Below are 72,089 nucleotides of genomic sequence, written 5' to 3' on the forward strand. Positions count from 1 at the left end.
ACAAACAATGAACTGTCAAAGAGCAAACTGTAAATAGTACGTGTGACGAAAGCCAACCAACATACTGGTAGCAGGAACGGCATTGGACACGTCTGTATACAAAGTGGGAGCGCTAATGTACACTCGTGCTCATAAACTAAGGATAATTGCAGAATGTGGTGCCACACAACGTGGTATTACACAACACTGGCGCTAATAGCATAGGCACATAGGGAACACACACGACACAGATCTGTAAGTCCGTGGTATGAGTGATAAGTTGAGAAAACCGCCCCGAAACACATGTGCTACAAAACGCCACTGTTTCCTGCGCATGTACCCCGACATCAATATGGGATATGATCACCATGCACACGTACACGGGCCGCACAACGGGTTGGCATACTCTGGATCAGGTGGTCGAGCAGCTGCTGGGGTATAGCCTCCCATTCTTGCACCAGTGCCTCTCGGAGCTCCTGAAGTGTCCTAGGGGTTTGAAGACGTGGAGCGATACGTTGACCGAGAACATCCCAGGCGTGCTCGATGGGGTTTAGGTCTGGAGAACAGGCAGGCAGCTCCATTCGCCTAATATCTTCTGTTTCGAGGTAGTCTTCCACGATGGCAGCCCGGTGGGGCCGTGCGTTGTCATCCATCAGGAGGAAGGTAGGACCCACTGCACTCCTGAAAGGGCGGACATACTGGTGCAAAATGACGTCCGGATACACCGGTCCTGTTACAGTTCCTCTGTCAAAGACATTGCAGGGGTGTACATCCACCAATCATAATCCCTCCCCACACCATCAAACCATGACCTGCATACAGGTCCCTTTTAAGGGCATTAAGCGGTTGGTATCTGGTTCCTGGATCACGCCAGATGAAAACCCGGTGAGAATCACTGTTCAGACTATACCTGGACTCATCCGTGAACATAACCTGGGACCACTGTTCCAATGGCCATGTACTGTGTTCTTGACACCAGGCTTTACGGGCTCTCCAGTGACCAGGAGTCAGTGGAATCCACCTTCCAGGTATCTGGGCGAATAAACCATGTCTGTTCAGTCGCCTGTAGACTGTGTGTCTGGAGACAACTGTTCCAGTGGCTGCAGGTTCCGAGCAAGGATACCTGCAGTACTCCGTGGCCGTCTGCGGGCACTGATGGTGAGATATCGGTCTTCTTGTGGTGTTGTACAATGTGGACGTCCCGTACTGTAGCTCATGGACACGTTTCCTGCCTGCTGGAATCGTTGCCGTAATTTTGAGATCACACTTTGTGGCACACGGAGGGCCTGTGATATGACCTGCTGTGTTTGACCAGGCTCCAGTCCCCCTAGTATTCTACCTCTCATAACCTCATCGATATGTGTTCTCTGAGCCATTTTCAACACACAGTCACCATTAGCATGCCTGAAACGTCAGCACACTTACTCGCTGCACCGTACTCTGTCATGCACCAACACACCTCTGCGTATGTGGACTGCTGCCAGCGCCACCGTGCGACGACCACAGCTCAAATGCACCGCATGGTCATACCCCGAGTTGATTTAAACCCGCAAACCGTCCACCAGAGCGTTGTTTCACCATGTATCAGCATTATCCTTAATTTATGAGCATGAGTGTACATACAAACTGTAATAAAGTCTGCACAGTTGAAGTATCTCTGTACTACCATTATACAGTCAATCTGAACCCTTCCGTGTCTCCAGGTCTCTTCCATGTATACAATATTCTTTCATGATTCTTAAACCAAGTGTTAGCGGTGATTAAATTATGCTCTGTGTAAAATTCTACCAGTGGCTTCCTCTTTCATTCCTTTCCCCAGTCTGTATTCACCTTTTATTTTTCCTTCTCTTCCTTTTCTACTATCGAATTTCAATCCGCCACGACTATTACATTTTCGTCTCCCTTAATTATCTAAATAATTTCTTTTATCGCATGATACATTTCTTCAACTTCCTCATCGTTTGCGGAGCTAGTTGGCATACAAACTTGTACTACTGTGGTAGGCGTGGGCTTCGTGTCTATCTTGGCTACAATAATGCGTTCACTATGCTGTTCGTAGTAGCTTATTCACGTTTCTATTTTCTTATTCATTGTTAAACCTGCTCCTGCACTATCCCTATTTGATTTTGTATTTGTACCATTATATTCACCTCACCAGCCGGCCGCGATGGCCGAGCGGTTCTAGAGGCTTCAGTCCGGAACCTCGTGGCTACTTCAGTCGCAGGTTCGAATCCTGCCTCGGGCATGGATGTGTGTGATGTCCTTAGGTTAGTTTAAGTAGTTCTAAGTCTAGGAGACTGATGAACTCAGATGTTAAGTCCCATAGTGCTTACAGCCATTTGAACCATCATCTCATCAGAAGTCTGTTCCTCCTGACACCAAACTTCACAAACTCCCACAATACCTAGCTTTAACTTATCCGTTTCCCTTTTTATTTTAACCTACCTTCCCAATTAAGGCACCTGTTATTCCACACTCCCATCCGGAGAACACCAGTTTTGTTTCTCCTGATCACGACAACCACCTGAATAGTCCCCACCTGGATATCCGAATGCGGGACATACCTGTGGAATATTTTTCCCAAGAGAATGCCATCATCATTTAACAATACGGTAGAGCTGATGACCTCGCGAAAAATTACGGCTGTAGATTCACGTTGCTTTCAGCCGTTCGCAGTACCAGAACAGCAAGGCCGTTACGGTTAGTGTTACAAGGCCAGATCAATCAATCATCCAGATTATTGCCCCTGCAACTACTGAAAAGGTTGCTGCCCCTCTTCAGGAATCACACGTTTCTCCGGCCTCTCAACAGATACCCCTCCGTTGTGGTTGCTCCTATAGTACGACTAGCTGTATAGCTGAGGCACGCAAGCCTCCCCACCAACGGCAAGGTCCATGATTCATGGGGGTAATAAAAAACATCTTTTGCCATTTGAACATACATTGCATTCATCACCCGTCAAAAGCATAACAGAAAAACATTTCTGCTTGCAGACATAAACTGCACGTCGTAGTCACGTGTTATTAAATAAATAAAAAATGTTTCAGTGAATTTTATTTCCTTACATACATAAACTGAAGTCCCCTGCTCGCTTCTTTTATATGTCCGGGGACGTGTTAAGGAACTCCCGTAGAGATTTTGATACGGTCTTGGAATACCCGGGACTAATAATTTGCCATTGCCGACATCGATGACAGGCAAAAATCGTCGACATTGTCGATTCCCAGGAAGGATAAACTGTCTATGTACATAATTATGTTTATACGGAACCGTCGGTGGCCGAGCCCTACTCGCGCTTAGCCAATTCTCTTTAAATCGCACATTAGAGTCTCTGCGCATGGCTGCTTGCCTCACATACTGCTGCAATGGAGCTGCTTTTGTCACAGTAACGCAAGAAATTAGGCATGGCTTTAAGAAAGGAACAGCCCTGGCATTCGCCTTTGAATGATTTAAGGAAATAATGAAAAACCTGAATCTGAACCACCGTTCTCTCTAATACAAATCTAGTGTCTTATGCATGCGCCATCTAGCTTGATGAGTACAACATAGGCCATAATTAATAACGTAGTTTTGTAGAAGGAATAGGAACGGTGCACTGAACACAAAGACCTTTTCCCTATTGAGCTATTTTGTGTCCGTAAAAGTCAAGACGTCGAATAGCGCATTCCGCTCTCAAACTCTGCTTGAAAAGGCGAACTGAATGACTACATCAGTGCAGATACGTCGGAGACACAATTAAGGCCACAGACACATCTGCAAGGGATCTGCTTTGTCCCCAGTTGTATGAAAGACCTTTGTTTCACTGGGATAAAATCACACCCGATGTCGTTTGTAAAACTGTTTCCACATTATCTAATTCCAAAAGTATGGACTGCTACCGGATGTCTAGTTATGGTTTGTTGTTGTAAGAACTGTTCACTTGATATGTAATCCGCTGAGCTTTATTTTTAATAATTGCTTAGATATGGGTTTTTTTGGGATTCACTCAATATCTCAAACGTTATTCCCATACACAGAAAAAAAAAATGGTTCAAATGGCTCTGAGCACTATGGGACTTAACATCTGATGTCATCAGTCCCCTAGAACTTAGAACTACTTAAACCTAACTAACCTAAGGACATCACACATATCCATGCCCGAGGCAGGATTCGAACCTGCGACCGTAGCCGTCGCGCGGTTCCAGACTGTAGCGCCTAGAACCGCTCGGCCACTCCGGCCGGCCATACACAAAAAGGGTGATAAACAACTCCCCCAGAACTATCAACCACTATCTATTATGCCAGTGTTCCCAAAACTATTTGAATCACTCACGTACATGCAGTTAAGCTATCTTGAAAAGCATGACCTCCTTAGCAACGATAAGAATGAATTTCGTCCGGGAAAAAGCAGCACTCAGCTGTTATCGAAATTGTTATCAGACGTTAACAGCTTTTGAGAACAAGAAAACTGTGTCACTTCCATAATGGCCGGCCGCTGGTGGCCGAGCGGTTCTGGCGCTACAGTCTGGAACCGCGCGACCGCTACGGTCGCAAGTTCGAATCCTGCCTCGGGCATGGATGTGTGTGTTGTCCTTAGGTTAGTTAGGTTTAAGTAGTTCTAAGTTCTAGGGGACTTATGATCTCAGCAGTTGAGTCCCAAAGTGCTCAGAGCCATTTGATTTTTGAACTTGCATAATGTGGTCTGAGTAAAGCATTCGACCACATTCGATTTAATATATACAAACAAAATTATTGTAATATAGAAAAATCCACATTATCAGTTATGTCTTCCTACCTGAACAACAGAAGACAGTTTGTCTGCGTTAGAAATAGACACTCCCCCTTAGTAGAAATTGGTGCAGGTGTTCCACAGGGCTCTGTCCTTAGCACCTTCTTTTTCATTGTGGCTATGAATGACTTACCTCTTTGTATATCACTGTCGGTTATCTGCTATGCTGATGATACAACTTCACTTATTTAGCTCCACGACATCACAGCTCTTGGTAAGACTAAGAAACTCTTGACTCTGCATTAAATTGATTTTTAGCCATCCAACAAAACCCAAAAGCTTATGTTAGGAGCGTCTATGAATGTAGATACTAAATATGTCAAACTCTTAGTATTACATATTGATGCCAAACTCAGTTGGAAAGAAAATATCAACCAAGTCTGTAAAAACATTTCACCAGTGTTCTATCTCATGTGGAATCTGAGAGATACGATCAGTAATAATTATCTCTGTATGACACTGAGTAGTGTGAAGCAGTTGCCCTCCGTTTCTGGCGGTGGCGCCGCTGTGGCAATCGCAGCTTTGGTGTCTCCCTCTGGTGGGAAAGGGGAAAGGTTGTCTATTCATGTGCATTTAAGGGGCGCTTTGAGCTCGCCAGTGAGTCAGTCTGGGTCAGCCTCTCGTCCCCAGCTTGCTAGTCTGTCTCTCGTCCGCATTTGTTAGGCAGTTAGTGTCTGTCTGTCGTTCGGATCAACCTCTAAAGCCGACAAAATGAGAGTCTTTCCATTACGCCAGTAAGAGAACTCAGCCAGTGGTAGCCCGGTCGGGGCTTAGTTCCTGCATCTGAGTCTGCACGTTAGGCCGCCAGTCTGCTCGAGTTGCTCAGGCAACGGTCATTGGCGGCTGGATCGATCGGTTGATCGGTCGCGCTCTGAGACACAAGATGACTTGTCCGCCTTGAGCGTCGGTGCATGTGAGGTCGCCACGTGAGTCCAGTGGGCCGCGGCGTATAGCGAGGGGTAGTGGCTTCGCGGTCGACACGAGGGCAACAGGAGTCAACCCACGACATCAGTCCGGCCGGTGCGAGCTGCGACGCCGTGAGACGGGAGATCGGCGCGCCTTCCTGCGTCCGTTGAAGCGGCTGGCAGCGGACGGTTCTGGGGAGCGATTTGGGGGTGCTGCGCCAGGTCTTCTCAAAAAATCGCAGTTTATTAGAAGTTAAGTGATTGGTGATGTTGTTTCATTTACTTGTTAAATTCTACTTGTTTTCTTGGTGAGGTCACCAGCTGCTTTGTTTTGGGGTCGTCCCACCATTCTTCTCCGTTTGCCTACCCGCGGGAAGGTGGTTATTTATGAATTGGGTGGTCCGTTTTTCCCTCGTGGAGTAGGGGCGGGTTAGAGCAACCTGCAGTTCGGGTTGTTCGGTAATCTCCCTATCAATCTGCCGCACGTTAGTAGCTGTCTCTGTCATGTTTGTCGGATTCGGTGTGTTAACAGAGTTATTGCTGGGAGTGTAACGGCCTAAAACCTGAAATATGTTTTGATCTTGCCTATCATCTTGAGAGGCGGTGTCTGCGTACTGTAGAGCATCTTAGTTTGTTTGGTCAACCTTGTAGAATTTTATATAAGATTCCATTTTATAGACTTTTCTTTAAATGATCATTTTAGTATATAAAGTTGCCACCCTATCACCGCAAGACTTTTCTTAGAAGTTAAAAACCAAGTTGCACCATCGGTGGAAAGTTAATATTTAATTTTAATGTTTGTACCATTTCCATCCCTCCTACGGGGCGCATAGTTTGTGTTAAAACTTTTAGTTTAAGGTCATTTGATGTGTTGCAGATTTGTACCAGTGTAGTGTTGTTGTTAGCGGTCGTGACTACGGCCGTGTCAAAAGGGGGCGGCAAGGTTCTCAGCCTGAAAGCTCATTCAGTCAAAAATTTGTTTCTTTCTGCCTCTGAATAAACTGTAACTTGGTATTTAGAGGATGCTGCCTGATTATAATTTTAAATCTGTTTCTTAAAAAAAAACGCTTTTAAGAATAAAATTCCCATTTGTTAAAAGCAATACTCCCTGGCAACTACTTCCAGGCTCACATAGTGTGAGTAAATGTGTTAATGTTCTTGATGAATCGCTAGTAAATAAAATAAATTTTGGGAATATTCCTTGAAAATAAATCCACGGTTCAGACAAATTTCGCACTCTTTCAGTCACATGTATCATATGGCCCACTTATGTGGGGACATTCTCCACATATCTGAAACATTTTAAAAGTAAAAAAAAACATTGTGTAACATGCAAGATTGGTCCTAAAGAGGACTGCCCCCCTCTTTTTACGTGGCTTAAGATTTGCATATCTATGAGTCTGCACTCTTTGTCAAAACAAAATTAAAGACTGTGTTATCAGGGAAACAATTTGCGAACATGACACTAGAAATAAAGCAAACATTGACATCCCAAGACACAGACTAGCAATAGCAGGAAACTTCCATAAAGTTATTAATGTAATTTCTTGCGTGTTTGAGTGCTTACGAGGCACAACCATTTATTTTAAGAACAGTGTAGTGTACAGTACCGCTGTTGCTATCGGCTCTTGTATCAACCCTCGTATCGCACAGGCTTTTGTTTCTTTAGGGTAGAACAGCTCAGTGTCGGCTAGACCGCCAGCGAGAGAGCACCGCGAGTTCCTGCTGCTAATAAGGCGACTACGCCGTTAGTTTATTACATATTTTTACGAGTTTCAAGCAGGAGCGACTTCAGTAATGGATAGGCACTGTGATTGCTGTGTTGACAGATGAGAGCTGAGTTGTTGACCCTTCGCTCGCACCTCCAGGCAGTGTTGGCTTCCGTCACACAGCTTGAGGCTGCTGCCAAGCAGCATTACAGCGGGCGTTCGGATGCGGGTACGCGAGGGATGTCGAGCACGTCCCACGTGTCCCCCGACTGGTCCACTGCTGTGGCTGCCACGGGTACTGCCTGCACTGAGGTTGACCCCTCACCTGTGGTCGAGTGGAAGATCATCCCAAAGTCTGGCAGGCAGCGAAAAACTTTCTGACGGGCCAACTGTAGGGCCTTCCCAGTTCATTTGACAAACAGGTCTCGGGCATTATCTGTGGCTGACGAAGTCTCTGAGCCGGATGCAGTCATCCACGCTGTTCCAGAGGAAGCTTCTCGGCCTGGAAGGTCTGGGAATTCACAGGGGGTGATTTGCGTGTAGTTGGGAGCTCCAACGTTTGGCGCGTAATGAGGCCCCTTAGGAACATTGCTGCCAAGGAGGGGAAGGAAGCCAGAGTGCACTCCGTGTACATACCAGGGGGAGTCATTCCGGATGTGGAAAGAGTGCTTCCGAATGGCATGAAGAGTAGAGGATTCAGTCAGCTGCAGGTGGTGGCCCATGTCGGTACCAATGACATGTGTCGCTTTGGATCGGAGGAGATTCTCTCTGGTTTAGGGCGGTTAGAGGAAATAGTAAAGAATGCCAGTCTTGCTTCCGAGATTAACGCGGAGCTCGCCAATCTGCAGCATCGTCGACAGAACCGTTTGTGGTTCTTTGGTGCAGAGCAGAGTGGAGTGTCTGAATCAGAGGCTCAGGCGGTTCTGTGACCGTGTAGGCTGCAGATTCCCTGACTTGCGCCATCGGGTGGTGGGTTTCCGGGTTCCACTTTACAGTTCAGGAGTCCACTACACGCAGGAGGCGGCTACACGAGTAGCGAGGCTGTGTGGAAGTGACTGGGTTTAGGTTAGAAGGTCTCAGGAAACCACAGAAAGGGCGTCCGTTTTAAAGGGGGCAGGTCAAACACAGTAACGTAGTTGTAGGAACGATCGGTATTGTAATTGAAAATTGTCGTAGCTGTATTGGGAATGAAACAGAACTCCAAGCCCTAATAGAAAGTATAGTTATACGTACGGAAGCTGACTAAAGCCGGAAATAAGTTCAGCTTAAATTTTTTAATCTACCTACCAGTACTCAGAAAGGATAGATTAAATAATGTTGGCGTTGGAGTATTTATTGCTGTCAGAAGTAGTTTACCTTGTAGTGAAATTGAAGTAGATAGTTCCTGCGAAATAGTATGGTTAGAGGTTATACTTGACAATCGGACTAAGCTATTAATTGGATCGTTTTAACTCCCCCCCCCCCCCCCCGACTCAGAAAATACAGTTGCTGACCAGTTCAACGAAAACTTGAGTCTCATTGTAAATAGGTACCACAATCACACAATCATAGCCGGTGGTGACTTCAATTTACCCTCGATATGCTGGGAAAATTATACGTTTAAGGCAGACGGCACGCATAAAATGTCATCGAAATTGTACTGAATGCTTTCTCAGAAAATTATTTTGAGCAATTAGTTCATGAGCCGACTCGAAGCGTAAATAGTTACGAAAGCATACTTGACCTCTTAGCAACAAATAATCTTGGACAAATAGGGAGCATTATGACGAATACAGGGATTAACGACCACTAGGCAGTTGCTGCTAGGCTGAATACTTCAACTCCTACAACCATCAGATAGAAGTGCAAAGTACATCTATTCAAAAAAGCTGATAAAATTGCTCTTAACGCCTTTTTTTGAGAAAGTTTCCACTCCTTCCGATCTGATCACGTAAGCTGAGAAAAGATGTCCAGTGATTTCAGAGAGATAGTATCGACGGCAATTGAGAAATATATATCATATAAAGTAATAAGTGGTGGTACTGATCCCCCATGGTACACAAAACGGGTCAGATCGCTGTTGCAGAAGCAACGACAAAAGCATGCCAAATTTAAAAGATCGCAAAATTCCCAAGACTGGCAGAGTATTGCAGAAGTTTGGAATATAGCGCTTACTTCAATGCGAGATGCTTTTAAATATTTCCGCAACGAAACTCTGTCTCGGAATCTGCCAGAAATCCCAAAGAGATTCTGGTAATACATAAAGTACACCAGTGGCAAGACGCAATCAATACCTCCACTACGCGATAACAACGGTGAAGTCACTGATGACATTGCCACTAAAGCAAAGATATTAAATACGGTTTTCCGAAACTCCTTCGCCAAAGAAGACGAAGTAAATATTCCTGAATTTCAATCAAGAACAACTGCCAAGATCAGGAACATAGGAGTAGATATCCTCGGTGTAGCAAAGCAGCTTAAATCACTTAATAAAGGCAAGGCCTCCGGTCCAGATTGTATTCCAGTCAGGTTCCTTTCAGAGTATGCTGACACAATAGCTCCATATTTAGCGATTATATTCAACCGCTCGCTCACAGGAAGTTCCATACCTAAAAACTGGAGAATTGCTCAAGTCACACCAATACCAAAAAAGGGAAGTAGGAGTAATCCGCTGGATTACAGGCCCATATCATTAACGTCGATTTGCTGTAGGGTGGTACATATACTGTCTTCGAACATTATGAATTACCTCGAAGAAAACGATTTATTGACACATAGCACGGATTCAGGAAACATCGTTCTTGTGAAACACAACTAGCTCTTTATACTCATGAAGTAATGAGTGCTGTCGACAGCGGATGTCAAAATGATTCCATATTTTTAGATTTCCAGAAGGCTTTCGACACCGTTGCTCACAAGCGCCTTCTAACCAAACTGTGTGCCTATGGAATATCGCGTCAGTTGTGCTATTGGATTCGTGATTTCCTGTCAGAAAGGTCGAAGCTCGTAGTAATAGACGGAAAGTCATCGAGTAAAACAGAAGTAATATCCGGCGTTCATAAAGGAAGTGTTACATGCTCTCTATTGTTCCTGATCTATATTAACGATATAGAAGACAATCTGAGTAGCCCTGTTAGATTGTTTGCAAATGCTATCATTTAGCCTCTTGTAAAGTCATCAGATTATCAAAACGAATTGCAAAATGATTTCGATAAGAAAATCTGTATGGTGTGCAAAGTGCCAGTTGACCCTGAATAAAGAGAAGTCTGAAGTTATTCACGTGAATACTAAAAACAATCCTCTGAGTTTCGATTACACGATAAGTCACACAAATATTAAGAACGTAAATTCAAGTAAATACTTAGGGATTACAATTACAAATAACCTCAACTGGAACGATCACATAGATAATGTTGTAGGTAGAGCAAACCAAATATTGCGATTCATTGGAAGAACACTTAGAAGGTGCAATAGGTCTACTAAAGAGACGGCTTACACCACGCTTGTTCGCCATATTCTGGTGTATTGCTGTGCGGTGTGCGATCCACATCGGTGGGACTGACGGATGGCATCTAAAAAGTTCAAAGAAGGGCGGTTCGTTTCGTACTATCGCGAAATGAGATAGTGCCAGAGAGATGATACGGGAATTGGAGTGGCAATCATTAAATCAAAGGCGTTTTTCGTTGCGACGGGATCTTGTGAAATTTCAATCATCAGCTTTCTCCTCCGATTGCGAAAACATTCTGTGTGCAACCATCTCCATAGGAAGGAATAATCATCACGATAAAATAGAGAAATCAGGGCTCGCGCAGAAAAATTTAGGTGCTCGTTTTTCCCGCTCGCCGTTCGACAGTTGAGCGGTAGAGAGACAGCTTGAAGGTGGTTCATTGAACCCTCTGCCTGGCAATTTATTGTGAATAGCAGAGTAATCACTTAGATGTAGATGTAGAAGTGAATGCCCTCATATTTTTAACGGGTTTCGTCTCGCTGCTCGATCGTTACCATTCAAAAAATTCAAATTTAAACTGTATGACTGGTTGACAAAAAATCAGTGTTACAATATAAAAGAGTTCTCTGTTATGGACAATGCTAATATTAATAACTAAGATTGTAGCTACATATAAGATACTTGATTTGTACGTGTAATATGAATATTAATTTTTATGCTTAGTCATAGCTGCAACTTAGTATTACTGGGAAATCCTATTCTACTGTGTGTGGTCTGCAGCAGTAAAGAATCTGAATATAAGTAATTTAAACAGATCCTGCAACACCAGGCGGCAGGAAGGGAAGGAGTTTGCCCTAGGTTGCGGGCACGATAAATGTTAACAGGTCGAGGGGATTTTACGTTGATTTCCTGTTCTTTATCTATCGTGTAATGTGTCGGCGACATTCCTATTTGCACAGCTCCTTGGTTTGTTTGGATACTGGGAAAGGTGCGAGAATATAACAGCACTAATGAGAAAATAATGAGGAGCAACAAAATCACTGACATATACGGGGACTGCATCCAACCAAAATATAATATTGTGTGGTTGTACTTAAAAGCAGCTACTTACGGAGTTCCAATTTGAGTTGTAATTATCGTACGGCAGCGAGACGTGGCGGATATGCTAATGCGTTACTGCGGAGCCGATTTACGCTGGGAAAAAAATTAATTCCAATTTTGGCCACCAGGGGCAAATCTGACGCTGTCGCATCCACGCCTCCAGTGCTCATATTGAACAAATTGTGTAAGGAGTAGTTAATAATAAAATCAACCTTATCAGTCTTCTGTCATTGATTATAGATCTTTGATCGAAAATAGTGATTTTGAGACGTAACAACTTTGAATGCTCTATGTGTCTCATCCTGAGACGGTGTTTGTTTATTCACTAAATACGTCTACAGGTATACTCCGCAAGCCACCTTAAGGCTTCGGGAGAGGACACAACTCGCACCTTTACGTTCCCGCGTTTCCCTTTTTCATCCGTGCAGAGTGCATTTGTACATGTGATTGTCAGTTAACCTGTAAATTAGCTAGCATTTCGCTGATTTTCCCATTATGATAATTTCGTCTAACATATCTGGTAGGACGTGACGTATCGTCCTACTCATCAACAAATGCACTGTCTCAAAATTACAGTATTAAACTTCCCGCTGACGCACAACCCCTCGCCTGTAACATCTGCCGATGAAATTTATGGAGCATCCCAGTAACGCTCTCCTGCCGACTAGATTAGCCCGTAAGGAAACGCACCGCTCTTTGCTGTATCGTCTCTGTGTGTTCCATTAATCTGGTAAGAGTCCATGACCGAGAATCGATACTCAAGAATCGGTCGAACAAATGTTTTGCAAGCTGTTTCTTTTGTGGCTGAAATACAGTAGCTTAAGGTTCAGCCAGTCAATCTCATCTGCTTTTCCTACATTTTGTTTCCTGCCATCATTCCCTTTAGGCCGCTTCCAATGTTTCCTGTTATCTACTTCACGGCAGTTACTGTGTCTAGTGATTTGTCTTCAACAGTGTTACAGAACGGTGCTGAGTTTTTTAGCCTACTTGAGCACAATAGATCACATTTACGTCCGTCAAGGCTCAACTCCAGTCCCTCTGCCAATAGTCGACCGTGTACGTCCCTTTAGTCTTCTAGCGTTACTATTTTCTTACAGACAACTTAATTCTCTGCGAAGAGCCTCATGGAGGTTTAGAAGTTATTCTATATATCATTTATCTATATTGCAAACAGTAACGTTCGTAAGATTCTTCTTTGTGATACTCCTAAAATTAGCTTTCCAACTGGTAATTTTATTCCGTTAAGAGCGACTTGTTGAGTTGTCAATTAAATAAAAATCTCGGCAATCGCGTATTTTGTTCACTTAGCAAGAGTGTGGAACTGAATCGAATGCCTCCCTGCAGAAAAGGAAACCGACGTCAACTTTTACGCCGTTGTCTACGACGCTCTGGAGCTCATCGACGAAATGAACGAGCTGAGTTTCCTGAGATCATTGTGAGCGGAATGCGTGTTGATTTTTATAGAAAAGGTTTTTTTGTTCTCCACAAACGTCATAATACGTAAGTACGTAACATGATCCATAATTCAACATAAGACTGATGTCAGCGATCTAGGTAAGTTCTCTGTGTCTAATTACAAGGACATCGATAAGGAAATAAACTTGTCATAAAGTGCAGACATGAAACTTGTAGCAATGTAAACGCCGATTTAAGAGCCAAGCGACATAAGTGGCAGCTTGGGGCGCCAAATGCGAAACCTTAGACAGCTGAAAGTATACCCTAATGCAAGGAACAACTTTCCAGCAACTATGGGTCCACAAACGGCCCATTTGCAAGATAATTGAGAGTGTATCGTGGCGAGTCGCCACTGCGCCACTGACTCCAGTATCAAATATTATTTGTTTAGTACAAATGTATGTAAACACTTACATTAAGTCCGCATGTTAGTAGGCTCAAATTTCATCAAAGTCCTACGTTTCCAAAAAATACAATACTGTTTCAACATGTTACACATGGATTAAGACATTTTTCAAAACTCAGTTTCATAAAAATACATACACGGTCCAGCCATATTAAGGTGACCACTTGTCAAAAGCGTGGATGACGATCTTTTCCAGTGCAGAAGTGCAGAAAGAGAGGCGACGAGGTTGTGCAAAGCGGCAAAAGAGATGTGAAGCCATGCCGACTCCAGCGCCGTGGCTAGCTACGCTAGGTTTGTCGTCGGTTCACGATGTACTCTACTGACCATTAAAATTGCTACACCAAGAAGAAATGCTGATGATAAACGGGTATTCATTGGACACATATATTATACTAGAACTGGCATGCGATTACATTTTCACGCAATTTGGGTGCATACATCCTGAGAAATCAGTACCCAGAACAACCACCTCTGGCCGTAATAACGGCCTTGATACGCCTGGCGATTGAGTCAAACAGAGCTTGGATGGCGTGTACAGGTACAGCTGCCCATGCAGCTTTAACACGATGCCACAGTTCATCAAGAGTAGTGACTGGTGTATTGTGACGAGCCAGTCACCATTGTCCAGATGTTTTTAATTGGTGAGAGATTTGGACAATGTGCTGGCCAGGGCAGCAGTCGAACATTTTCTGTATCCAGAAAGGCCCGTACAGGACCTGCAACATGCGGTCGTGTATTATCCCGCTGAAATGTAGGGTTTCGCAGGGATCGAATGAAGGGTAGAGCCACTGGTCGTAACACATCTGAAATGTAACGTCCACTGTTCAAAGTGCCGTCAATGCGAACAAGAGGTGACCGAGACGTGTAACCAATGGCACCCCATGCCATCACGCCGGGTGATACGCCAGTATGGCGATGACGAATACACGCTTCCAATGTGCATTCACCGCGATGTCACCAAACACGGATGCGACCATCATGATGCTGTAAACAGAACCTGGATTCATCCGAAAAAATGACATTTTGCCATTCGTGCACCCAGGTTCGTCGTTGAATACACCATCGCAGGCGCTCCTATCTGTGATGCAGCGTCAAGGGTAACCGCAGCCATGGTCTCCGAGCTGATAGTCCATGCTGCTGCAAACGTCGTCGAACTGTTCGGCAGATGGTTGTTGTGTTGCAAACGTCCCCATATGTTGACTCAGGTATCGAGACGTGGCTGCACGATCCGTTACAGCCATGCGGATAAGATGCCTGTCATCTCGACTGCTAGGGATACGAGGCCGTTGGGATCCAGCACGGCGTTCCGTATTACCCTCCTGAACCCACCGATTGCATATTCTGCTAACAGTCGTTGGATCTCGATCAACGCGAGCAGCAAAGTCGTGATACCATAAACCGCAATCGCGATAGGCTACAATCCGACCTTTATTAAAGTCGGAAACGTGATGGTACGCATTTCTCCTCGTTACACGACGCATCACAATAACATTCCACGAGGCAACGCACGTCAACTGCTGTTTTTGTATAAGAAATCGTTTGGAAACTTTCCTCATGTCAGCACGTTGTAGGTGTCGCCACCGGCGCCAGCCTTGTGTGAATGCTCTCAAAAGCTAATCATGTGCATACCATAGCATCTTCTTCCTGTCGGTTAAATTTCGCGTCTGTAGCACATCTTCGTGGTGTAGCAGTTTTAATGGCCAGTAGTGTATGATGCGAACAGCCCGATGGAAGTGTCCCACATATTCTCGATTGGGTTTAAATCCCACGAATTTGGAGGCAGAATGATCAGATCACTCATCGAATGCCACGAAAATAATAATGATACGTCGCTTGTATGAACCGGCCTTGATCAGTGTATCCAGGTAGCCAGCTAGTGGGGCCAAGGTCAGGCACACAGTGAGCGGCCATGCCACGGACGTGAGCTGCGGGCGTGAGATAACGAGCAGGTGATTCCCCAGGCAGAAAGAGAGGCGCACAACAACCGGATGCGGCTATAAAAGCCTGACAGTTCACTGCTTCGCAACAGACGCCACCTGCTGCCGAGTTAACACGTCACGTGCCAGAGCCAAGCCTTCAGCCAAGTAAGAATGCACCACGGTTCTTCCTCCAGTTTACCAAGCAGCTGCACAGACCTGGCGAAGTTATAACACTACATAAAAGACGAACACGAATTCTATCGGCAAAACTTCGGACGTATGCTCAGTATTATTTCAATTTATTTCGAATCTTTTATACGCGACTACCGCATGTTTGGTTGTCGATCGAATTTGAGTCCGGAAACGCTTGTACACATAATTTAAGCATCGCTGAGGCCATTTTCGTTCTACTTGCTGACTGTCAGAAACTATTAAAGATTCAATGTCAGTTTTATGACCCACACTTCTGTGATAGTTTATTCTGCGATAGCCAACTTCTAAGATAAACAAAAAAAATTTTCTTCCTGGGGCTTCTCTTCAGAACAACTTCATGACAAAGTTTCAGCCTCTCAATGTGAGCATAGCGTATCGAAGTAATTCTAAGTCAATTTAACTGTGAACCATAAAAGCATCCATAGTGTGGGCTTATTTATAAGTGTGAATTGTTTACCGAACCTTATTACTTGAGTACATAAGAAATCCTAATGCTAATTCATCCGTGATTAATTCAAAGTATTTTATGTGCAAATTTCAGTATCTTATATGGAAGGCTAGAATTTCTTAGTAGGTATTCAGATAGTTTTTATTTTTCTGAATCTGCTACAGGTGTCAAATCTGAGCGTTCGGGTTGTTCAAATTATAGCTTGCAATAATTAAAAACTTATCCAATGCCAGTTGTCGCCAGATAAGACGAGTCTTATTGTCCTACTGGGTATAAGCACTCGGAAACAATGCACAGTATTCGCTACTATTGTAGTAGTCGAAATTTTATAACAATGCCTGGCAACCGTCGTTGTAGTATGTTGAGGAAGGGGACCCATGGTCTCCTTTGATTTCTTAACCCCCCATTCACTGTTGTATTTGTATTGTACTGAAAATATCAGCATAACAGTGCAAATATCTGTTGTGAGTACTGTGTGTTTTGTGTGTAAACAAACTTCTTCCATTGACTCACAGTATTAGTGCGAGATTAGCCGAGCGGTCTGGGCGCTGCAGTCATGGACTGTGCGGCTGGTCCCGGCGGAGGTTCGAGTCCTCCCTGGGGCGTGTGTGTGTGTGTGTGTGTGTGTGTGTGTGTGTGTGTGTGTGTGTACTTAAGGATAATTTAGATTAAGTAGTGTGTAAGCTTAGGGACTGATGACCTTAGTAGCTAAGTCCCATAACGATTCACACATTTTTGAACATTTTTTTTTACTACAACATTGTTCCAGATGGGAATGAGGGCGCTTTGGTTGGCTGATTACAATTTTTTGTCGTGATATTTCACGAGGACACACTGAACCACTTGATAGTGTTATCCACAAGTGTCCTGAAAGCTATCACAGTGTGATGCGTTTTCCTTAATCACCCCTATACTTGTTTACCGTACCGTCAGCGCATGCTTGCGATAACGGTCACGGGAGGCCAAGTGCAATAATATCGTGGTCGAGCAGTACTTTTTGTTGAAAACAGTAATGCCCACCTTACTCTTGCTCCTCAAGCTTGCATTCAGTACTGCTCTGTGCTGTCTCACGTTTGTTTTCTAAGTGATGTTTGTCGTACGTTAGCAGTGATACAAAGCAGTACTATGAAAAGATTTACTCATGAAAGAGTTGGCCAATATGCGCGTCATGTATGGGCTCCACTTGAAGAGTGTTACAACGATCTTGAACTGTTCCAGAAGCGACAGCAAACACCTAACAGTATTTTTCATTCGAGGGTTGATGCATTACTCTGTGTTCTGCATTATACATTATAATGAGTGCATGTTACAGGGTTTTTTATTCTTGTGAAGATATTTTTACAGAAACTAAGGTAATGTGGGTAAAAAAGTGAATTAATCACAATTAAATTATTTCTCTGTAATAAACTTTCTGAGACCATAGCTCTATTGCGCCAAAACTTTCGAAAGATGTCCCAGAACCTCCTCGGAATTGTCGTCGGTGGAATTCTGGTTCACCCTGTATAAATCCTTGTCCTTAAGCTGAGGTGGGACGCAGCTTGATCCCGATTATAAATATTAATAAAAGCCTAGTATGTACGCATTACTTTATCACTGCCGAACATTTAAAGCTTTTTTTGGCATGTGTTTTGTAAAGTAAATGACTCCTAAATTTCAGCGTTGTCTGTAAATTATTGCAAGAGGCCTGTTATGCCGTTGCGTCAATTATCTTGAATGTTTTCTATACAGTATACCACAAATTATCGATAACGACTGAATTGCAAAGCAGTTCCTCATTTGCGTCAACAGCCTAGTCTGCAAGACTTCTGTGCGTCGATCATGTATGTCTCTTCGTATTGCACAATGTACAGCCAAGCTGTATTTAATGGACTTTAGATCATTCGCCTTAACTGATAACTGTCCCAGTACCTAAGTCCCAAGTGCTTCACAAATAATATAGTTCTGGCTCGGGTGAAAAGTTCATCAAACAGGAGCCAACACATTAAGCCCCATTAATGTGCAGCGCATAATTATTTAAAAGTCTTCGCATGACTTGAAATGTGCATCTGACATCTAAGATACACGTAACTCCTACTACCGCAAAAGTTCAGTTTCAGAGAGTAAATAGCACTTTCAAGGAATAACTATTTCTCCTTAATTCACTTAATTTTCATCAAATCAAAAGATACTTGCAATACTACATTCTTGCTAAATTGAAAATTTACACAGACACTCATATCTTCTCAGAGTATCAAGAAAAACCTTGAATTATTTGGATAATGTGCAACATGGCAGCGAGTGAGTGACGTGCGTTAGCTTGGCTCGCGCTTACGTGAAATCTGGGGGTGTTTTAAGAAGTTGGGCTAGTCTACATATACTAAGGCCGTATATCTACTGCCGAGTGTCGTATTTTACATCACATACTGAGCACCAATTACACGGAATCGCACTAAAAATGGAAAATCGCCGAACAACGCGCAGTGCAGCCAACGGCCAGGCCGGCGACAGCGCAGGCGTGGAGTCTACACCGGGAGTTGCAGCCGCTCCGCCCGGCATCGCTGACACCGCCGCACTCGTGAAGGCTGAGGTGAGGTGAGGTGAGTGCCGCGCTGCAGGCTAAGGAGACGCTCGGGCTCGTTGTTCAAACCATCACTGATGCCGTCACTGCAGCAGTGACGGACAAAATACAGAAAACTCTGGAGGCGAATGCGAGCGAGATCCGTGCACTGGACGTATCGTTAAAAGCAAGTGAGGAGAAAGCACGACTGCTCGAACAGAGATTGATCGAGAAGACGGACGAGCTCGAACAATATCAGAGACGCAATAATCTCAGACTGTTCGGCATTCCAGAGAGCAGCAGAGAGAACACAGATGAACTTGTGATAAACCTTGTCCAAGAGAAGCTAGGCGTGCAGGTCACTCTGAGTGACATTGACAGAAGTCATAGAGTGGGTCGTAGGTCGCCAGGTTCTGCAAAACCAAGGCCTTTAATAGTGAAATTTATGTCGTACAGGAAAAGATCTGAAGTCTTCAGAGCAAAGAAGAATCTCGCGAAGTCGGGTCTGACAGTACGCGAGGATCTGACCTCTGAAAGACTAAACATTTTGAAGAGCGCGATTTCGAAATTTGGGCTACAGAACGTACGGACAAATGACGGCAGGATAATGGTTAAGACCGAAAACGGAAAGAAAACAATTTGCAGTGTTAATGAAATCGAAAGCCTGTGCTTTAGAAGCTAAATCATGTCTAATCTTGCTGCCACTAACCTGTATGTTTATATTGTTTACAGTGTCAACCATAACTTAAGTAATGTATTATCAAATTGTTCGTTTCTCTACATAACTATTTTTTTTATCTCTAATTATTTTTTCTCGTGTAATTTTTGTTTTTATTTGTATTATCAACTTTTCGTTTCTCCACATAACTATTTTCATCTTTAATTGTTTTTCTCATGTAATTTTATTAATTATTACATAAGGTAGTCTCACTTCCATCCTTAATTAGCAACCCACCATCATACTTTAATTGATATCCTCATAAGTGCAATTAATATCACCCTCTGTCGTAACGTGCAGATTACTCCCGTTGTGCTTAGCGAAATTCCTTCCCCTGCCAGCCCACGGCTACTTCCAGAACCGTTGCAGACCTCGCTGACCTTGGCCGCAGATCCCGTTGCCTCCCCGGTGACCCACCCCCTCCCCCTCCCGGCCGCTTTCACTGCACAGAACTGGGAGGACACTCCCTCACCCTCCCTCCCCCCCCCCCCTTCACACGCCTTCCGCATTCCTCATGCCAGACCCTCTTGTCACCCCCAACCACGACTCGCAAACATCGGTCGGCAGCCTCCTCGGGCAATCAACACCCTAACGTACCAAGCTGCATATTGCACATGCAAACGTCCAGTCTCTGCCAGCTCACTTCGACGAGTTCAAATATATATTTCAAACTGCTGATATACACGTAATACTTTTGTCAGAGACTTGGCTCAAACCAAGTATTCCTACAACTTCCGTAAATCTAGGTGGCTATATCTTTCTCAGGCACGACGGTTGCAACAGACGAGGGGGCGGAGTAGGGGCGTACATACGCTCTGATTTGTCACCTACAGTACTACACACATCCGATAACAAAGTAGATAAACAAGAGGAATATATGTTCATAGAGATCAAATCACTTAACAGAAAGTGCTTAATATGTGTCCTTTACAAACCTCCGAAAGTAGGTGGGTTCGCCTGCTTCGAAACTGCCCTCTCTACTCTCGAATCGTCATATGAACATGTAATTATAGCAGATGACACTAACATTAATTTTCCGTGCAATAGTCCTTCCACTGGGAAATTTAAGAGGATGCTTTCTTCCTCAAATATGACGCTACTTCAGCTGGCACCTACTCATCACACGACTACCAGTCACACTTTCATAGATATATTCGCAACGAAATCTCCATAGAATAATCCGCACCTCTCAAATATCTGCGCCTGGCATGTCTGCCCATGACATCATTTTCATGACGCATGCACTAGAATGTCGTAGAAAGAAACAAAAACTATCTACATACTGAGACCTCAAACGCATAAATTTGCCTGAACTCGAAACTGAGGCACAAGAAATAGTTTGGGGGATGACTTCTACTCCCCTCATGGACATAAACGACGAACTCCAGGATTTCACTAACAAAATTACTCAACTATATGACAAATATGCTCCAATAAAGACCAGAAAAGTAAAAAGGCAACCTGCACCTTGGCTGACTGATGAACTAAAACAGCTCATGAATCTCAGAGACGCTGCACATCGAGCATACAAGATACACCCTACACCTGAAAATCATACCGCATACAAGCAGAAACGAAACAAAGTCAGTCAAGCGGTGAGAAACGCTAAGCTCAGACATGCCCGTACATTAGCTGACAATAGATATAGACCAGCTATCCTGTGGAAAAATCTCCGTAGTCTCGGTTTAGGCAAAATAAAAGTTGCAGAAAATCCCATGGTCCCAGCTGAAGAACTAAACCGATTCTTCACATTACCTACAACCAAAATTGAGCCGCAAAAAAAAAACAGAGAATCATTGATTACTTCATGGGGATGAACGACTGTACCGAAGAAAAATTCTGTCTACAGCACGTCACATGCAGTACTGTCAAGAAAGCCATAATGCGGATTAGATCAGCATCTACTGGACATGATGGCATCACTATCCAGATGGTAAAACTTATTATTGACCAACTACTGCCCTCTATAACAGACATTTTCAACGATTCATTAATCACAAGTGTTTTCCCTGAGGCCTGGAAACTGGGACAAATTAAGCCACTGCCTAAAAAGAACATCGCCACAGCACCCTCTGACTACCGCCCCATCTGCCTTCTTCCTGCACTATCAAAGGCCTTCGAATATATAGTTCATGACCAGCTCACCAACTACCTAACTAGTAACAACCTACTAGACGAATACCAGTCAGGTTTCCGTAAACATCGAAGCACAACATCCGCACTGATAAAGGTGACAGATGACCTGAAACTTGCCATGGACAGACAAGAAGCGACTATCATTTGCTTCTTAGATTTCAGCAAAGCATTTGATACTGTTGACTTCGATATCTTACTAGCCAAACTTAGCGGTCTAAATTTCTCACCAAGTGGTTGGTTTCGCTCATACATGACGTCTCGTCAGCAACGCGTCCTGTCTGGGAATATAAAATCACAATGGCGGCGGGTAGTTTCAGGCGTTCCCCAAGGCTCAGTATTAGGTCCTATACTCTTCTCTCTGTATGTCAATCATGTGTCATCGGTTCTGACCTATTGAAAATATCATATGTATGCTGATGACTTTCAGTTGTATCTAAGTGCGAAACCAAGCAATCTCAGGAAAGCTATTGAAAATTTCAATACTGACCTCGATGCACTGTCAAAATGGGCACAGGACATAGATCTAAAACTAAATCCATCTAAAACCCAAGCGGTACTTGTTGGTCACTCTAAGCTCTTTAGCCCAAAACATCGGGAATCCGTACCACCTCTTATCCTAAATGGAACAAACATTAACTTCTCTCCCTCAGCAAAGAGTTTGGGAGTAATAATAGATGAAAATCTAAATTGGACCGAGTACGTAACTGTAGTGTGCAAAAAAAGCATCAGCATCCCTTCATGTCCTACAAAAATATAAAAAGCTCTTCCCTTTCGATCTGAAAAAGAAATTAGTACAAACGCTTATACTCCCAATCATTGACTACAGCGACATTATCCTACAAGGCCTCTCAGGAAAATTCGCGACGTCTAGAACTGGATATGAATGCCTGCGTCCGATATATCTGTGACGTTCGACTTTTTGATCACATTTCACCAGCATATGCAAAATTGTCCTGGCTGCGTGCAGACAAACGCAGAGATTTCCATACACTCTGTCTCATATACTGCCTTATAAATGTACACTGTCACTCATATCTCTCCTCGTCCCTAACGGTCATGTCGGAACAACATGACAGAAACACACGTTCCCATTATAATTAAATCCTCTTCGTTCCACTGCATCGCCCGTACAGGACCTGCAACATGCGGTCGTGCATTATCCTGCTGAAATGTAGGGTTTCGCAGGGATCGAATGAAGTGTAGAGCCACTGATCGTAACACATCTGAAATGTAGCCTGCACTGTTCAAAGAGCCGTCAATGCGAATAAGAGGTGACCGAGACGTGTAACCCCATACCATCACGCTGGGTGATACGGCAGTATGGCGTTGACGAATACACGCTTCCAATGTGCGTTCACCGCGATGTCGCCAAACACGGATGCGACCATCATGATGCTGTAAACAGAACCTGGATTCATCCGAAAAAATGTTTTGACCATTCGTGCACCCAGGTTCGTCGTTGAGTACACCATCGCAGGCGCTCCTGTCTGTGATGCAGCGTCAAGGGTAACCGCAGCCATGGTCTTCGAGCTGATAGTCTATGCTGCTACAATAGTCGTCGAACTGTTCGTGCAGATGGTTGTTGTCGTGCAAACGTCCCCATCTGTACTCAGGGATCGAGACGTGACTGCACGATCCGTTACAGCCATGAGGACAAGATGTCTGTCATCTCGACTGCTAGTGATACGAGGCCGTTGGGATCCAGCACAACGTTCCTGAACCCATCGATTCCATATTCTGCTAACAGTCCTTGGCTGTCGATCAACGCGACCAGCAATGTCGTGATACGATAAACCGCAATCGCGATAGGCTACAATCCGACCTTTATCAATGTCGGAAACGTGATGGTACGCTTTTCTCTTCCTTACACGAGGCATCACAGTAATGTTTCACCAGGCAACGCCTGTCAACTGCTGTTTGTGTATGAGAAATCGGTTGGAAACTTTCCTCATATCAACACGTTGTAGGTGTCCCCACCGGCGCCAGCCTTGTGTGAATTCTCTGATAAGCTAATCATTTGCATATCACAGCATCTTCTTCGTGTCGGTTAAATTTCTCGTCCGTAGCACGTCGTGGTGTAGCAATTTTAATGGCCAGTAGTATAGTTCTAAGTTCTAGGGGACTGATGACCTTATATGTTAAGTCCCATAGTGCCTAGAGCCATTTGAACCATTTGAACCAAGAATGCTTTACTACGTGATGCATTACGTTATACGCAGTCCAGTTACATTAATGTGACGCTCACTCAAAATACTGAATAGCAGCCTTTTCCAACGCGGACTGCAGCGAGACGTGCGGGAAGAGAATCGGCGAGATTCTGGAAGGTACCGACAGGGCTGTGGAGCCATGTCGACTCCAGTGGCCAGCTGCGGTAGGTTTCACGTCTGAGGAGCCATGGTGCGCGGTGGTCCCATATATTCTCGATTGGGTTTAAACTCGGCGATTTTAGTGGGCAGAGGGGTACGGGAAACTCATCCTGGTGCTCGTCGACCTGCACACGTGCACCGTGAGCTGTGTGTCACGTTGCTATGTCCTGGGAGTAAAAGCCATCTTGCAGAGGCAAAACAAACTGCATGTAGGGGTGGACATTGTCCCCGAAGATAGATGCACACTTGTGTTCATCCACTGTGGCTTCCAGAATGACGAGATCACCCAGGGAATGCCAGGAAAACGGTCCCCAGACCATATCGCTCCCTTGATTGTTGCAGGGTGTTTGCTTTCAGATGTTTCACACCGTACACGCCAACCACCATCTGTCCGTTGGAGCGCGAAACGTGATTCATCTGAGAAGGAAACACTCAATGGACATTCAGTTGGGGAAATAGCGTGCACATTCCAGCCTTCGTCGCAGATGAACACCGGTCAGCATAGGTGCATGAACAAGGCGCGTATTGCAGGAGCCTTATATGTGGCAACGTTTGATTAAAGGTCGTTGAGGAGACACTGTTGTTAGATCCGTGGTTCAGCTGGGTGGCCAGTTCCTCAACAGTTGCCGGTCTAATCGCTCGTACACATCTCCGCGCCCCTTATCCCGTGATGCACCACAATTGCCCCGGCGCCTATATTGCATAGCGCCATTTTGCATTGTATACATCAAGCCAGGTGGCACGCAAACAATTTATAAACTTAGACGTTTCGGAAATGGTTCCATCCTTGGCTCGAAAGCTAATAATCATGCCGTTTTGGAAGTCAGATAAACTGCTCCGTTTCCACATTACGATAACGACTGCACTGTTTCCTGCATCCCCCGACACGCTTGATATACCCTTCATTGCTAGTGCTGCCACCTGGTGTCTGTGAGAGGTTATCGCACGCTGATGTCGAACATAGACGATGGTCGCTTAATGCGACCGGACTGTGTAATTCACGTCTTCTTTTGAATCAGCTTTACCCTCATTGCTCCCCGGTCTACTGCCGTATTGCCGTCACTGCTCATACTGCTTACAAACAGGTAGTCCGTTCCCTGACGGATTTGAATGCAGCGTGTCTAACATTCTGCGTGGTGTCTGTTCTAAGTCGTGTCTCCCTACGGCTTTCACGCAACGACGTACTTAGCGTGTTTTTTTTTTTTTTAGGGAATTGACTAGTTTGAACCTGGGACCTGTTGCTGGTAAGGAGACGCCAGACCACACATGACATGTAGAGTTCAGAAGAGTTCAGTGAGACTAGCGATGATATAATCAAATACTTAATGATTTCAGCGTCAGCTCCACTGCACTCCCTGTAAAAGAATCTTAATACTATCTAAATTTAGTGGAAGGGGTTCAAGGCTTTCCTATTTTTAGTTAGCTGGTAAAATGACGTCGAAAAAGCAGTTAAGTTTACCATTGGAATTTTTATTCTACTCACAAAACATTGTTTATAAATTATACTATTGATAAAAGGAAATATTTTAATACAGGATGATAAAAATCAACTGCGTTCAACAAAAAATGTGAACGAATATTCCCTGAATGGGTTTCCAAGTTCTATAATGGATCGAAGGATGTCCTATGCCATATCACATCTATAATCTAAGTTTAAATTAAGTTTCATAAAAGAAAACTATCAAAATGGTCTACAGTGACCCTCAATTATCTTTAATTACTTATTTAACTTGTCATAAATTACAGTGGCTGATGTGGCTTCTCAATAATTATATAACAGAAAAATCATCGAGTTTCAGATTTTAACTTCAAGTAGCAAATGTGAATACCACGAAATTTAATTGACGATCGACACTAGTATTACGTAAAAAGGGGATGTAACAGGTGAGACTTCTGCAGTTCTGAGAGAAGCCTTATGCGCTCCTATGCGGGGTCACGTGCGTTCATTACCTTGTCGGTGGTTAGGCAGCATCAGGGGTGGCGGGCGGCGCAGCTCCACACACCTCGCTGTCTCGGTAGCAACTCTCTCGAACTTATCCTTACTACTGTTTACCGAAGTTGGTTTAAGAAAAAGGTATCTGGCTGTTTTCTGAACTGACTAGTCAGCCTCTCAATGTTAACCTTAAGCTCGGCCTACAAAAATTCTGTCTATCCAATGAGAAATGTTGTACTTTTCGTGGTGGGGCAATGTTTTTATCGTTTGCTACATAACAGAGACACTTATAGTCTCAAGCTAAAACTTGCAGCTGGTGTGGCCCTTTTAGTGTTATCGTAAGATCTATACCGTTCTTCTGGAGGGCTCTATCTTTCAACCTGGGCTGGGGGCTGGACCTCCCGGCTATCGGCCGGCAATGTGGGTGTCCCGTTGCCCCGCTCTTATCGTAGGGCCTTCTAGCTTACGCGGCACTGCTCTCGGCTTCTGTTCTCGTTCCTCCCCTCGCAACTGCGTCTGTTTCACAGTGGGAACTATGACATGCATTTAGCCGTTCTTGTGTTAGTCTGTGGTATTCCATTTGCTCACTCGTTGATCATATTACTTTGGTTAATTTAATGACACGATTTATTCGGAGCTATGTGACATATTGCTGGATTTGCTATCATGTCAGGGTTATCATAGAAGGTGTTGGATTTGCCTGACAACTTACACGTGGCGGCTAGTTGCTTATGTGAAATAATTTTTCAAAAAAAAAAAAAAAAAGTAACTTTCGTCCTACTACTGTTACTTTAAAGGGGGATAAAAAGAGTGCAAGTGTGGTCTGTATAGACAGACCTTCACAATAGACAGACATCACACTCGAAATCATGGGAGACGTCGCCTGACTCATTGTCTGATGTCCACAAAGAGACCCTTCAAGTGGTTCAGATGACTCTGAGCACTATGGGACTTAATATCTGAGGTCATCAGTCCCCTAGAACTTAGAACTACTTAAACCTAACCAACCTAAGGACATCACACACATCCAAGCCCGAGGCAGGAATCGAACTTGCGACCGTATCAGCAGCGCGGTTCCGGACTGAAGCGCCTAGAACCGCTCGGTCACTCCGGCCGGCCAGAAACCCTTCCCCTGCTCCTTGTGTATGCCGAAATTCCTGTTACTAACTTCTAGGACTTGTAGACGGGAGTGAATACATAATATTTTGAACAGGAACCTATGTCCGTAAATGTATCATTTACGTTCTACGGCGGTTGAAATTAAGTCGTTTAACTCATCCACTTCTGCTTGGATGTGACGTTGTTCTGATATTAGGTAAAAATTCTAATGGAAACATCCTTTTATCATTTAAGCACATTTGCTTGTGTTAACACTTAAACATTACGTGTCTCTGTTATTTCAAAACAGAAGCCAGCGCGCCATATATACAGAATAGTACTGATGCATTACAACAGTGGCTCGATGTGGCGACCACCGACATCGTTACAGACGTTCTACCTGCGATGCATCTTCTGGTACACGCTCTCCATAGCGCCTGGTGTCTCTTCAGTTTCTAGTGCAGCGGCCAGAACTCGTGCCAGCAGATCGTCTTCCGTCTCGTAATAATAAATTTCCCCTTCGACCCCGCAAGAAATAGTCCATGGGAGTAATACATGTCATCCTGTCTATTTCACTGCATACTGAGACAAGCAACTCTGACGCTATTCTCTTTCCCTTAGCAGACGTGGACGCGATACACATGTTAACTGAAACCGTCGTAGAATGGAAAGGGTGCGTTTCTGGACATGCGTTCCTATTCAAAATATTATGTACTCACTTCCCTCTACAAGCCCTTGGGGATGAGTTTCCGGAAACTTGGGTGGCACTGTCTTTCGGAGTTGGACAACAAGAATGGTACACAGTAGTAAAGTGCGCCGGCCGTTGTAGCCGAGCGGTTCTAGGCGCTTCAGTCTGGAACCGCGCTACCACTACGGTCGCAGGTTCGAATCCTGCCTCGGGCATGGATGTGTGTGATGTCCTTAGGTTAGTTAGGTTTAAGTAGTTCTAAGTCTAGGGGACTCATGACCTCAGATGTTAAGTCCCATAGTGCTTAGAGCCATTTCAACCAAGTAGTAAAGTGCGAGGCAGTTAGCTGGCATGCACAGTCGAGTGCACAATGGAACTCGATATATTAAGTTTGTAACGGGAATTTCCCAACTCCCTGTATACTCACGCGGTTCACGCCTACTTGTCAATGTGGACTAGACACTGAAGAAAACGTGACAGATATTTAGTCTTAGCAATGCAGCAGGTTAATTGCAGTTGTCATACATTAGGTTTGTAATTGTGTCGAAGACATTTTCAGTAGCAGAACCGCCTACATTGTCCAAGACGACAAGTATTCATTTTAACTATTGGTAACGTCAGGTGTGCCACGGGAATTGTGTTATCATCGCTGCTGTTTTCCATTCACGTTAATGGTCTGTCAGAAAAGGCGGGCAACAATCTAGAACTGTTTTTTGATGAGGCTGTTGTGTGCGGGGAAGTGTTGTCGTTAAGTGGCTGTAGAAGATTCTGAATTACTTGGATACAACTTCTGTTTGGTTCATTTAATGTGAATATATTATAGAAATGTTTGGTCATGGCGTCCGTAATTGTTGTATAATTATTTAAGGTATTTCAAATCGTCGATGCAGCTACTAAGATGCATATTTATTCTGTGTAACGCGTTTAGTTTTATTGGATTGAAGCGTGATCGGTGACTGCATTTTTGCATTATTTCTACTTACATCCAGAAGTGTTGCTTGCATGCAAGACAAAGGGAAATTAGATTGAAAACAATACAAGAAGACTTGGGAAATGTGTACGTAGACGACGCTTTCTGTAGTTGCAAAGACTGATTTAAAAGACATAAACAAACGTGGATAATTTTATGTTAATGTGAATGGCTAGAGAAACATTCCTGTAATGTTCGATTTCATCATTAATGGTATGCTGCTTCACAAAGTCATGTCGGTTACGCGCATGGGAGTAAAACTGCTAAATGACATTAAATGGAACGAGCACATGCAGAGGTGTGGGCGTTGGATTCGTTAGCGATCGACTCGATCAGTACAGGAGTGTCACGGAATAACTTCACGGTCTTTCGTGGGAATCATTAGAGGGAAGAAGAGTACCGTTCTGCGGAACGCTGGTGAGGAAGTTCAGAGAACCATCGTTTACAGAAGATTGCAGAACGATTCCACTTTCTGCGACAATCATGTCGCTTGAGGACAGTAATGACAACAGATGGGAGATTACTTATCTGACAGAAAGATACGGACACACATTTTCCTGGCGCTGCATTTGAGACTGGAACAGTTAAGGGAACGACTGGCACTGAACATACCACCCATCGCCACACACCGTACGTGAGCTCGTGGATTATGTACGTAGATGTAGATACTGTAGTCAAACGGATAAGAAAACGTGTTTCTGGTTGTGGGAAACAATGTAGCACCGAACAGTGAATTCAGAACAAATTGCTTGCAGTACGTGGTTAACCATTTTTATTTGCAAAATACACTTGAAGCTTTCCAGAACACCACAAGTCCACTAACCTTACTTCTGAGAAAATTATCCGGCCGCAGTGGCCGAGTGGTTCTAGGCGCTTCAGGCTGGAACCGCGCGACCGCTACGGGCGTAGGTTCGAATCCTGCCTCGGCATGGATGTGTGTGATGTCCTTAGATTAGTTAGGTTTAAGTAGTTCTAAGTTCCCCCATGAACCATGGACCTTGTCGTTGGTGGGGAGGCTTGCGTGTCTCAGCGATACAGATGGCCGTACCGTATGTGCAACCACAACGGAGGGGTATCTGTTGAGAGGCCAGACAAACGTGTGGTTCCTGAAGAGGGGCAGCAGCCTTTTCAGTAGTTGCAGGGGCAACAGTCTGGATGATTGACTGATCTGGCATTGTAACACTAACCGTAACGGCCTTACTGTGCTGGTACTGCGAACGGCTGAAAGCAAGGGGAAACTACAGCCGTAATTTTTACCGAGGGCATGCAGCTTTACTGTATGGTTAAATGATGATGGCGTCCTCTTGGGTAATATGTTCCGGAGGTAAAATAGTCCCCCATTCGGATCTCCGGGCGGGGACTACTCAAGAGTACGTCGTTATCAGGAGAAAGAAAACTGGCGTTCTATGGATCGGAGCGTGGAATGTCAGATCCCTTAATCGGGCAGGTAGGTTAAAGTTAGATATAGTGGGAATTAGTGAAGTTCGGTGGCAGGAGGAACAAGACTTTTGGTCAGGTGAATACAGGGTTATAAATACAAAATCAAATAGGGGTAATGCAGGAGTAGGTTTAATAATGAATAAAAAAATAGGGAGTGCGGGTAAGCTACTACAAACAGCATAGTGAACGCATTATTGTGGCCAAGATAGATACGAAGCCCATGCCTACCACAGTAGTACACGTTTATAAGCCAACTAGCTCTGCAGATGATGAAGAAATTGATGAAATGTATGATGAGATAAAAGAAATTATTCAGGTAGTCAAGGGAGATGAAAATAGTCATGGGTGACTGGAATTCGAGAGTAGGAATAGGGAGAGAGGGAAACATAGTGGGTGAATATGGATTGGGGGAGAGAAATGAAAGAGGAAGCCGTCTGCTAGAATTTTGCACAGAGCATAACTTAATCATAGCTAACACTTGGTTCAAGAATCATAAAAGAAGGTTGTATACATGGAAGAATCCTGGAGATACTAGAAGGTATCAGATAGATTTTATAATGGTAAGGCAGAGATTCAGGATCCAGGTTTTAAGTTGTAAGACATTTCCAGGGGCAGATGTGGACTCTGACCACAATCTATTGGTTATAAACTGTAGATTAAAACTGAAGAAACTGCAAAAAGGTGGGAATTTAAGGAGATGGGACCTGGATAAACTGACTAAACCATAGGTTGTACAGAGTTACAGGGAAAGCATAAGGGAACAATTGACAGGAATGGCAGAAAGAAATACAGTAGAAGAAGAATGGGTAGCTCTGAGGCATGAAGTAGTGAAGGCAGCAGAGGATCAAGTAGGTAAAAAGACGAGGGCTAGTAGAAATTCTTGGGTAACAGAAGAAATATTGAATTTAATTGATGAAAGGAGAAAATATAAAAACCCAGTAAATGAAGCAGGCAAAAAGGAATACAAACGTCTCAAAAATGAGATCGACAGGAAGTGCAAAAAGGCTAAGCAGGGATGGCTAGAGGACAAATGTAAGGATGTAGAGGCTTATCTCACTAGGGGCAAGATAGATACTGCCTACAGGAAAATTAAAGAGACCTTTGGTGAAAAGAGAGCCACTTGTATGAATATCAAGAGCTCAGATGGAAACCCAGTTCTTAGCAAAAAAGGAAAAGCAGAAAGGTGGAAGGAGTATATACAGGGTCTATACAAGGGCGATGCACTTGAGGACAATATTATGGAAATGGAAGAGGATGTAGATGAAGATGAAATGGGTGATACGATATTGCGTGAAGAGTTTGACAGAGCACTGAAAGACCTGAGTCGAAACAAGGCCCCGGGAATGGACAACATTCCATTGGAACTACTGACGGCCTTGGGAGAGCCAGTCCTGACAAAACTCTATCATCTGGTGAGCAAGATGTATGAGACAGGTGAAATACCCTCAGACTTCAAGAAGAATATAATAAGTCCAATCCCAAAGAAAGCAGGTGTTGACAGATGTGAAAATTACCGAAATATCAGTTTAATAAGTCACAACTGCAAAATACTGACGTGAATTCTTTACAGACAAATGGAAAAACTGGTAGAAGCCGACCTCGGGGAAGATCAGTTTGGATTCCGTAGAAATGTTGGAACACGTGGGGCAATACTGACCCTATGACTTATCTTAGAAAATAGATTAAGGATTGGCAAACCTACGTTTCTAGCATTTGTAGACTTAGAGAAAGCTTTTGACAATGTTGACTGGAATACTCTCTTTCGAATTCTAAAGGTGGCAGGGGTAAAATACAGGGAGCGAAAGGCTATTTACAGTTTGTACAGAAACCAGATGGCAGTTATAAGAGCCGAGGGACATGAAAGGGAAGCAGTGGTTGGGAAAGGAGTGAGACAGGGTTGTAGCCTCTCCTCAATGTTATTCAATCTGTATATTGAGCAAGCAGTAAAGGAAACAAAAGAAAAATTCGGAATAGGTATTAAAATCCATGGAGAAGAAATAAAAACTTTGAGGTTCGCCGATGACATTGTAACTCTGTCAGAGACAGCATAGGACTTGGAAGAGCAGTTGAACGGAATGGACAGTGTCTTGAAAGGAGGATATAAGATGAACATCAACAAAAGCAAAACGAGGATTATGGAATGTGGTGAAATTAAGTCGGGTGATGCTGAGGGAATTAGATTAGGAAATGAGACTCTTAAAGTAGTAAAGGAGTTTTGCTATTTGGGGAGCAAAATAACTGATGATGGTCGAAGTAGAGAGGATGTAAAATTTAGACTGGCTATGGCAAGGAAAGCGTTTCTAAAGGAGAGAAATTTGTTAACATCGAGTATAGATTTAAGTGTCAGGAAGTCTTTTCTGAAAGTATTTGTGTGGAGTGTAGCCATGTATGGAAGTGAAACATGGACAGTAAATAGTTTAGACAAGAAGAGAATAGAAGCTTTCGAAATGTGGTGCTACAGAAGAATGCTGAAGATTAGATGGGTAGATCACATTACTAATGAGGAGGTATTGAATAGGATTGGGGAGAAGAGGGGTTTGTGGCACAACTTGACAAGAAGAAGGGACCGGTTGGTAGGACATGTTGTGAGGCATCAAGGGATCACAAATTTAGCATTGGAGGGCAGCGTGGAGGGTAAAAAACCGTAAGACCAAGAGATGAATACACTAAGCAGATTCAGAAGGATGCTTACAATTTTCACACCGCCAAGGGACGACGGACTTTATTGTGTGACACAAACTTGAACTTGATCAAACTGTTCAATAGAAAAAGGGACTTAACAGACGGACAGACAGACGTATAAAAAAGACAAAAAAATTTTCATATTAAATAATAACAAATTAACAAATTTTGTATTCTTTCCCTTTATTTCTACTGTGATACCTTGCTTCTTGCCAAATTGCGTTATTGTAGGTCAACGAGAGGCACCCTATAGGTTTAGACGAGTGAGTTTTTGAGTGCCAAAATATGTGACATAAATAGCCGTATCATTTGATTATAGTGATTTAGAAGCTTAACATTTTTACGTCGCCGAGGAACTATAGACCTTAACATGGGACATCAATTTGAACTTGATACGTCAACCCACTCCTAAGAAAAAAGATTCTTGACAGTCGGACAGACAGTCGGACAACATATCGATTCCGTAAGGGCCTCGTTTTTACAGGGTGATGCACGGAACCCTAATAAGTTTAAAAAATCGTATTTTTGTCTTGTTTTGAAAGTCATTGTATTCTAGGTTGTGCAGTTTCCCGTTAAGGGATCTTTAATTAAGTTGGCAAGAAAGGAAATTTGTTTATTTTGAACTAAATTAATTACGATAGCGTGAACTATAAATATATTCCCACATTTAATCTGAATCCCAGATTTCACTTTCTGAATCAATATATTTTTCATTTTGTGTTATGTATTTCTCCATCTGCTCCTCAAAGTATCAGCGATGATGTGGATTTGTTGATTAATGGCTGCTGCACACTTCCCCATGTCCTTTGCTCCAGGAGCTTTTATTGGTTTGTTATTTTCTTAACGACATTTACGAATTCGATCATTAAGAATCCGTTTCTGTCTGAACTAATATCTATCGGTGGCAAGACTACTTATAGTATTACTTACAGTCACACGATTATAATGGTACTCAGTGTTTTTATTTGTCGTCGTTTTGCACGTCCCTTGATTATTTGTCAGAGGAACAGGTTTTTTCGAAATGGACATAAGTGTGATCGGAGGCTTTCCCGGCGTATGTCCAGTTTCCAGGGCTCTCGAGCGTCCAGCCGGATCCGATCGTTGAAGTCCCACGATATTGCGGCGAATAACCTTTCCGCCGTCTTCAGGTGGTTCTGACGGAATGGTCTGTCTGCTCATTGTCAGTGTTATTTATGTCCGTCAGTCGGGCTTCGATTCCCTGCGCCGACGGTCGATTGCGGCGGCCGACATGTCGGCGCAGGAAATCGAAGCCCAACCGACGGACATAAATAACACTGACAATGAGCAGACAGATCATTCCATCAGAACCACCTGATGATGGCGGAAAGGTTATTCGCCGAAATATCGTGGGACTTCAACGATCGGATCCGGCGGGACACCCGAGAACCTTGGATACTGGACAAAGTGTTTCATAATCTTCAATCATGGATTGCTCAGTATCGACAACGCTTATACTATTAGCACCTTCCTGCATCATCTTAACCCACTGATTTGGTATGCAGCCAGTATCTTGCTTTCTTTTCTTCAGTTGTATACGGGCAAAATTACGGTCACAAGGCAGGAAAACTCAATGGAATGAAATGCATCACTTCTACTAATAATCAAAAACGCAGTAGTTCATGGACCCGAGCTGTTATGAGTATCATTACCTCTATAAAATGAGACTAAAAAAGTCATGAGGTACCTCCTAATATCGTGTCGGACCTCATCTTGCCCGGCATAGTGCAGCATCTCGACGTGACATGGACTCAGCAAGTCACTGGAACACCCCTGCGGAAATACTGTGTCATGCTGCCTCTATAGCCGTCCAGGTGTCACATAAATGTTCCATGGGATTCATGTCCAGAATCTTCTTCAAATCAATCGCGAGCAACTGTGGCCTGGTTACATGGCGTATTGTCATCCACAAAAATTCCGTCGTTGTTTGGGAGCATGAAATCTATGAATCACTGAAAGCGGTCCCCACGTATCCGAACATTACCATTTTCTATCGACGGTCGGTTCAGTTGGATCAGAGGACCCAGTCCATTCCATTTAAACACAGGCCACGCCATTATGGAGCCACCACTAGCTTGCACAGTGCCTCGTTGATAACTTGGGCCCATGGCTTCGTGGGGTCTGCGTCTCTCACTGACCCTATCGTCAACTCATAACAATTGAAATCGGGGCTCGTCTGACCAACCCGTGGCTTTCCAGCCGTCTACGTTGTCCTCGATGGTGAGTGTTCATCGGAGGTGAGGGTATCATCTGGAGTGCCCCAGGGAAGTGTGGTAGGTCCGCTGTTGTTTTATATCTACATAAATCATCTTTTGGATAGGGTGGATAGCAATGTGCAGCTGTTTGCTGATGATGCTGTGGTGTAGGGGAAGGTGTCGTCATTGAGCGACTGTAGGAGGATACAAGATGACTTGGACAGGATTTGTGATTGGTGTAAAGAATGGCAGCTAACTCTAAATATAGATAAATGTAAATTAATGCAAATGAATAGGAAAAAGAATCCCGTAATGTTTGAATACTCCATTAGTAGTGTAGGGCTTGACACAGTCACGTCGATTAAATATTTGGGCGTAACATTGCAGAGCGATATGACGTGGGACAAGCATGTAATGGCAGTTGTGGGGAAGGCGGATAGTCGTCTTCGGTTCATTGGTAGAATTTTGGGAAGATGTGGTTCATCTGTAAAGGAGACCGCTTATAAAACACTAATACGACCTATTCTTGAGTACTGCTCGAGCGTTTGGGATCCCTATCATGTCGGATTGAGGGAGGACATAGGAGCAATTCAGAGGCGGGCTGCTAGATTTATTACTGGTAGGTTTGATCATCACGCGAGTGTTACGGAAATGCTTCAGGAACTCGGGTGGGAGTCTCTGGAGGAAAGGAGGTGTTCTTTTCGTGAATCGCTACTGAGGAAATTTAGAGAACCGGCATTTAAGGCTGACTGCAGTACAATTTTACTGCCGCCAACTTATATTACGCGGAAAGACCACAAAGATAAGAGAGATTAGAGCTCGTACAGAGGCATATAGGCAGTCATTTTTCCCTCGTTCTGTTTGGGAGTGGAACAGGCAGAGAAGATGGTAGTTGTGGCACCAGGTACCCTCTGCCACGCACCGTATGGTGGATTGCGGAGTATGTATGTAGATGTACGGTCCAACCGATATGGCCAGGAGCCCAGGAGAGGTGCTGCAGGCGATGTCGTGCTGTTAGCAAAGGCACTCGCGTGATTGTCTGCTGCCACAGCCCATTAACGCCAAATTTCGCCGCACTGTCCAACACTGATTTCTGCGGTTATTTCATACAGTGTTGCCTCGTCTGTTATCACTGACAACGCTACGCAAACGCTGCCGCTCTCGGTCGTTAAATGAAGACCGTCGGCTATTGCACTGTCCGTGGTGAGAGGTAATGCCGGAAATGTGGTACTCTTGGCGCTCTGTTTTCACTGCGGATCTCGGAATATTGAATTCACTAACAATTTTCGAAAAGGAATGTCACATGCGCTTAGCTCTAAATGCCGTTCGCAGCTCGTGGTCTCGCGGTCGCGTTCTCGCTTCCCGTGGACGGGGTCCAGGGTTCGATTCCCGGTGGGGTCAGTTATTTTCACCTGCCTCGAGATGACTCGGTGTTTGTGTTGTTGTCATAATTTCATCATCATTCATGTAAGTGGCGAGATCGGGCTGAGAGAATTTGTACTGGCGCTGATAACCGCGCAGTTGAGTACCCCAGAAACCAAACATCATCATCACAGCTCCAAATACCATTCTGCTTTCAGAGTCTTAATACCGCGTTAAAAGTCTTCTTAATCACATCGGACACCTGAATCACCTGAGTACAAATGACAGCTCCGCCAATGCATTGCCGTTTTATACCTTCTGTAAGCGATGCTATCGCCATCTGTGTATGTGCATATCACTATACCATGACTTTGATCAAAATTTTGTGCTGTTCTGGCTGTTGATTATTTGCACAGCGTGGGATGAATATCAGCTGATAGCAATAGCTCGTATAGAGCCAAAAGATGGACTTGTGCTATTTGGAATTAATGGCTTCAATCTGCTTACTTCTTTTGAGACTGACTGGAATTCTCTTTAACGCAGCTCAGCCTGTTTATAGCCGTAAAAACAATAACATTCGCCTCCTTTATTTTTCTCTGTACGACCTCCTCTTCAATATATAACTCCGGATGTTACTACTGCGCCATAGTTGGCAAAGAATGTGCTCAGTAGTGTAACTCTTGCTGTGCAACTACTTTATGAGGGGCTAGTACGTTTTTGCTGTCCTATTGGGCTTAACAAGTTCCTAACACACTTTCCATTACATATTCTTACTGTGTTGGGAGTATGCACTGCACAGATTTTTGAAAAATAATTTCTCTGATAGCTGAATGTCACTGCTATGCCCACCATTAAGAAGAATATTCGAAGTACTCTGGAAGGCAAACCTTATTTCTTAATATTACTGTCTTGCTTTTACACCGACCAACTACTTACACTTACTGTGCCATAATATTACAATTGAGAAAAATAAAAATAATATTATTCACCACAATTTAATTTACAAGTCGCAAGTAGGATACTAAAGGAAACAAAGCAGACTGCCTAACGTCACAGTTTCAAACGAAGTCGTTGAAATAAATTACAAGAAATGCCACTGTTGGCAAGATTTTGGTACTTTGTGTCACAAATAATATTCTTTGTAAGGACATTGTAGGTGTAATCTCATAAAGAGTGTAACAATGACGTGAGTTCATTTGCAGAAAAATAGGTTTTAATCTTTACACTGATGTTTCGTCCACGTTTGTTTTTTTGCTGACCACTTAGTTTCGAACACTACGCATGTCAATTCCTTGTAAATATACACCTACAGTTGCGCTGTGTGTCTGTGTAATTACAAATGCTGGTATTTTTTCTTTTATCAGAGTCTTGGTGATTATTTCCGTTGAGTCAGGTAATGAAAATATGATCCTGAGACTGAAAGTTCTACAATGCGCTCATGTATCTCCACAACAAGGAAAACCACACATAACACCAAACAGTTTGAATTTTCAGATGTTTACGCCATGCCACTTGTATGTTTACATATATTGCTATCTCAGATTTCTACTAGGCTTCATAAAATTCAGCTCGTCATTGGTAAAAAATTTTTCCTTGAAAAATGGGGCCATCAGTATATGATTATAGCACAAGAAAAATTATCTGAAAAGACCTAAGTGATATTTGGTTAAGAGAACCATGTACTTCAACTTCGGCCCCTTTGTATTAAGATGCGTGATTTTGAGCAAGCGATTATATCTATTCTGACTCAGACTTTAAATAATATTTACTTACGTGTGCCTTTATTTGTGACTGTATTGGAGTTAATTATAAATTGTGCATGTACATTCAACAGCCCTTTCCTTGCCGCTCATCATCGTATATGTAATTCTCTTGTTTCAGTGAAGCCCCCTAGTCGTCCAAAAAAACATTGAACTTTAAACGAGACAAGCAACGAAAATTATTTGACAGATGGATGTTGCGTAACGAAACACTAGCAGTTTGTAAATAATCTTACAGGAAGAAGCAGCGATGTGTATTACCAATTTGCTTTGTATGTATTGTTTTTGAGTAAACATGTAGCTGCACCTTGACGAAATTTACACTGAAAGCTCTTGATAAACCTGAAAACGATCCTCCATATGTCAGTTTATACATCATCCACAGTAATGGTACAGGACGACGACATTATATACGTATGAACTAAAGAAAGAGTAGGAAAAGTGGTGGAATTTTCCTTTTGTTATGGAAAGCGGTTTTAAGCCTTTAGAGTTTAGACTGAAGTGAAGGAGCGGCAATCATCGTAAGATCTTATTTGTAACATATTCAGTTTGAGACTGATACTAATTTCTTTCCTTCGATTGGAAAAAATCAGAAGGATTCAAAAGGATAACGTATCTGTAACGGAGAACAATAATACCAAAATGAGGGTACTGGAAGGTCAGTTGAATAATAATGGTATCTGGAACGATAAATTGCCATTCGGAAAGGTTGCGCCCTATTTAGCAATGCTCGTGTGCTTTAGTTTATATCAGATGGACGAACCTTATTATGAGTATGTCATAAATGAATGCAGCAGTTCAATATTTACAGTTCAATTCACAAAACTAAAAAGATGAAAACATTCCCATTGAAGACATGGGAAACAAATATCTAACAATGAAATGTATCGTAAATATTTATCAGGTATACTCAACAATTAATGAGGAAGATCCTTACAATGAACTCCATTGCAAGGAGACTACAACTGATTCTACAATTTATAATGTCTATTCTATATTGCTATTGAAATAGCTGCAAGTAACAGAATGAGACCAAAGGAATATAGTTACGGTCCGTTTGTCGTATCAGCACTTTCTGACTTGCCGTTCACTATGTCAGATCATCAAAAGCATCCACTTTATGGTGGTATCCACTTTATGGTATGATCCACTTTATGGTAGTTGCAAGCAAGTTTGACGTATTGAAAAATTGCAAAGACTATTTAAAATGAAATGATATGTGCTTACAGAAACACTACAGTTCCAGTGAAATACGAAATGCACCTGCAGATTGTTATTGTATCTGTCTCTGAGTCACTTGAATCTCATGTCTCTGAAAGGTCTCTCAGAAACGTATGGCATCTTTTTCTTACAGATAGTTGCAAACGCTGCTTCTGGTGTATCAACATGGAAAGGAAGTCGATGAGTTGTTTCATCTTGGCCGTGCTGCTGGTTGCTGTTGTACTGCCTTCAACTGCGGTGAGGAATTATTACCATTATAATAACTTAATCCTCGCATTAAAACATTGCAAAACAGAATATCTTTAATATTTCCGAACGCATGCGAAATGAAATGAAACGAAGGGCTTTGCGTATAGGAGACGGCGAGTGTTTGGAGATACGGGAGGAAATGGGTCGTGTACTTCTGTAAGGAACCAACCTCGGCACGGTTTTTAGCGATTTAGGGAAAAAGCAGAAATACTAAATAAGGGTGGCTGGAATGAACTCGTATTCTGGGACATGACTGTTCACAGCGCTGCCTGATCATCTAGATTTTTGGTTCCGTGACTTCCCATAACCTTTTACGACAAATTCCTGGAAGATTCATTTAACAGTGCACAGAGGATTTTCTTCTTCATCCTCTTCCAATCTGAGCGCGTGCTATGTCTCTAATGATAGTGTTGTCAAACGGACGTTCGACATTAATCGTTCTTCTATTCTTCCACATTCCCTGGTCTGCCAGTTCTCCCTGCTTCACTAACTTTACGGATATCTAAAGTGCTTGTTTTCGAAGCAGGACCGGGCATGGATGCAGAATTATATGTTTGGATGCCACAGACCTACTAAGGGCAATGTGGGTCTGGCGATGATGAAAACCGAGCGGTTCTAGGCGCTACAGTCTGGAACCGCGCGACCTCTACGGTCGCAGGTTCGAATCCTGCCTCGGGCAGGAGGAGGAGGAGGAGGAGGAGGAGATTAGTGTTTAACGTCCCGTCGACAACGAGGTCATTAGAGACGGAGCGCAAGCTCGGGTGAGGGAAGGATGAGGAAGGAAATCGGCCGTGCCCTTTCAAAGGAACCATCCCGGCATTTGCCTGAAGCGATTTAGGGAAATCACGGAAAACCTAAATCAGGATGCCCGGAGACGGGATTGAACCGTCGTCCTCCCGAATGCGAGTCCAGTGTGCTAACCACTGCGCCACCTCGCTCGGTGCCTCGGGCATGGATGTGTGTGATGTCCTTAGGTTAGTTAGGTTTAAGTAGTTCTAAGTTCTAGGGGACTGATGACCTCAGACGTTAAGTCCCATAGTGCTCAGAGCTATTTTTTTTCTGTTGAAGAAAAAATAGGATCTTGTTGTGGAGTCAGTCACAAAGTGTTTTTCATTCCAGAATACCTGACATCACGCAGCGTCAGAATCAACACAAAGTGTTTCTCTTAAAAAGCAGTCTGCTTATTAAGAAGACATCGTTAAACAGTGCAGCTAGGCGCTGCACTGCACTTTGACCAGCATGTTTAAGGAACTCAGGATATATGCCATCAAACCCAGCAGCTTTACAAGGTTTGAAGGTGTCTAAGGCTGCAGCATCTTTGGCTGTAGAGATTTTTTGTGCAAATTGGGATGGCTGTGCTTGAGAAATTTTAGAATTTAGCTCGTGTTTCACTCCTTTGACTTTCTGCTTGTTTTTGTTTCTTGGCGTTCTTATTTCATTGAAAATCCTAGCTACTATTTCGTTAGGATTTATTTTGTCTGGTAAGGTGTTGTTAGCTCTTGTGGCACTAGCAACTTTATATTACGTTCCATACTTTCTTGCCTGAGTGTTGGAAAGGCATGTTTCTATTAGATCCCTCAGTCTGTTTTGCCTAATTGAGTCTAGAAGAGAGATCTGCTCATGTGCTACATCGGTGTCTTGAGTCACTGAAATTCTTCATACAATTGCTGGCATCTAGGATTCCATCCGGGGATGTAGTTCTCCATATAGCTTCTTGGAAGCTGTTTTCTGGCAATGGAATGAATTAGTCTGTCAAAGCGGTCATAATGCCTAGCTTTAGGGATAATAAAGTGGATAGTATAGTCAACCTCTTCTGAGAACTTTTCCCACTTGTTCCGTTGTGGCTCTGGTGCAGTCCTGGCTATTGGGATTTGGAGTCCAACATTCACCAGAACAGGTCTGTCGTAGCTTCTCGGAAAATCGCGTGCACCTTCCTGCTGCTTTGTAGCGGTAGTTCTCTGTTGTGAGTGATAACAAAAACCGAGGTCTGAATTGCTTTTTTGAGCCCATCTATCTGAGTGGAATGTTCACTTGTCCTTCCCGTCGAATAACAAGAGAAGACGTTCCATTTCAGCCCATTCGGATACCATCAAGCCATCTTCATCCGTAGTTCTGTAGCCCCATTCTGTGTTATGCCTGTTGAAGTCTCCAGTTACTGCTACCAGGTGTTGGATACTTTGACCACCTTCTTATACCCATGATTGTGCCGGGAGTCTTGTGGATGTTCACAATCTCTGTGTTGGCGACTTTCAGCCTGATGGTATAGATGTAATTTTCTGTTTTTGTTAGAACATCTGTTACATTCGTCATTCTCGATAGACGTTGCAGATACATAGCTTGAGTGATGTGTGGCAGCAACTAACGTATAGCCAGATATCTTACAGGTGGTATGAAGCTTGATTTTATCTGAGCAGTGAGTTTCCTATAGTAATATCGACGTCATTTTCAGTTGATATTTGAGTCAGATTATCACCTTTTGCTCCCCTTATTCGTTCTACCTTTAGTTGTAAGAGCCGCAGAGTATCCCGCAAGTAGTTCTGGGGAGAACTGTTTTGGTTCACTGCTATGTATCTTCTAAGGCTGGTAATTATGAATCGCATCTGTAGCCTATTCAGCCGAAACTTAGTCACGTCTCCCGGCGTACGACACCGGGAGGCAAGTCTACTACTCTGCCAGTTGCTGATAACGCTGTCTCACACAACTACGTAGCATCTCCTTCATTGTGAGCTCTCAGTGTCAGACGCTGTTCGCGCCCCTTCTAGCTCTCACAGGACTGGTAACAACACTAAACACGAACAACAGTAGCCCCCAGGGGCTCAGCATTCATTTGCTGAGTACGGGCTTGGCGACCCCGGGGTCCTGAGCTGGGGACTGGTCGGCGCCGCCAGTCTCCTGTCACCGTAACCCCCGGACATGCTTCAGCGACCACCGTATGGCGCGGCGGTGGAATGTTGTGTGCTGTGGGGAATGGTAATCTTGGCTTGACCGCCTGGATTGCGAGGAAGGCCGACCTCTCTAAAAACCCCTCAATCTTCCGGTGTGCTCCGCGCCTATGAGATGCATGGCTGTTGGGGTGGAACAGTCGCAAGCGGGCAACCTCTGGGGCACCTGCCGCACCCCAGTTGTATTAGGCTTACTCAGGCATGCGGGGCCCTGTCTGAGCGGACCTTTAGTTCCCTAGCTGCTCGTGGGACCGCAATGGACCCTTCGACCTCTACATTTCCCCCTACCAGTGGCTTGGGTGGGCCACTGGTAGGAAAACACACCCCATCGAAGAAGCGACTTCGTGCTGCGAGTCCTCCAGCGCCTAGTGTTGATCGAGATTTGTCAGACTGTCGTAACAGAGCACATGCTGATAATCAGAATGTGTTTTTGATTATTAAACGGAAGGAGGGTAGCTTTGAGAGGGTTTCTCCCTTTTACATCCACAAGGGTCTTGAGGGAATTGCAGGAACACTTAAATCTGTGAAGCGACTGCGCAATGGGACTCTGTTAGTTGAGACATCTAGTTCCCGTCAAGTCGCTTCTCTTCGGAAAGCAACCTGTCTCGGTGAGTACGCTATCGAGACCGAGCTTCACTCCACTCTGAACTACAGTAAGGGTGTTGTGACATGTAGGGACCTGGTGGATATCCCCACAGACGAGTTAAAATCTGAATGGGCTGATGAAGGTATTGTTGACGTGCAGCATATTATGAAACGAGTCGATGGGGACCTAGTCAAATCCGACTCGTTTATTCTCACGTGCAGTTGCCCACGACTCCCAGAGCATGTTAAAGCGGGGTTCTTACGTTTGCCAGTAAGGCCATATTTCCCCAACCCAATGTGCTGCTTTAAATGTCAGCGCTTTGGGCATACTACGTTGGGGTGCAATGGGATAGCCACTTGTGGTAAATGTGGTCAGCCTGCCCATGAAGGAGCTGATTGTTCATCACCTGTGAAGTGCGTGAATTGCTCTGGGAGTCACCCTGTCTGGAGCCGGGTCTGCCCCATCTATCTCGACGAACGGAAGATACAGGAGATTAAAACATCTAAGCGCATCCCCTATGGTGAGGCCAAGAAGCTCTTTAAGGCCATGCAACCTCCTGTGTTTACTACATCTTTCGCTTCCGTTCTGAAAAAACCGGTACAAATGGCCACTGTTGCTACGCAAACGGAGGTTGCTAGTGTTAGCACTAATACCTGCATTTGCCAGTGCACTTGTGCTGCTGCGGTTGTTTTGCAACCTGCGGCTCTCCCCGCCACGTCGGACAAGGCTGTGGTTGCTGACATTGGGGTACTTCCTCCCTCTCCCCATATGGGGCCTTCTGCCCAGGCGTGTAATGCTCCACCTGTTGACAAGGCTCTGCCTTCTAAGCCCCCCAAGACGAAGACGCCGAAGCTGAAGGTTTTGCCACCTGAGGAGACTAGTCAGGGTCGGTCCGATGACGAGGCCATCGTACTGTCTGATGTCTCCCGTGGGTCGTCATCGGAGCTGATGGACATTGACGTCGACCAGGGGCGCTCTTCTCGCCCCAGGAATAAATCTCCGGCCAGTACGGGCTCTCCTCCAAAGCACAGAGGCAGGGTGAGAGTTCAGCCCCCCTGATCACTGGCTCCCATATTACAGTGGAACCTGAATGGGTTCAGGACGCATGTGGCCGAATTACAGCTCCTTGTACGAGAGTTCCCTTTGTGCTTATGTCTCCAAGAGACACACTTTCGGGCCACTGATGCTCCTTCTTTACGGGGCTATACCGTCTATCGGAAAGATGATCTGACGGGGGAAAGGGCAAAGGGTGGTGTTGCGGTTTTTGTCCGTGACATGCACCCCTCCTCTGAGCTCCCTCTCGTTAGAGACTTGCAAGCAGTTGCAGTTGACCTTCTTGTGGGTCGGAGGCTCACAGTCTGTTCACTTTATTTACCACCTCAGGATGCGATAGACTCTGAGGCTCTCGCAGACCTTATTAGCCAACTCCCCCACCCATTTCTTCTTCTGGGGGACTTCAATGCTCATAATGTCTTATGGGGCTCTTCGACTACTTGCCCCAGGGGTCGCATTCTGGAAAGCCTCATGATGTCTGAAGCACTGTGCATCCTCAACTCTGGTGCTCCCACTCATTTCTGTACTGCTTCTGGGTCGTCATCAGCTATTGACCTTTCCTTTTGCTCTCCAGCACTCGTGGATTCTGCTCTGTGGGAGGTTGCTGCTGACCTCCATTCTAGTGACCACTTTCCCCTTTGGATTCGCCTCCTGGATGTGGCTATGGCATTTCCGGTACCGCCCCGGTGGCACCTCTGCAGGGCTGACTGGACACTTTTCAGCCAACTGGCTGTTTTGGAACACCGTGCCAGCGTCCACGAATGGGTAGACCATGTTACAGCCGTGATCTCCCATGCTGCTGAATTGTCAATCCCACGGTCATCCGGTCATCCCAAGAGGCGTCCTGTCCCTTGGTGGACCACTGAGTGCCGCTCAGCTATCCGAGCCCGCCGTGCAGCTCTGCGCCGCTTCAGGTGCCGTCCCTCAGCTGACAATCTTGCGGCCTTTCGGGTGGCAAGGGCCAGGGCGCGGCGAGTGGTTAAAGAGAGCAAACGACGGTCCTGGCAATCGTTCTTGAACTCCATCTCCCGCTCCACTAGTTCTACGAAAGTATGGGAAGCCATCAGGAGAATTTCCGGGAAACTCGGCCAGCTACCTGTCATGGCATTGCTGCATCAGGGAAGTCTCCTCACGGCGCCGAGAGACATTGCCCAGACACTGGCCATGCATTTTGCGGACTCTACCGCTACTATTAACTGCGATCCGGATTTTTGCCGGTACCGCACTGCCATCGAGAGGGGTCACTTGGACTTCCGGTCTCCAAATTCTGAACCCTACAACTGCCCCTTCACAATGTGGGAACTGGATTCGGCCCTGTCTGAGGCTCATGATACTGCGCCTGGCCATGATCAAATCCGGTACAGCATGCTGCAGCACTTGTTACTGCCTTCCAAGGAAGTTCTCCTGACTTTTTTTAATATGATATGGTTATCTGGCACGTACCCTGACTCGTGGAAGGAGGCGATTTTGATCCCCCTCCTCAAACCGGGGAACGACCGAACGCATCCCAGCAGTTACCGAAGTATTGCTTTGACGAGCTGTGTCGGGAAGACGTTAGAACGCATGGTCAACCGTCGCCTGGTTTGGCTGCTCGAAACCAGGCAGCTCCTTAGCCCCTCGCAGTGTGGCTTTCGGAGATGTCGTTCAACTATAGACAACTTGACCCTGCTTGAGGCGGCCATCCAGCAGGCCTTCCTCCGTAACCAGCATTGTCTCGGTGTCTTCTTTGACATTCATAAGGCGTATGACACTACTTGGCGCCGCCATATCCTCAATCAACTCCATGAGTGGGGTTTTCGTGGCCGTCTCCCCATCTTCCTTCGGTCCTTTCTTTCTCACCGCCTCTTTCGATATAGGGTTGGTAATGTGCTATCTGATTTGTATGTGCAGGTGAATGGTGTTCCTCAGGGAAGCGTTTTAAGTGTCACCCTCTTTGCCGTCGCCATTAACAGTATCACGTCCACTATCCGGAGTCCTGCCCAATGCTCCTTGTTTGTGGACGATTTTGCTGTTTTCTGTTCTTCCTCCAGTCTTGTCACTGCTAGTCGGCAGTTGCAGCTTACGATACGGCGATTAGAGGCATGGACTGCGAAGACGGGTTTTACCTTTTCTGTAGACAAATGTGTGTGTGTGTTCATTTGAATCGTTCTCGACATCTTTTTACCTCCCCTGAATTGCGTCTGAGGGACACCATTCTTCCTTTTAGCGACACTGTGCGGTTCCTGGGCCTCACTTTTGATTCAAAGTTGTCGTGGTTGCCTCACCTTAAAGACCTCAAGGTGCGGGCCCTGAAGACCCTGAATATTTTGAAGTGTCTGAGCCATCGGTCCTGGGGAGCGGATCGGGCGCGTCTGCTGCAGTTTTATAGGGCTTTCGTCCGATCGCGTCTTGACTATGGTTGCACCGTGTATGGGTCAGCAAGGCCTTCGTATCTGAAGATTCTTGACGCAGTACACCATGAGGGTATCCGGCTGGCCACTGGTGCCTTCCGTACTAGTCCCATCCCCAGCCTGTGTGCTGAGGCAGGGGAACCGCCGCTCGCCATCCGGCGGAAACTCCTCATGGTGCGACGGGTGTGTCAATTCCTTGCCTGTCCTACCTCCCCTGCGTACCCTACCGTTGCCCGACCGCCTCTGGAACGTCTCTTTTCCAGTCGTCCCAGGGCAACGAGACCATTTGGGATTCGTGCCAAGCATTTGCTTGCGTCCCTTGGTGTGGAGCGTGTGGCCCCCCAACGACAAGGTTTTACTCGCCTGCCTCCCTGGTTGCTCCAGAGGCCCAGCGTCCTTTTAGACTTGTCGGAGTACCGGAGGAGCTGCACTCCTGCGTTTGTTTTTACCTCCTTATTTTCTGATATTTTAAACCAGCATCCCGACCATGTACCAGTATTTACGGATGGCTCTAAACAGGGGGACTCTGTTGGTTGTGCTGTTGTTTTCCCTGATCGACTCGTCAAGTTACGGCTTCCTGCGGCGTTTACCATCTTTGATGCCGAATTGTTTGCGATCTTGCGGGCATTGGGGCAGATGCGATGTGTCCCCAGCCGTAAGCTCCTCATCTGTTCTGACTCCCTGAGTGCCCTTCAGACCGTGCAACACTTGTACCCAGCGGATACGGTCGTCCAGAACATCCATGATGCCCCACTCCACCTGCAGCGGCAGGGGAAGGATCTTTCCTTCTGCTGGGTGCCGGGGCACGTGGGTATTAGGGGAAACGAGCTGGCGGATGTGGCTGCCAAAGATGCATGTTCCCTCCCTCACGTTGTTGACTGTGCCGTCCCCCTCCATGCTGTTACCACCCTCCTGCGTTTTCGCGTTATGCGTCAGTGGGAAGAGGAGTGGCTGGCAGTCGGTGAAAATAAGCTGCGTCTGGTCAAGGCCACCACGCGGCCATGGCGTACGTCTTACCAGTCCTGCAGGCGGGATGAGGTTCTCCTCACTCGCCTCCGCATCGGGCAGAGTCCCTTCACACATGGTTTTTTACTCCGGCGGGAGGATCCCCCCCTCTGCAGTGCTTGTGGCGTCCAGATTACTGTCCGCCATATTTTACTTGACTGTCTTTTATTCTCTGACCAGAGGGCGGTGGTTTCTTTGCCACCGGATTTGCCCTCTATTTTGAAAGACGACGCAACGTCTGTGTTTAAGGTTTTACGGTTTTGTGTCCTGTCCAATTTGTTGCCGCGGCTTTTAGGGAGAGGTTTTTAATGTGCTGCTGGATGACTGGCTCACCCAGATTTTAGGTAAGAGGTCAACCAGTCACGACTACCTCCTTGTTTCCCTTCGGTTTCTGTCCTCCCTTCCTTGTGTTTCCTTTCCTTTTTAGTGCACTCCTTCTCTTGTTTTGCCTCTGTATGTGAGGATTTGGAACTGCGTCAGGTCTGTGTCTTTTAGCTGTTCCCCTTGTTCGTTGTTCGTCTTAGTCCCTTCACTGCATGTGTTCCTGTTTTTATGCGTTTGGGCGCTGATGACCCCGCTGTTTAGCGCCCGTAAACCTCAAACACACACACACACACACACACACACACACACACACACACACACACGAACAACAGTAATGCGCACTGTTGGCCGTTCTATTTATAACAGAGAACTGCAACTCTGTTCGTTTACATACGTGGCAATTGTGTCTACAAGTACAAAGTTATATTGACAATCCGACAATTTCTTCTAGGTGCTTCACTTTTTTTGTCAGGCACTGTACAATATAAAGGAGTTACTATTCGTCATTGATTCCCTCACAGATATAATGCCTGACTGATATATGACATGTATCACTGTTGCTATTGTTTTCGTCATCAAGTTTTTGAACGAAGATACAGTGCTGTTATTCACACATTACTGCACTTTTTTTCGACAAGTGAGTCTCGCATTTTCTGTATTTGAACACATTTTTAGTATCCCCTTGTCAAGCAAAAAAAAAATGTAAGAATCCATTTTTGAGACTTACGTACGACCCTCTGATTATCCATTCCTCAAACAAACTGAGCGACACCACTGAGTACCAGGAAACGTAGTACCAACTTGTGACATCAGTTGGCATCGACTGCTGTACGATTCAGCATTCCTCAAAACCACTCTATTAAGGGGGGGGGGGGGGGGTAGGACGTTAGACGGGCCGACTTGGAGCAGGAGAGGCACCACAGGACATTTTAATTTCCACTGCCTATACTTTTACAAATAATTTCATAAAACGTTGCCAGCATGACCAGAAAGGTTCAGGGTTCATACTCATAGCAGTGGAAGTTCAAAAAAGTTACAAAATTAATTTTTTAACATGTGAAATTTCATCATTTTGTCACTTACTATTGGCTGCATTTGTTGCTATAGGTACAAATCTATTAAAACTGTGGTAACAATTGAGATAATTAACTATAAAATTTCACTTTTTTTTCTATACATGAAGTACAAAATGTAGCAGCTCATTCAGTTTTTCATAAATTAAATAAATTCTAGAGTTTCATACACCCTTAGGTATGGTTTGCATGCTGTGCAAAATTCATCGGAGAATCTCTCTTACTTATGAAGAAAAGTGTACCTATAGCAACAAATGCAGCCAATAGTTAGTGAAAAAATGATGAAACTTCACATTAAAAAAAAAAAATTATTTTGTTGCTCTTTTTGAACTTCTACTGCAATGAATATGAATCCTGAATCCTTTCTGGTCATGCTGGCAAAGTTTTATGAATTTATTTGTAAAAGTATAGACAGTGGAAATTAAAATGTCCTGTGGTGCCCCTCTTGCTCCAAGTCGGCCCGTCTGACGTCCTACACCCCCCCCCCCCCCCACCCTTCACACGAGAGATAGCCACAACTCGTTTAAAATTCCACCAGGTCCTGGAATACAGTTTGAATGTAATGTAACAGAAATAATAATAAAAAAGTACATCTGCAGCTACACTCCTGAAACATTTTTATGGTTGTTGGTAGGTGGTCCTTGGTGTGCCACTATCGTTGTACATTCGTCGTCCGCCCTCCCGCCATTTCTCTTTCCCGTTCCTGAATAGCGCACTGTTTCGATCATGACGATTATTTCAAGAGCAATAGGTGAAAGGAAGAGACATGTTGGTTGACTCCTTTTGTAGTGTACAGTTTCTTAAATTTTATAGTAAACCCCTCTGAGTGAGACACAATGCCTCTGTTTTAACATCATTTGCACGAGGTTCTTCGTGACATTCTCGCTCTAACAAAACATGGAAGTAGGCTGTTTAGGTTCTTATGTTGGTAACGCCACGTAGCGCTCTGTATGAAAATCGCTGACTGCGCTGTGTGCAGTCTGTGGCTGGTTGGACTCATTGTTGGAATATTCGCTATTGTAATGTTGGGCAGTTGGATGTCAACAGCGCGTAGCGTTGTGCAGTTGGAGGTGAGCCGCCAGCAGTGGTGGATGTGGCGAGAGAGGAGCCAGAGTTTTGAGCGGACGATCTAGACGTGTGTCCGTCAGAAAAAGGAAATTTGTTTAATTGGATGTCACAAAATTATATGTAAATTATGACTTTTGAACGCTAGTAAGGTAAATACATTGTTTGTTGAAACTTCCTGGCAGATTAAATCTGTGCGCCGGACCGAGACTCGAACTCGGGACCTTTGCCTTTTGCGGGCAAGTGCTCTACCAACTGAGCTACCCAAGCACAACTGACGCCCCGTCCTCACAGCTTTACTTCTGCCAGTACCTCGTCTCCTACCTTCCACTCCGCTGCGGAGTGAAAATCTCATTCTGGAAACATCCCCTAGGCTGTGGCTAAGCCATGTCTCCGCAATATCCATTCTTTCAGGAGTGCTAGTTCTGCAAGGTTCGCAGGAGAGCTTCAGTAAAGTTTGGAAGGTAGGAGACGAGGTACTGGCAGAAGTAAAGCTGTGAGGAGGCGGCGTGAGTCGTGCTTGGATAGGTCAGTTGGTAGAGCACTTGCACGCGAAAGGCGAAAGTCTCGAGTTCGAGTCTCGGTCTAGCACACAGTTTTGATCTGCCAGGAAGTTTAATATCAGCGCACACTCCGCTGCAGAGTCAAAATCTCATTCTGGAAACATTGTTTGTTCTCTATCAGAATCTTTCATTTGCTAACTATGCCTGTCAGACGTTAGTGCCTTCAGTAGTTAGAATCTTTTATTTAGCTGGCAGTATTGGCGCTCGCTATATTACAGTAGTTCGAATAACGAAGATTTTTGTGACGTAAGTGATTCATGAAAGGTATAGGTTATTGTTAGTCAGGGCCATTTCCTTGTAGGGATTATTGAAAGTCAGATTACGTTGCGCTAAACATATTGTGTGTCAGTTTAGTGATGATCAGAATAAGTAAAGAGAAAACTGTCTGAGTACGTTGAGTTTTGCTCAGCTGTTTGAAAATCAAATAACGTAAGAGTTTTTCCAGCACTGTTATTCTTAATTATTCTAAGGGGATGTTTCAAACAAAACTGTGATGACACTCGCTGCTCTTCTCTTCTTTGGCAGGAAGGAAAATTGTTCCTTCGTTAACGAGGACAGTTAGACGTGGAGCATAAGACCGGACTGAGGAAAGGTGGGGAAGGAAACCGACTGTGTCCCCTTGTAAGGAAACACCGCGACATTAGGGAAAACGCTGAAAAGCTGGATCTGAATGGCTGTACGGAGGCTCGAACACCGGTCCTTCCGGAAGCTCTCCTTTGTATCAACTCCTCATCCTCTAATAATCCTACCCCTAAGGTTCCCAGACTGACTAGCATGTTGGCACAAGGCAAGAGTACACGGGAAGTCACATCTGTGGTCCCTAAACGTGCCACACTAATAGTCAGCATACAAACAAATGGTGTCACATCAACATTACGTAAGGCTGTTAATATCACAGGGCAAACGTGATAATTGTGGGCATAGTATAATAATCAGTATTTTTTTCGCATACGTTACAAGAAACTTCAGATAATCAGACAATATTAACTGCATTGGTAGAACCAAACTCCACACAAAAACATTAAAAATTCAATGTCAACTGTACTGTACAACTTAGGTCAATCACTAGTTAAGTATTTCGTTCATTACATTTCCGATATGCCTGAAAGCGAGTTCCTAGAACTCGAAAATTATCGCAAAAACGTCAGTTAAATGGAGCAATTTTGTGCGCGGTAGCCGTTCAGTGCTTTATAAATATACATGTACTGTGGTGGAGTGTGTTACGTGTATTTTCTGCGCTAGCTTTCACCCTGATGTCACTTCTGTTAATAAGACAAAGTGATATACAGCAGGTCTCTCTCTGGTCAAATCTCACAGATATTCAGCTTTTTGTGTTTTACATTTTTCACAATGTTTCTCTTGGTAAAGCGCAACGTCCGAGTAGTCAGTGAGACAGGTTGCTGGTCGACCTTTTGTAACACTGGTTTACGTTTCTTTTCTGTTGCAGGTGGCAGAGCAGTGCGAACCAAACGCTTGCGCATACACCTTATGCCAGACGAACACTAGGTGCATTTCCTATAAGGACAACGGAGGGTGCAAAGCGAAGTGTGTCCCTCTAACAAATTGTAACAGCAACTGAAAGTCATCCTAAGAATAAAAGCAAAGAGAAATAAAATGAAAATAATACAAATCTTCACAAATTAAGAACATAAATGTTTTTTATGTCACCTTTGTTTCCTGGGCTAGTGGTTCCTTTACAATAACTTATTTCTAACTATTCATGAAATTTTAATTACTTCTGGAATACTACTGGAAGACGAGACTGCACTACAAAATACGTTTACATGTAACGATCTGAGAGCAGATCTCCTTCACCTCAGAATCTGTATCTCTTGCGATTATGGACTCGTGAGCATTCTGCCTCTTGCAGAAGTTTGTTATCGACTGCGTTATCTGCGTACTTCTAAACGACCATTCAAAATTTCAAGCGTTTTCCTCCACACCTTCCAAGCTCACATGGACTAGAGTGCACTAGTGAATGGTGGGACAAAGGATACGGCAAGAACTTAACAGCAGCCTCAAGGTATGTGTTTGAAACGGCATTTCGTGATAACCTTGAATTGTTTATGGAAAGAGAAGGCTGAAAAGTGGATTAACGTTTGATTAGTTTGCTTAAGACTCTTGGAAATACGTGGTGCTTTTCTGCCATGTTAGTTAAGGACTTCAGTTCGGACGCCTGTAAGTCGTTTAGAAGGATCTCTAATTGTGTTACGGAAGTCGTTACTGACGTAATTAAATAACAATAAAATACATTTACCTAACCTCGTTAATTAACATTAATCGATAAGAAAAATATTAGAAAACATTTACATTCTACCTAGTTTTGTGAAAATATTTGATTAACTCTTCTTGAGTGAGACCTTGTATTTAGAATAAATCCCCTGTGTCCTTGCTTTACTTTTTAATGCTGCAACTTGCACGAAGTTTTACAAATTTTCGTCCACTCTGACAGGTGATTGAAACGTTACAAAAAAATGGTTCAAATGGCTCTGAGCACTATGGGACTCAACTGCTGAAGTCATTAGTCCCCTAGAACTTAGAACTAGTTAAACATAACTAACCTAAGGACATCACAAACATCCATGCCCGAGGCAGGATTCGAACCTGCGATCGTAGCGGTCTTGCGGTTCCAGACTGCAGTGCCTTTAACCGCACGGCCACTTCGGCCGGCGAAACGTTACAGACGTGCATCTTGCGGTACATGCGGTTTGTACCTCTTTACCTCCACCGTTTTTCTGAGTGATTTTAGGGTCTGACTGATGTGCTATGTAGCTGATTACTACGGCAGAATCATACTCATATGCGGCACTACTACGCTCTTCTAGCGAAGCACATGATTCTTGGGAACTTTCTGCTTTGTAATCAGGATCACTATCTGTATTATCAAGAAACCAAAGACCGTATCAAATCTTGAACTTGAATTTTTCATACCGATACCCTCCAAGTTCAACAAAGGCTCTCGAACTATGTTGCTACAAGTAATTCTGGGACAAAAGATACAGCGGTCACTTTGTCTTGTACACAACATACAAGTGAGGAAAAGGATCCCAAGAATTAATGCGTAGGGAATAAGAACACAGATATTTCTGTTGGCATCAAATCATATACTGCCTGACAAAGAAGTGAAGCACCCAGAAGAAGAGAAGGAAAGATTGAAACTTCACGTGTTCAGAGGGTAAATGATGTAATTAACATCAAAAAAGTCAAGTAAAATTTACAAAGACCTTGGGAGTGTGAGCCCACGTATCAATATGGTGTTGCACTCGTCTGGCCTGGATGCATTAGCGCCGATTCAGATGGGAAGTGTAATAAAGCTGATGTGTTCCCCCCCCCCCTCCCCGCCACACACACACCGCCCTAAAGGCTATCTATTGGAAACCGCTCTGGAGATCTTCGGGCCCAAGGGGGTACCTAAGTACCACGTTGACAGGTCGTAGAGACAGGTGCCATGTGTGGACGAGCATTCTCCTATTGGTAAGTGACAGTAGGATACTGTCATATGTGAGGTAACGTGTGAGGTCAGGATGTCTGTGACGTACCGTTGTGTCGTCAGTATTCCCTGTCACAACCAGCCGCCACTTAAAGTCAGGCCCGACAGCTCCTCACATCAGAACGCCAGGGGTAACACCGCTGCGCCTCTGCAAGACACAGGAAAAGTGCGGCTCTCCCCAGGTCGCCGCTATGCTTGCCGACGATGGTTCATCGCTGAAAACAATCAGACGCCATACATCGGCAGTAGCCGGCCGGTGTGGCCGTGCGGTTAAAGGCGCTTCAGTCTGGAACCGCGTGACCGCTACGGTCGCAGGTTCGAATCCTGCCTCGGGCATGGATGTGTGTGATGTCCTTAGGTTAGTTAGGTTTAAGCAGTTCTAAGTTCTAGGGGACTGATGACCACAGCAGTTAAGTCCCATAGTGCTCAGAGCCATTTGAACCATTTTTGAACATCGGCAGTCCATGCTCCCCAGTCACGGCAGCACTCCAACCGCAGCCGCTTGTGTTGTGGTGTTAACAGCAGGATGCCCGTGGGACGATAACCCCGTAATGCGTCTGCTGATACTCTCTGACTGACGGTGCGAGAGGACGCACAATGTTGCAGGGAGTCCATTTCTTGTTCTCGGATGTCAGGCATAGATGTGAATGAGTTATGATGTGCTAGGTGCACAATGCAGTGAACCTCCTTTGTGATGGTCAGACATGGAACTTTCACATCGAATATTGACGTTCCCATGCAAACCAACACTGGCCCACTGTCACATCCGAATGCCGCACAGTTCCCGATATTACACGATTCGACCAAGCGGCCAGCCCCCTTTCAAATTCTGTCGAGTGCTGATAACACGGTCTCGTCATTTCCGTGTCCTTCACAGGGTTCTCAGAACATCTGACGCTATTCAAGCCACTTTTGTGCCCTACCAGACGTGATAACACTAAACAACACTAACTATCTCTAGTGACCATTCTTAATGTCACAGAGAACTGCAATTCTGAACATCTACTGTACATAGCCACCGATGGTGTGTACATGTGCGAAGTTACATTGACATTCAACTGTATCTTCTCGACGCTTCGATGATCGTTGGGTTTTTAGATTACAAAAAAGTTTTTGGCAAAAGTCTTCAATCTGCGTGGCGATAAAGTGAATTTACTATCTGAAATAGCACGAGTCAGGCAACCAAACAATAATAGCGAAAACATAACTTGTGTATTCCATAATGATACTTTCCAGAAGCACCACACAATGAGAAAACCTAGTACAATGTAGCTCAAGTGGCTACAAAACGAAAAGAAAGAAAAGTCCTGTCACTTGCCGCTTTCAGTGGCACTTGGAATATGAGGTGTAGGGTTAAATTGTTTGGGGGAAGAGAACAAACAGCGAGGTCATCGGCCTCATCGGATTAGGGAAGGACGGTGAAGGAAGTCGGCTGTGACCTTTCAAAGGAACCATCCCGGCATTTGCCTGAAGCGATTTGAGGAAAAGCCGCAAAACCTAAATCAGGATGGTCGGACACGGTATTGAACCGTCGTCCTCCCGAATGCGAGTCTAGTGTGCTAATCACTGCGCCACCTCGTTCAGTAATATGAGGTGTCATCACGCCACTAACGGAAGTGGTAAAACTATGTGACATTATTATTGAATGTATATTACCTCTTTGCTTCCTTATAAAATATTGAACAGGTAGTGTCGCTTTCATATCATTATGCCTCAAACAGTTAACCGAGTACAGGCTGCGATGAACATTTCGTGACAAACGCTCTGCCCTATTGCTTCCCCCAGTGATGTCGATCCAGCTTCATTATTGGAGTTTAAAAGTTATACTGGGAAACTATTCCCATGTTCAATCTTTGAGCTGTTAAGTGGACGGGTTCATTGAAAGTCATTCCATTGACACCCTGTCTGTACAGATATGACTAAAAATGTTAACATTGCGATTAAACTTACATCAGGGAGAATACTCACATTTCCTTTCTCTCTCTCTCTGCTATACATCAAAAGTTAAGCGCAACGGACTACATGATACTACCCTTAGAAATTGGTCATCCCCAAATTTCGTCTCATGAAATCTATATTTTACAACTGTGCGCAACGAAACACAAGCTCCTAACCATTAAAGAAATAGTTAATCCTCGAATCCCACCAGAAACAACTATCGATGAAACAATGGAGGACAAGAGAATTGCTCCATCGTCCTTTAAAAACAACAAATACAGTATAAAGTTCCTTATTGCGTGAAACTCTCCCATACTTCTGCTTTAATTGTCTCGTAACTGACCACGTGTGAGACGTTATAACACCTATGTCGAACAAGACGATAATTTATGACTTACCTGTAATCTTGCTATTAGAGCGTACTTAGCTTGAACCGTGGACACAAATATGAATGATAGAGTGCAATCTTTTATGTAAGTGGTCGCACTATGTACAAGTCTGTCGTGACCACATGTGGCATACATCAGAACAAAGTCAATCTGAGACACAGACAGTTCTCATAGTCGAAATAAAATCCGTGAAGGTACATTTTGATAATACTCCGTCATTTCATAAAGTTATAAGATTTGGGTAATAAAATACACAATAGATAAGGTAGTGGTTTTAATGCTTCAGGTGTTATAGATAGTCTCCCCCCCCCCCCCCCCCCCCCCACCACTTGAGTACAAGGCACAGAACCTTCATAGAACCACGGGACACTGTCAAGAGAGTCCCTTTCTGGGATGCCGTTGAACTCGTGTGTCACATTGGCAGTTCTGTCGTCACAGCTTTGATATTTCATGTGAATGCACTTTCTGTTTTGGTGGTGGGTTCGTAGTGGTCCAGGAGTCCACGCGTCGTTGGCTTTGCTCGGGAGTCAAAGTGTGCCGGACAAACTTTGCACACACTTTTCTCTTCCTCAAAATTTCCTGGAGAATATCTGGGAAACTTAATTTAGAGGTGTTGCTCTATTGCGATACGTGTCACAACAACGTTGACGCACTATTGCCGCAAGGCCACAGCTTAACACTTCCTGCTCACAACTGACTGGTCAAATGCATATCTGTTGTTTGTAGTTTTTAGTTCAAGATTCTGCGCTGACATCACTTTAACGCCAGGAATAAAAATCAACTTCGGAACTTTTTGGACGAACTGTGTAAATCTACATTTTGAATTTCTGAATATAACAGAAACAATACTTAATAACAACACACAAGTGACAGTTAAAAGAAAGTCACATCGAGTAACGGGCAATACAGATACACATGTCTCAAAATTTTATCATTCTACGGAACAGTACAATATTTGCATGGTTAAAATAAACTCCTCAATGCGTTCAACAGATACACGCAAGGAAACTAAATACCCAGTCACCACCTCGAATTCAAGCGCTTCCTACGCACGCGTATAATGAACAGATGACATATTCCAACGGTAAGTCACATATGAATTATTCAGAGACTGGCATAAAACCAACGAGAGATCCGCACACATTCTGACAGTGTCGTGTTTTCGTCGAGAACCAACAGCTGATGATGATGATGGCGATGATGTTTTAGTTTGTGGGGCGCTGAACTGCGCGGTTATCAGCGTCCGTACAAAATCCCAATTTTTACGTAGTGGAATCTAGCCACTTTCACGAATGATGATGGAATGATGAGGACAACACAAACATCCAGTTCCCGGGTAGAGAAAATCCCCATCCCGGCCGGGAATCAAATTCGGAACCCCGTGATCCAGAGTTTAGTTGATGATACAAAGGATTCTTTACATTGAAGACGTGCTGAAGATATTACGAATTACAAAAAGTTTCTTTTTTAAATTTTATCCATATTTCGCAGCTTCAAACATGACTGTACATAAAATATTGAAGCTGTGAATTACAAAACGCATTCAGTCACAACTTTTCGTGTTTTATCAAGTACAGAATGCATTTCGGACCATGTAGGTCCATCATCGGGTGTAAATCGTCGTAATACATGCTTTATTATTTCTCTTGAGTGAGGTGAAATACATATTCCCGCCACGAAAAGGTTTGATGTTAGGTTATGAATCTCTTAAGTAAAAAGCGGAAAATATGTGTAAAATAGAGGAAAAGATGGTGTAAACTTACCAGATAATCCAAGAGAAGTGTTTTTAACGTTTTAGCACAAGCATACATTCTTTTCTCCATAGTTTTCGTACGTATCACTTCATTCAAGAGGCAAGCTCGCACTTAGATGTTTGTACACATTTCACAGATGTTTTTGTACATGGTGTGATCAAAGATGAATTTGTTCATAGTGCTAAAGATATAATTACTAAACAAAATCAAAAAACTAGAATCCATGTTAAATGAACAAACAGATTTCGCAAGCCACAGCTATTTCAGTAATTTTAAAGACCTATTCTAAGGTCATTTCCTGCATATGTCAATTGTTTCCTTTATATATCAATTGTTTAATAATTACATCTTTAGCACTACGAATAAATTCATCTTTGACCACACCGTGTACAGAAACATCTGTGAAGTGTTTACCAACATGTGTATGCGAATGTGCCTCTTGAATGAAGTGATATATACGAAAACGATGGAGAAAAGAATGTATGCTGGTGCTAAAACGTTAAAAACACTTCTCTTGGATTATTTGGTAAGTTTACACTGTTCATCTTTTCTACTATTTCGCACATATTTCCCCCGTTTGACTTAACTAACATCAAATCTTTTCGTGACAGGAATATGCATTTCATCTCATTCAAGAGAAATAATAAAGTACGTATTAAGACGATTTACACCTGATGATGGACCCACAGGTCCGAAATGCATCGTGTAGTTAATAAAGCACGAAAAGTTGTGACTGAATGCGTTTTCTAATTCATACCTCCAATCTAAAAGAAAGTTGCTTTCCGAAATGATACAAATATACATATCGTGTCTGCATGAAAGTAGGCTCGGGTTCGATTCCCGGCTGGGTTGGAGATTCACTCCGCTTGGCGACTGGGTGTTGTGTCGTTTTCATCATTTCATCCTCATCACCGGCGCGCAAATCGCCGAATGTGGCGTCGACTGAAATAAGACTTGTACTTGGCGGCCGAACTTACCCGAAACTGGCCTCCCAGCCAACGATGCCATACGCTTATTTCATTTCCATTTATACATAACATTTCAGCTCCATAGTCATTCAAGCAACACATATCAGCAAACAAGATGACAGTAATTCTACCTGAAATGACGTAAAGAAACGAAAAACGAAACAACAATCATTGACTTGGTACATGCATTCATAAAGCATTACATTTTGTGAAACGACTTTTAAAATAGTTCTGTACTGCAAAGCATTAACATAAAGATGACTGAGAAGGTGTGAAACTTATGCCCTGGTTGAAGGCGTCGTGGGCGCAGAATTTCATAAATTTGGTAGCAAATGTTACTCAGATTTTTCACCTGAGAAGCGATTGCTGCTGTAAAACACGAGACAATAAGCCAATCCTCTTCATCCTTGCAAGTGTCGCAGAGGAGAAGCAATCTCACGTATTTACAAGCCACGAGCAGAGAGCTGAACCGTTTGAGCTGGATGAAAGTTCTGCAGTGCGACATTTCTGCAGGGACTGGGGCTGTTGCTGGGATATGCGGCTTCATACAGGTTGTTGTGGTGACAGACTGATCTGCAGTTTACGCCAAAGTATAGCTTAGGTTGAAATTTAAAGTCGCGCAGGATTAGCCGAGCGGTTGTTTCATGGTTTCCTTAGCCCCGCATTTTGCTCTCTTTCTTCATGCCTTTATCTACAACTATTAGCATGTTTTTAGTTATGTGCGTCCCTAACTCGACGCAACGAGTGCACTTGCTACTTTTCAGTTCCTTACTGTTAAAAAAAATTAAAAAAATTAACAAAAGTTAATAATAAATAAAATTTTTAAAAATTCACTATAATACACCAACTGCATCCTTTGTACCACATCCCCAGGATGGGAGGGGGGAGACATCGTCGCCAGGCCTCGGGTTGCGACCCGTGCCCACCTTGCCTCCGCCAGACCACTACCAGATCCATCTCCCACCCTTAAAAAAAAAATAATAATAAGAAAAAAACAAAATCGAAAAAAAATTAAAAAAAGCGGTCTAAGGCGCTGTAGTCATGGACTGTGCAGCTGGTCCCGGCAGAGGTTCGAGTCCTCCCTCGGGCATGGGTGTGTGTGTTTGTCCTTAAGATAATTTAGGTTAAGCAGTGTGTAAGCTTAGGGACTGATGACCTTAGCAGTTAAGTCCAATAAGATTTCACACACATTTTAACATTTTGAAATGTTAAAACTGTAAGACGCCACTGGGCTGGAGCTAAACATAAACAGTGCCTTTGATTTGAATTGAATGAATCCGTTCGATGTGCAGATCGCTCCCTCACAACGCAGATGTATTTAATAAACTGTGTACAAAGGGAACGGTAGGAGAAGGGGTCGCATTTGCAAGTGAGTCGAGGATGTGGTTCTTGTTGACGTTAATAATGATGAAAGGGATGAAGGGATTCGTCTGTAAATACCGAAGTGAAAGAGCAGTTACTGAGACCTTTATTTACAAAACATTCTACAGGAGGAAAAGTACATGCCAAACAAATGTCGTAGTAAACTCAGTCCGCAGCTCGTGGTCGTGCGGTAGCGTTCTCGCTTCCCGCGCTCGGGTTCCCGGGTTCGATTCCCGGCGGGGTCAGGGATTTTCTCTGCCTCGTGATGACTGTGTGTTGTGTGATGTCCTTAGGTTAGTTAGGTTTAATTAGTTACAAGTTCTAGGGGACTGATGACCACAGATGTTAAGTCCCATAGTGCTCAGAGCCAGCCATTTTTGTGGTTAACTCACTCTTACACTGAAGATGAGTAGAAATCGTAGAACAAAATCCGTGTATTATAAATAGCTGCTCAAACTGAGATTGTGCGTATGAGAAGGACACACACTGGTAAGTAATTCACTAGGTAACTCAAGAAAGTTGAGTTCACAGTTTCGCATCGAAAATAATGATTGCATTTTTAGTGTGATATTATGAAAATAAATGCAGGAACCCAAATAATGTTTCAAAAACATCAATACTAACAATCTTCTGGGAGTAAAGCACTGACTCAATCCGTGTTACTATATCGAAGAGAGGCTGTTTATACCTTCTACAGACTAGGCGCCGTCGGGACTGCCACAGTTTCTTGGGAAAAAATTAACCGTAGCAGATTTAATTGAAAATAGCAGTACTGTATAGGATTATGTGTTTAAGAATGTCATATTTTTTAAACGCTTGAAATAATACTACACTGACAGGGAAATGTGTGTTATTTTATCGATATTGGATCTTGCAAACCCTGCGGTCGTTAATGATTTTGGGGAATAAGGCAACCAAACACAGATACTTTTAATATGTATTATTTCGTTATCATAATTAGTTTGGACTAAAACTCCCATCTTCAAATGGCTAGCGTTTTCAGTCGCGTTGATGATTTAGTCAGCAGCATGTCGTCTGCAACTGTACTGGATAAGATTATTTGAATCTTTAGATTAAATTTATATGTTGTTTCATTAATAAAAACATGCTTATTTTCCTACATTTATTTAGATACAAGGTGAAACAGATGTATTCACTCACATATATTCAAGTGACTAGTGATTTGATTTCTTTTGGTACTTATAATTATCCAGAAAGATGTACGCGCACATATAGTAAATAAATCACTGACGCACACTTCACACTATTCCCAATGTCAGTTTGAGCGCCTCTTATGTGCTTTACACTCGGTGTTTTTGTTTACAATGCAAAGAGCATCCATTAGGCAAAGATATAATGATAAAATTCATTTTCTATTGACCAAAGGTGTAAACTAAGCATATAGTTGTTTCAGATTTGCGAGACGCAACGTGTTAACAACAGAAATTTGTTATTAAAGGAAATTATTGTTATTAAAAGATCCCATGAACCATAGACCTTGCCGTTGGTGGGGAGGCTTGCGTGCCTCAGTGATGCAGATAGTCGTACCGTAGGTGCAACCACAACGGAGGGGTATCTGTTGAGAGACCAGACAAACGTGTGGTTCCTGAAGAGGGGCAGCAGCCTTCTCAGTAGTTGCAGGGGTAACAGTCTGGATGATTGACTGATCTGGTCTTGTAACACTAACCAAAACGGCCTTGCTGTTCTGGTACTGCGAACGACTGAAAGCAAGGGGAAACTACAGCCATAATTTTTCCCAAGGGCATGCAGCTTTACTGTATGGTTAAATGATGATGGTGTCCTCTTGGGTAAAATATTCCGGAGGTAAAATAGTCCCCCATTCGGATCTCCGGGCGGGGACTACTCAAGACGAGGTCGTTATCAGGAGAAAGAAAACTGGCGTTCTACGGATCGGAGCGTGGAATGTCAGATCCCTTAATCGGGCAGGTAGGTTAGAAAATTTAAAAAGGGAAATGGATAGATTAAAGTTAGATATAGTGGGAATTAGTGAAGTTCGGTGGCAGGAGGAACAAGACTTTTGGTCAGGTGAATACAGGGTTATAAATACAAAATCAAATAGGGGTAATGCAGGAGTAGGTTTAATAATGAATAAAAAAATATGAGTGCGGGTAAGCTACTACAAACAGCATAGTGAACGCATTATTGTGGCCAAGATAGACACGAAGCCCACGCCTACTAGAGTAGTACAAGTTTATATGCCAACTAGCACTGCAGATAAACGAAGAAATTGAAGAAACGTATGATGAGATAAAATAAATTATTCAGATAGTGAAGGGAGACGAAAATTTAATAGTCATGGGTGACTGGAATTCGATAGTAGGAAAAGGAAGAGAAGGAAACGTAGTAGGAGAATATGGATTGGGGCTAAGAAATGAAAAAGGAAGCCGCCTGGTAGAACTTTGCACAGAGCATAACTTAATCATAGCTAACACTTGGTTCAAGAATTGTTTACATGTAAGACAGGTTTCAGACAGATTATATAATGGCAAGACAGAGATTTAGGAACCAGGTTTTAAATTGTAAGACATTTCCAGGGGCAGATGTGGACTCTGACCACAATCTATTGGTTATGAACTGTCGGTTGAAACTGAAGAAACTGCAAAAACGTGGGAAATTAAGGAGATGGGACCTGGATAAACTGAAAGAACCAGAGGCTGTAGAGAGTTTCAGAGAGAGCATTAGGGAACGATTGACAACAATGGGGGAAAGAAATACAGTAGAAGAAGAATGGGTAGCTCTGAGGGACGAAATAGTGAAGGCAGCAGAGGATCAAGTAGGTAAAAAGACGAAGGCTAGTAGAAATTCTTGGGTGAGAGAAGAAATATTGAATTTAATTGATGAAAGGAGAAAATATAAAAATGCAGTAAATGAAGCAGGCAAAAAGGAATACAAACGTCTCAAAAATGAGATCGACAGGAAGTGCCAAATGGCTAAGCAGGCATGGCTAGAGGACAAATGTAAGGATGTAGAGGCTTATCTCACTGGGAGTAAGATAGATACTGCCTACAGGAAAATTAAAGAGACCTTTGGAGAAAAGAGAACCACTTGCATGAATATCAAGAGCTCAGATGGAAACCCAGCTCTAAGCAAAGAAGGGAAAGCAAAAAGGTGGAAGAGGTATATAGAGTGTCTATACAAGGGCGATGTACTTCAGAGCAATATTATGGAAATGGAGGAGGATGTAGATGAAGATGAAATGGGAGATATGCTACTGCGTCAAGAGTTTGACAGAGCACTGAAAGACCTTAGTCGAAACAAGGCCCCGGGAGTAGACAACATTCCATTAGAACTACTGACAGCCTTGGGAGAGGCAGTCCTGACAAAACTCTACCATCTAGTGAGCAAAATGTATGAGACAGGCGAAATACCCTCAGACTTCAAGAAGAATATAATAATTCCAATCCCAAAGAAAGCAGGTGTTGACAGATGTGAAAATTACCGAACTATCAGTTTAATAAGTCACGGCTGCAAAATACTAACGTGAATTCTTTACAGACGAATAGAAAAACTGGTAGAAGCCGACCTCGGGGAAAATCAGTTTGGATTCCGTACAAATATTGGAACACGTGAGGCAATACTGACCCTACGACTTATCTTAGAAGCTAGAATAAGAAAAGGCAAACCTCCGTTTCTAGCATTTGTAGACTTAGAGAAAGCTTTTGACAATGTTGACTGGAATACTCTCTTTCAAATTCTAAAGGTGGCAGGGGTAAAATACAGGTAGCGAAAGGCTATTCACAATTTGTACGGAAACCAGATGGCGTTTATTAAGAGTCGAGGGGCACGAAGGGGAAGCAGTTGTTGAGAAGGAAGTGAGCCATGGTTGTAGCCTCTCCCAAATTTTATTCAATCTATATACTGAGCAAGCAGTAAAGGAAACAAAAGAAAAATTCGGAGTAGGTATTAAAATCCATGGAGAAGAAATAAAAACTTTGAGGTTCGCCGATGACATTGTAATTCTGTCAGAGACAGCAAAGGACTTGGAAGAGCAGTTGAACGGAATGGACAGTGTCATGAAAGTAGGGTATAAGATGAACATCAACAAAAGCAAAACGAGGATAATGGAATGTAGTCGAATTAAGTCGGGTGATTCTGAGGGAATTAGATTAGGAAATGAGACACTTAAAGTAGTAGATGAGATTTGCTATTTGGGGAGCAAAATAACTTATGATGGTCGAAGTAGAGAAGATATAAAATGTAGACTGGCAATGGCAAGGAAAACGTTTCTGAAGAAGAGAAATTTGTTAACATCGAGTCTAGATTTAAGTGTCAGGAAGTCGTTTCTGAAAGTATTTGTATGGAGTGTAGCCATGTATGGAAGTGAAACATGGACGGTAAGTAGTTTGGAGAAGAAGAGAATAGGAGCTTTCGAAATGTGGTGCTACAGAAGAATGCTGAAGATTATATATGTAGATCACATAACTAATGAAGAGGTATTGAACAGAATTGGGGAGAAGAGGAGTTTGTGGCGCAACTTGACTTGAAGAAGGGATGGATTGGTAGGACATGTTCTGAGGCATCAAGGGATCACCAATTTAGTATTGGAGGGCAGCGTGGAGGGTATAAATCGTAGAGGGAGACCTAGAGATGAATACACTAAGCAGATTCAGAAGGATGTAGGCTGCAGTAGGTACTGGGAGATGAAGCAGCTTGCACAGGACAGAGTAGCATGGAGAGCTGCATCAAACCAGTCTCAGGACTGAAGACCACACCACCATTAAAGGACTGCAGGATAAGGTATTTTCAGCATTTCTTTTTACAACTGGCGGCGGAAATTTTAACGAAATATTGTAAACCCATGTCATTTCATACAATGGACCAGGCATATATATGTACAGTTTATATGTTAGTTCAATACAATAAAAAATTAAGAAGGAAGGAGGGTGGAATGAGGACAACGCATTTGCTCAAGATTAGAGTTTAGATGTATGAAACTTTATCCTGAAGTCATAAACAGATTATTTAAAATAAAAATTTTGCAAGTTACATTGTAGCGTTTTTCAGCATATGTTAAAAATTAAAAGATTTGTTGTTAGGTTACTCTGAGAGTGTTGATTTTTTGTGTCTGTGGCTTTTCTTCTAAATCAGTTGTTAGGATGTTGTGAACCTGCATTGCATGTGTTTTTCTATTGTCAGGAGGAAGTGCTAATATAGAAAAGGGCGTAAGACAAGAATGCAGTCTTTCACCTTTCCTGTTCAATCTATATATGAGAGAAAAAATGACTGAAATAGAGGAAATGGTCAAGAGTGGGAATACAATTAAGGATCAAGACAAATCAGAGATCAGATTCGCTGATGATATTGCTACCTCAATGAAACTGAAGAAGAATTACAGTACCTGTTACTGTAATGCACTGTCTAATGAGTAAAGAATATGGACCGAAGATAAACTGAAGATAGATGGAAGTATTTAGGATTAGCAGAAATGAGATCAGTGATCAACTAACATCGCGAAGTAGACGAAGTGAAGGCCGGCCGCGGTGGCCGAGCGGCTCTAGGCGCTACAGTCTGGAACCGCGCGACTGCTACGGTCGCAGATTCGAATCCTGCCTCGGGCATGGATGTGTGTGATGTCCTTAGGTTAGTTAGGTTTAAGTAGTTCTAAATTCTAGGGGACTGATGACCTCAGATGTTAAGTCCCATAGTGCTCAGAGGCATTTGAACCATTTGAAGACGAAGTGAAGGAATTCTGATACTGTGGAATCCAAAAAGCACGTGGCGTACGAAGCAATGAGGACATAAAAAGCAGACTAGCACAAGTAAAGAGGGTATTCCTGGCTAAAAGACGTCTACTAGTGTGAATCATTGGCCTGAATTTGTGGAAGAATTTTCTGAGAAAGTACGTTTGGAGCACGGCATTGCGTAGATGTGAAACATGGACTGTAGTAAAATAAGAAAGGGGGAGAAACGAAGCAAGTGTTTGTGTACGTGTGCAAAGGCATCAGGGAATTACCTAAACATTTATCCCATTCAGGTGCACTGTTGTGCTTATTCTCTCCTGCGGCAGTGGTAATGTCTCCAGGTTTCAGGGACAAGCACTATCTCGATTAGGCTTTCCCAAATGGCGTGTTGTGACGTATTACTGTGTCGCGTAATACTGTTGTGTATGTCACTAAACATTGTTGTTAAAAATGTCAAATGTTTGTGAAATCTTATGGGACTTAACTGCTGAAGTCATCAGTCTCTAAGCTTACACACTACTTAACTTAAATTATCCTAAGGACAAACACACACACTCATGCCCGAGGGATGACTCGAACCTCCGCCGGGACCAGCCGCACTGTCCATGACTGCAGCCCCTCAGACCGCTCGACTAATCCCGCGCGCCAAACATTGTTCTTTCCAGAGGTCTGAACCGCGTAAGTTTTTAACAACAGGCATTTTACTATTTATAACGGGGGCTTCAATAGTGTATAACCAGCTTCGAGCCAATCTCTCAAGTCGGCGCTTTCGACGGCGGGCTACTCCCAGTTCTGCTTGCTAGTATTGGGAAAGATGGTAAAAACCAGGGACAGTGGTTACCGCGGAAAGGGTCAGTCAGAATCGTTTCATAAATATATCTATGGAGCTTCCAAGTGTGAAGACACTTAAGAATTAACATCAAACTTTACTTAGTTTAGTCGATAACAAACCTCTGAAGGAAAGACGAACCAAAATATTCATTTATTGTGTTTATAAAATCCCTACCTGTTCCTCCTTCTCCTGTGATTGACATCATGAATGACTATGTGCGGGTGCTTTCAAAAAAATGGTTCAAATGGCTCCAAACACTATGGGACTTAACATCTTAGGTCATCAGTCCCCTAGACTTAGAACTATGTAAACCTAACTAACCTAAGGACATCACACACATCCATGCCCGAGACAGCATTCGAAGCTGCGACCGTAGCAGCAGCGCGGTTCCGGACTGAAGCGCCTGGAATTGCTCGGCCACAACGGGCGGCTGGGTGCTCTCAAATTAAAAGTTTCGAAGGAAAGCAAAGTTTGTAGCTTACGGATGAGTTCTGCGAACTTAAACCTGTATGGATGTCTAATAGCGAGTTTTCGTCAAGAAGTAGCAAACGGTCAAGCGAGGTAGCGTTATTCTTTCGCAGATTTCGTAAATATCTGGTCACGCCTCCTTGAGCGGTCCATTTGAGTTATGGTTTGGAATGAGCAGTCTTGATTCGTAATGGTCCTTAATCTATCTCTTTCAGCTGTGTGTGTACAAAGAGTCTCACAGTATGGCGAGCGTTGTTCCTGCTGAACTGCTGCCACGTGCCCATTTATCACGTATGGTTGGACTTTCATTAGTTGTTTGCCCTTTAATTTGTTTTTATTCCTTTTCATTTAATGATATTTTAAGCCAGTTGCCGCTACGTTAAAAATTCAAATCTTTGTCGATTAGACCATCCCGTGTAGCCAGAATAGAACTGGGTGTCATTAAATAGTCGAATGTTATACACATTAAGCAACTTCAACGGTTATTCCTCGCTTATCCTCGGTAATCCCTTTTGTATTTTAAACTGTTTGTGCTCTCGGAAGAGGAATAGTTGTTATTTCAACTGCAAATGGTTCAAATGGCTCTAAGCACTATGGGACTTAACATCTGAGGTCATCAGCCCCTAGACTTAGAACTACGTAAACCTAACTAACCTAAGGACATCACTCACATCCATTCCCAAGGCAGGATTAGAACCTGCGACCGTAGCAGCTGCGCGGTTCCGGACTGAAGCGCCTAGAACCGCTCGGCCACAGCGGCCGGCTATTTCAATTTCACAAACGAGTGTTATCCATAACATGTGTCCGTCACTTCACGTCTAATACTTCAGTTACTCACCTTACAGCATTTTAATTCCCATTTAGAATGAATATCAACAAGCGTAGGGTCTTTTTTTTCGACCTCTCTACCATATTTGATACTCCCTCATGCCCTTTCTGCTTCTTCTCTAAACACTTCATTAGCTGTGAATCGTATTAGTAAATGGCGACTGTTTTCTCCTGGTGTGCTAGAGTGGTTGAATATACGTGTACATTACGTGATCCTAATCTTATCTTCCGTATCCTATCGTTGTCCCAAATATGGAACTTGTCTCGTTTATATGCGAGCCAATAATTGAAATGCACCCCATTTTTACGTCCATTAAAGGATCCCATATTTCATATATTATCAAGAGAGGGGACGCCTACCACGTGAAGAGCATGAGTACTTTCTATTATAAACGTTTTCTAAATAGTGGCAAATCCACTATCATTTTGAATAAATTGTTATTTTGATCATAAACGAAGTCTCTCGTATTTTGATTCTATAATTTATTCCCTGTCCCCATCTTCTTCAATGTTATACTAGAACCACCAACCAGATGTTTATTCTAGCAAACTCCGAGCCTAAATAAGTGACTTCACCTTTAGCTGCGTGTTTTTCTTAATTTATCTAAGTTACCCTTTCCGCAAATCATCATTATTAATACCTCTTACTGGCCATATTTCACGTCGTAGTCGTGTGTGAAAAAAAAAAGCAAGCCTGTTAGTTACGAGGCCTGACTGGGGCACAGTGATTCTGTCCTGATAAAGAAAGAATTAACAACCACAGTCTCAGTTTATGTATCCGGGCATTATAAAAGAACTATAATTTTAATTCTGGTATCCGTGTCTAGGAGCGGTGCATAAACAACGCAACTCTTTCATGCCCCTTTCAGCCTTACTCTTCCCACTTCGTGAAAACAAGAATAAAAGCATCCTGGGAATTTTGTCAGTTGCAGTGTACATACGCCATACGTAAGTAGTGGTCCAAAAATTTTGTTTCTGATTTGTGATGTAGAGTCTTACTGTTCATAAAAGTAAACTGAATAACCTTCTGGACTTGTGACAGTGTTAGACAAGCAGCAGTCAATATGAGAGATTCTCCAGCATTTACGAGAACGTGTTGTACATCTTAACAACAGTGTTAAATTTTTGCCGTATGGTTGCAATGTGATCATATAATTTTGTCTTTAGTCACTGGTTGCAAAACTGGATCTCTCACATTTCACGAGCGCTCGCATTATCTTCTAGGCCTCGCAAACACTATCAAGCTGACTAAAATCCTCATTGTCACACATGTCAAAATTTGCACATACATTCAGCATTAAAAGACTGACTTTTTCAGTTTTAATAGTACAGTATCTGCAATACGGTTTTACGTGGGGTGAAGACGATCAAAAAGCGGTGGTCCACGTCCCTCATAGGTGGAGTTATTTTAAAAAATCGGTCAGTGCTGCCGAACTACCTTAACACATTTAGGAAGTAACCATTAATGTTTTATGTCTCTCCGCGTTTGCACTGTATATTGTTGTTGAGCAATGTGCTTCGTAGAACAATGTCTTTTCGTATTATCTTCCTTCACAACAAACGTTGATTCACTAAGCAACACGCTTATCTTTGTACGCGGTAAAGAAATAATCCCGCATCTGTTTATCCTGGAATTGGCGATATTCAGCATGTACTTTTCTCTTCTTAATGCCAGACATTTTACAGAAAAACTTAGTAAAGACGCACGGAAATAATCGCTCGAAATAAATGAACAAACAAAATAAAATTAGCACAAAATTTTACGGGTGAAAAATCGGTACATTTCGCGATTTGTCTGTTATTTTCGTGCCTTTTTCGCGTATTACTAACGTTTGAGATCTGTCATTGTGTACCACAGATATAGGGAGATAGCAGTAAATAAAGTTTGCCTGTTCTCAGTATTGATTCAGAGACGAAAATCTGCATCCCTGTATTCCTTCGGGGTAATGAGCTTCAAGACAGTCCGCACGCACACATGGGCTATAATTTCGAGCTCAGACTGGAAACGTGTTTTTGTTGCCGTTCAAATCCAGCAGCGGTGAAATGGCATTGCAGATGTGCGGAGAGAGAAAAACTTTCACTAGCGTCCTTGATGTGCCCCAAACTCGGGCGACTCGAGCGCTAGCGGGAATATCAGAACACACGTCCCGAGCGAACAATGACAGTGCCTCGCTCGCTCTCCCACGAAGTTCTTCCGCAGCGGATTGAAACTAGTCGCGCGCTGCCCACCCGTGCTCTACACCATCATGCATGTCTGTTACCTGTGGCATGTTGTCACCGGTAAACATGTCAGCTTAATATCTCTACTCTTTCCAGCCATCCGTTCCATAATATTCGTGGTGACACTCTGCCTATTAATCTCTGTCTAGCTTTCAGCTGTTGTCATCTCTCTATCCATCAGAGATAGTAAAACAATTTGTGGATCTTCTTCAGTGCTTCTAAAAGGACTTGTGCCTACTCATCTTAGCACACTCTTGTCCTAAGTTCGTTAAGCCACTATTCGATCTGCAGACACTGCGCTACTGTCGACTGTAGGTGCGATCTGCAGTTATGATTCCCGATTTCCATATTGCCAATTATTCTATCTACCCCATACCACACGGTTCAGTCGCATTAATGTGTCCAACGCCTGTGTTCGACATCAGTGTCCAATAACCATTCACAGACGGCAGGTGGCAGCACCAGCACTGGAGAGTATGTAAAGTGTGTCTAGGGCTGCGGAAAACAGTACAGTCATTTATGTAATGCAGAAATGGAGAGATTTATCTGACGTCCAAACGGGCATGGTTCAAATGGCTCTGAGCACTATGCGACTTAACTTCTGAGGTCATCAGTCGCCTAGAACTTAGAACTAATTAAACCTAACTAACCTAAGGACATCACACACGTCCATGCCCGAGGCAGGATTCGAACCTGCGACCGTAGCGGTCACGCGGTTCCAAACTGAAGCGCCTAGAACCGCACGGCCACACCGGCCGGCAAACGGGCATGGTCATTGGCTTTCGGGCCAGGAGTGAAAGCATTTTTGAAACGGATAAATTTACAAACTGTTCGCGTGCCAGTGTACTTGAAGTGTACCGTGCATGGTAAATCGGTGCCATCTGTAAGTGGCGCCGAGGCAACTAAGACGCACAGCAGGACACACATAACAGGAGTGAACAACGGTAGCGAATATACATGCAACTGTGGAGCAGCTGAGGCCCAGGTAAACCCAGGAACTACCAACAGTGTCTCCTCAACAGCCGTTCAGCGAACTTGCTGGATTTGGATCTGTATACTAGGTGCCTGGTTCATGCATCCATGCTGATAGCTGTTCATCGCGACGAAGACTGGAATTTGCACTCCATTACCGCAGCTGGACGTCAACTGAGCGGCGACAGGCTACCTTTTCAGATGAATCACACTTTATGCTCCATCGGACTAAAAACTAACACCCTGAAACAATCGTCAGAAGGATCTACATCTACATATATACTCCGCTAGCCACCAAGCGGTGTGTGGCGGAGGGCACAATTCGCGCCAAAGTCATATTCCCCCTCCCCACTCTGTTCCACTCGCGGATCGCGCGAGGGAAAAACGACTGTATGAACGCCACAGTACGAGCTCTAATTTCCCTAATATTTGAATGGTGATCACACCGGTCGGCCGCAATCTA

At 43.8% G+C, this 72,089-nt stretch overlaps 1 long non-coding RNA gene and 1 other non-coding gene across 2 annotated transcripts; one reads left to right on the forward strand and one right to left on the reverse strand.

Annotated features, from left to right (window-relative positions):
- The first annotated feature begins 15,716 nt into the window (after positions 1-15,716).
- LOC124616730 lies at positions 15,717-52,347 on the forward strand. Its single transcript, XR_006979874.1, has 3 exons — positions 15,717-15,834; positions 39,587-39,690; positions 52,151-52,347. It is a non-coding gene; the product is annotated as an uncharacterized LOC124616730 (long non-coding RNA).
- On the reverse strand, positions 50,336-50,410 carry Trnal-caa. Its single transcript has one exon. It is a non-coding gene; the product is annotated as a tRNA-Leu (tRNA).
- Positions 52,348-72,089: the final 19,742 nt, after the last annotated feature.

The sequence above is a fragment of the Schistocerca americana genome, chromosome 5, assembly GCF_021461395.2.
Source record: "Schistocerca americana isolate TAMUIC-IGC-003095 chromosome 5, iqSchAmer2.1, whole genome shotgun sequence".
Lineage (NCBI taxonomy): Eukaryota > Metazoa > Arthropoda > Insecta > Orthoptera > Acrididae > Schistocerca > Schistocerca americana.